General features: G+C 46.5%; 6 protein-coding genes across 7 annotated transcripts; 3 read left to right on the top strand and 3 right to left on the bottom strand.

Annotated features, from left to right (window-relative positions):
* Positions 1–3,693: 3,693 nt before the first annotated feature.
* On the bottom strand, positions 3,694–5,150 carry LOC122391822 (endocuticle structural glycoprotein SgAbd-8-like). The gene is made up of 3 exons (XM_043386120.1): positions 4,922–5,150; positions 4,420–4,590; positions 3,694–4,076 (listed from the first exon to the last, which is right to left on the bottom strand). Exons 1-3 carry the CDS (start codon positions 5,117–5,119, stop codon positions 3,789–3,791), a joined length of 657 nt encoding a protein of 218 aa, XP_043242055.1. The 5' UTR covers positions 5,120–5,150; the 3' UTR covers positions 3,694–3,788.
* Positions 5,151–28,079: 22,929 nt separating this feature from the next.
* LOC122391821 (larval cuticle protein 65Ag1-like) lies at positions 28,080–29,398 on the top strand. Its single transcript, XM_043386119.1, has 3 exons — positions 28,080–28,336; positions 28,614–28,772; positions 28,982–29,398. Exons 1-3 carry the CDS (start codon positions 28,328–28,330, stop codon positions 29,252–29,254), a joined length of 441 nt encoding a protein of 146 aa, XP_043242054.1. The 5' UTR covers positions 28,080–28,327; the 3' UTR covers positions 29,255–29,398.
* A 7,499-nt stretch (positions 29,399–36,897) lies between these two features.
* On the top strand, positions 36,898–39,410 carry LOC122391820 (larval cuticle protein 65Ag1-like). The gene is made up of 3 exons (XM_043386118.1): positions 36,898–37,031; positions 37,306–37,464; positions 38,979–39,410. Exons 1-3 carry the CDS (start codon positions 37,023–37,025, stop codon positions 39,249–39,251), a joined length of 441 nt encoding a protein of 146 aa, XP_043242053.1. The 5' UTR covers positions 36,898–37,022; the 3' UTR covers positions 39,252–39,410.
* Positions 39,411–42,915: 3,505 nt separating this feature from the next.
* Positions 42,916–54,441, bottom strand: LOC122391818 (larval cuticle protein 65Ag1-like). 2 transcript variants are annotated; one of them, XM_043386116.1, is made up of 3 exons: positions 44,495–44,535; positions 44,061–44,219; positions 42,916–43,351 (listed from the first exon to the last, which is right to left on the bottom strand). In XM_043386116.1, the coding sequence occupies exons 1-3, from the start codon at positions 44,501–44,503 to the stop codon at positions 43,079–43,081; spliced, it is 441 nt and encodes a 146-aa protein (XP_043242051.1). In that variant the 5' UTR covers positions 44,504–44,535; the 3' UTR covers positions 42,916–43,078. The 2 variants fall into 2 exon arrangements, with proteins under 2 accessions (XP_043242051.1, XP_043242047.1); XM_043386112.1 differs by lacking the exon at positions 44,495–44,535 and adding an exon at positions 54,348–54,441 and having other exon boundaries at positions 42,933–43,351.
* On the top strand, positions 54,353–55,704 carry LOC122391819 (flexible cuticle protein 12-like). The gene is made up of 3 exons (XM_043386117.1): positions 54,353–54,441; positions 54,704–54,874; positions 55,247–55,704. Exons 1-3 carry the CDS (start codon positions 54,433–54,435, stop codon positions 55,535–55,537), a joined length of 471 nt encoding a protein of 156 aa, XP_043242052.1. The 5' UTR covers positions 54,353–54,432; the 3' UTR covers positions 55,538–55,704.
* An 11,562-nt stretch (positions 55,705–67,266) lies between these two features.
* Positions 67,267–68,420, bottom strand: LOC122391817 (larval cuticle protein 65Ag1-like). Its single transcript, XM_043386111.1, has 3 exons — positions 68,384–68,420; positions 67,883–68,053; positions 67,267–67,580 (listed from the first exon to the last, which is right to left on the bottom strand). Exons 1-3 carry the CDS (start codon positions 68,390–68,392, stop codon positions 67,296–67,298), a joined length of 465 nt encoding a protein of 154 aa, XP_043242046.1. The 5' UTR covers positions 68,393–68,420; the 3' UTR covers positions 67,267–67,295.
* Positions 68,421–70,742: the final 2,322 nt, after the last annotated feature.

The following is a 70,742-nucleotide window of genomic DNA, read 5'->3' as shown; positions in this document are numbered from 1 at the left end:
GGCGCGGGCGCCCCACTGGGGTCTGCGTATAAACACGCCCTACTGGGGGGGGAGGGCTATTCATAGCCCCCCTCCTAACTCCGAAACTGCTGGGCCGATCGTCAAAATTCAAACGGCGTCTGATAGCCCCGGAAAAACTGTCGAACGAAACCTAATTTCATTGACCTCGAGGTCACCGATGACGTCACAGGTCAGGTCAAAGTAAAAATTATTAGCATTTTGGCTTCTTCACGTTTTGGGCTCTGGCCGCCGTCTTACAGGTCAGATCAGGCTCATTTTTGGGTCACACACTCGTGAATAGATGCTCTAGATACTCTGAGGGTAGCAAACCTGTACTTTGATTTTCAGGTCAAGGTCAGGTCATCACAGGTCACGAAAATATTATATCATCCGTCGGTCACGTGACACATGTTTTATGGTCGATTTAGGCCAAACATTTCGAATTTGATGTCGTCTGTGTCATTCGAGGTCATTTTGAGTCAAATTTAGCTTAGGTCAGGTCACTTTCAGGTCAAAAAAGGTCAAATTTTGAAGTTAAAATTTTTCAACAAAAAAGGTGTCTATTGGATGCAGTTTGAGCTCAGGAACACGATGGTGCTATTTATTTTGGCGTACGATGTCAAATTCGTGCTGAAAAATTGATGTTAAAAATTAATAATTGTGAATTTTTTGCAATAATGCGTATAACTTGGCCATTTTGAAGATATTTATCTAAAACTTGCTAGAGTTAGTCAAAATAATGCGTTCTATCAAATGTATTCCGTTTTTTTTCGAAAAGTCAATAATGTTTTGAAAAAAATGTAAAAATATAAATTTTGAATTATATTATATAAAATTTTCAAAATTTTCAACATTTCGAAAATCCGAGATTGCAGTTTGATAGCGCAGTCTATTCTGAGTCCTCTCATGGAAAGAAATTGGACCTAGCTTAAAAACTGAGCTCTTGGGAGCGATTGCCGTGGTTCAATGTTTTGCGTCGAAATCGGCCGAACATGACGTCACTCTGACGTCATTTTCGGCCGACCTATGGTAGCTACGAAGTTCAAATTTTGGCACAAGGTGTCAGATTGATGCAGCCGAAGGTACTGAAAGTTTGGCGTCGATACGTCAAGCGGTTTGGAAGTTATTGCAGAAAAACGGGAGGCGGGGCTATAAATAGCCCCCCAGTGGGGCGCGGGTTAACCCTTGCCTTTACAGGGTCGATGCGAACCCTCCCCCCAAGTTTTTTTTTTCAAAGATGCACCGCCAAATTTGGCACAACCTGTGGGGCAGCCTTTTAACATATGACCTAATAAATGCAGGTCAAAGTGACCTTGGGTCAGGTCACCAGGTCAGAAAAACCGGTACAAGGTCATGTTCAAACTCCAATATTCCTCATGCACCTGCCCTACTCACAGTTTTGAACTGATTTCCTTCAAACTTTCAGGATGTACTAAGTTCACCAAGTTGTATAAGTGATGGTTCGTTTTTATGTCACTGACCTGAGGTCAGTTAGAGTTCACTGTTCATTATGTCGTAATGTTAACCCGCGCCCCGTTGGTGTCTGCCGAGCAACGCGCCCCGTTGGGTTGCCTCCCCCTAAGTTCTCGAGAACCACGCAGCATAGCGACAAGCAGCAAACGAAGTTAGATTGCCCCAACGGAGACCTACCTAGTTGCCCAATTTCATTGACCTCGGTCAAACCGATGACGTCACAGGCCAGGTCAAATGTCGTGACAGTACAGAGGCGTGATCGCTCTTCATACGAGCCGGCAGGGGGCGTTCAGCAGCGCTAGAGGCGGCGCTGTCGTCATACTGTGCGTGGGTAACCCTCTCACGATAAGGGACAACGGAAATATACCGATCTTCCAAATGGCATCGCCTCTCCCATACTGCACGCGATCGGCACACTACGCGAAGACATTCTTACTATTCATTTTGTAACTCCTTCCTTCAACCCCTTAGGCGTCTTTCAGCTAAGGAGAGCTGCTGGAACACACGCTAAGGGAGCTGGCGGGCAGGTGCTCTGCCACCGAGGAGGTCGCGGGGGTGCATACCCGGTAGGTATTCCGGACCGTATTCAAGGTAGCTCATAGGCCAGGTTCGTCACACCGCCCAGGCGCCACGTGACGTCATCGTTAGTGGAACATTGTGAACACAGATCGGCTCTGTTCCTACCGAGGAGGCGACCGAACATGAACACGTCGGTACTTACTACTTGCCGTTGAAAGCAATATGTTTGTAATATTGTCTTCACCCGCTCCTGGCCGGAGCTTGACGCCAACCGCTCAGATTGGTGCCGTTATGTTTGAAAACAGCTCCACTCTCTAAGTAGTCGAATCCTGGGCCACTTCGCGACACGCGGTAAGCGACATTCGAAAGAGTGTCAAAAATGATGCAGAGAGCATTACGGTCGTTTTAGCTCAGGTAAAAAATCAGATCACAAAAGGATATCAATGGTTACATTTTGCCTTCAACAATTTCTTTTACAAATTGGCCCATAACTCGGTAGCCAATAAGGCTACACATCGCAGCGGAAAAGCGCATTCGATAACTCTTTGACCGCACTTTCTAGAATTTTAGCCCTCAATTTTGACATCAGGTTGACGATTTTAGCCTCCAGACAGCAAAACTCTAAAAATATGTTTTACGAAATAATGCTTTTATGCAATAACTTTTGACTCAATAGTCCCGACACAGCTTTTACCAGAATCGTGTTCCTCTTGTCGAAATGCGTCGAATGAACTATAGTTTGACCTTAAAAGGTCAATTTGAAAATTTGACCTCAGGTAAAGGTCATGGCTTGAGCAGAAAGGGTCATGTTGCATATCACACGATCCGTATCGTCGAGCTGAACACACCTGAGTTGTAATCGCTCTAGCATGTCTCTATCAAAAGCTACTGTGAAAAAACTGCAGGGGGCCTCTCATGACTTGAGATGACCTCAGGGGCACACAGAGGGGTCACCGGTCCAATTTTCCGATTCAGTGTGTCATGTTCACTAGTAAAACGTTATTTGAGAGTGTTAAGAACGGCGTTCGTTCAAAAGAGGCGCATTTCAATTTTCTCCCATTGACTTATACATCGTGAAGAGATAGTAAATTGTCTTGATCTTTGGTCACAGATGTCAGATTTCCGAGATATATATTTTCTTCATACCTACTGTTACTCCTAGCAATCGCATAAAATTTCAAAGCGCTCGTTCAGTCGGTATAGCTATGTCGAGCACTCTAGTTTTTTTTCTGAGGTGAGGTTACTTGACGTGACCTGGTGACCTGACCTTGAGCGACCTGGGTCTGAAATCTTTTACAACTTGTGCGGAAAAGATGGATGAGCAGATGTACCAAAAACAGCGGTGTGGAGCGCTGTCGTTTTTTAGATATCTGCTAAAACCCGCAGAGGTCTCCGGACACCTCCGGACTGGCGTGGGTTAACATGGTGTTTGATATTTCTTTCCTAATATTTCGGGATTTGGCTAGCATGATGAACCTACATGAAGATTCATGTATGAAGATTCAAGTATGAAGATGAAGATTCAACATGAAAGACTTTCATGTTATACATGAAAGTCTTTTAGATTGGTGAAAAACTGACACTTTGTCCGTATGATTCCAAGCTGGTTCGGCTTTTGGCTTTTACCAATCGTGTTGCCTGGTTTTTGGTTTGGTAGCTTCTCAATTATATGTAACTGACATCAGTAACGAAACAAAAATGTATGCATTGGGGGATATATTTGGCTTCATAAAACATGAAGCCGGCACACACATGATAATTGCACGAATATTTGTCACAGGTCAGATCATCTCAGTTTAGAAGAACTGCTGAGTCTGACCAAACTGCTGTTGCTGCTGGATGACGGCTCCTCCGTTCTCGGCCCAGAACAGCTCCGGGTGCTCCTGCCTCAGCTGGGCGTACTCGGGAATCTGAGCCGGCGCCACTGGCAGGTGGGCGGCCTGCGGCTGGAAGCCACCCTCGTTGGCGGTGTAGTCGACGCGGTAGGTGTTGCCGTCGTCACCGATGAACTCGTAGCTGCCCTGCTGCTCCAGGCTTCCGGTCTCTGGCTGGGAGCCCGGGGCGACGCGGCCGATTTCCTGTACCTGCAATGCAACAAATATGATGAATAAATTCAAACTGGAAGCTGAAACAACAAAATTGTAGACATTCGTCGCTAATATTGTGTAGCAGCTTCAGACTAAGAATTATCCACTTGAAGTAGAAGCAAACTACAAATAAGAGTGTTCAAGTCGTGCTGTCACACATGGGAAATGTTATGCGGAACAAAACCAAAGTCGAGATTACCCCACACAAAGAAGCGCACTAATTTGAGAAATAATTGGTATGCAAGATATAATTAGAAGACGTGATTTGCAATTCATTGTTTATTATTGCAAATTAAGCTGCTTTCTTCAAGTTCGACCATTGAAAGTCACTAAAACGTACCTGCTGTCCGTTGTCCTGCTGGTATCCGTACTCGTAGTTTCCAACCTGATCCTGCTCAAACTTCTGGCTGACAATGCGGACTTCCGGCTGGAAGGGCTGGACGGGGCTGGTGAACTGAGGGTCGAACTGAGGAGCCGCCGAGGCAGCCGCCACCAGCAGGAAAGCAACGAACTGAAAATGATCACATAACCTGGTTAGGAATAAATCAGTCATAAACATCAGAAAATTTAATATTTGACATCGAAACTTTTGATTGTCAATAATTTCTCACTTGGCGGTACAAAGTGAGAAACAGAACTAGATTATGGGTTGGACCAGAGACAATGCAATGCACTAGTGATTGTGAATAATATTTTCTCGAAGTTGTATCGCAGAGTTTAGTGATAAGTCGTTATTAGTCCTGGCATCCATGCAGTTGCACTACTCGGACACCAACTGCACTCAAACACCAGTGGTGACATGCCACACCCTTGCGAGTCCCCATCGGGAGGTAGGTACTCACCATCTTCATGGTGCTGTGGGGAGATGGAGGCTGTGGGCTCATCTGATGCCGGCTGACCGGCTGCAGACGGGTTATATAGTGGCCTCTCTGCCCCGGGGCCACACCAGCCGACCTTGATCGGCCGGCCACCGTCTGGTCACCCAGTCTCCTGAAGAAACCGCCGGTCAAACTTGCAGTGCCGCCGCCCGCAGCAGTCATACAGCCCGCGACTGATGCATACCCCACGGATTTGACTCCTCAGATAAATTAGCTGTATCTAAAAAGTAGAATAATCAATAAGGCTAAAAACTAGATGGTTTGATATTTTAGCAACGATGAAATCGCAAATGGTACCAAAGCTTCCTGGAGCTTCCCGCCTATAGAGGCAGGACAGAGGTATCTTTGGACCTATCATGACGGAAGGCTTTCGAAAACTATTATTTATATACTGGACAACAATATAAAGATGATATATTTTTTATAGAATATTTTGTAATTGAGTGAGATATTTTAAATGGCAATGCAAAACATCACATTCAGAAAAGTGGAGGGTATTACGAGTATGTGGATTGCAGGGAGCGATAGTTCTGAAAGTTAAGTTGTCGCTTATGGAAACAATGAGAAAAGTGCGAGAATTGAGCTGGATGCAAGCCATCCAGTTACAGACATCATCTTCCGCATTCTCATCTCTTTGGAGACCGTTTCCAGCTTGTATTGTTGATCGGTCATCTCCCCCGATGCTGCCGTATTTCAGGTGGCCCGTCGACAAGACAAACGACTATTGAATGGCCAGCTTCATTGTCTGCGCTGACGTGTGATTTGCTGTGACTGCCACTGACTGCCAGGATACCCGATCGAAACGGTTCATATTGCTCGCATAATGCGCATGAAGCATATAGAAACGGACAAATAGAATAGTTATATTAGGACAGCGAGCCCTTGTTTTTTAGTACTAGCGCCTTTTCATTTATTTGGTCGTGCCGCGATAAAGGGGTCAGGATTAAGGGCTTACAATTGCCTTTTTAATGTTCTTTTTTCATAGTAAAACGCTGTCGTTCTTCATAATTTGGAAATTAATTTTGTTTTCAAGCATGAAATAAATAATATAGTGTCTATTTTTGTCCAGAACATCATGCAGCTGACGTTATTGAATACTGTTTGCATATGCCATGAAATAATGGAATACATCATTGCCCAGACAGCGCGTTACGAAACGGCCGAGTAAAAACGAAATCGATCCGGCTACGGGCCGCGAACTGCGGTCACCTGCGATCGTCCTGGCAGCGCTGGCAGGAGCGGCGCGCGCAAAAACAGCGATTGCATTAGGCTGTGGACGTGCGCACGCCTCTTATCAGGGAAGATTCGCTGAGCGAAACACCATATTCGCGCTTAGGTGGTTATGTGGCTATGTGCATTTTTTCACAGATGTTCATAAGTGCACTGCTTAGCAGTGGCGAAATACAATTTTCGAAAAAGGGGTAACTAAATGAGGATCAACAAAGCTTTCTGCACCAGAAACTGATCTGTAGAAACATGCTGAATTACCTGTATCAGCTCTCGCTCGCACTTCCTCGACCTCATGGGAGGTGCGTGCATCTATTGCGAATTTGCGAGCCAGTGCTCGTGCAAATCGGGCATCTGAATGGGCACTCGCAATCTTGTAGTCACAAATCTGCTAGCTCATTTGTTAATGGTAATAGAGTGATCTTTTCGAAGACTTCCGACTCTTAATTATCAACAACAACATAAAAAACTTAGGAAAACGTAAGGAAGATGTGTAAAGATATCTTCTGATAGTAAGGAACGTTGTGCAGGTGCAATGGTCCTGACTCAGTTGTTATTAGCCCAGTGGGAATCGTGGATAACATCGAACTATCGAACCAATACGGCCTACGGACACAGCAGCAGTAAGGGACAGTGTGGAGCCGGTCACCTACCCAGTTGGTCATTCACCATGTCATGGCGGTAACGTGGTACAAGTGGCTATTCTGGTAGTTTTCATAGTAGGTACTTATAAACCATACGGCGATCCACAAATGTCATGCGCTCTGCAGACTTACATAATTTGGTGCCATTATCAGGCCTTGCACGTGGGCTGCGAAATTCCAACGCTTTTGTCGCCACGCTCCAAGTAATTATGGGTACACGCTATCGCGAAAACCAGCTCACAGTTTAGTTTAAACAGCAAGCTTTAGGGGGCCACGTTATGCATATTTCAAGGAAGTGTGCCACACGATGTACGTACGCGTAATAGACATCGCTCAACTGCCCCGCTTGCCATGCGGTCGGACAGGTGCGGCCAAATGTCCTGAAGTAACGTGCGCTTATGACCCGAAAACATAGGATCATGCACCTGCATATTGCCAGCGTGCAATACGGTGTGGCTTGTGATGGTTGCTTTGATAGCTGTCCTGCAGTTATATCACCTCGCGAAACAACAATAGAATGCGAAATGTTCCACAGTTGGATCTAAGCAAATGTAAATAGGTATCACAATGAAACGACAATCAATGACAGAATGTAAGAATTTCTGTTTAATGGGAATAGCATGCACATTCTATTACACGTGAGCTCACGTGTTGAGGTGAGCTTGTTTTGTTCGTTTGATAGCGTTTTGCTAAAAATTTAGGCGAAATTTATGGAATTGGCGGCCTAAGGGCTGGAAGATAATTGCCATACGTGCGCATCGGTAACGGTAGTAGGCATGTGCGGAGATCTTCCAGCATACGAAACGTGACCCGCTGGGGAGGAGGACAGACTTTGTCCCTCCCCCTCCCCCAGCGTTCGACTGAATGGCCCAACGGAGCACTGCAGTTGGGTATTATCATTTATCAATATGTTAAAAGTTAATCACAAACGCTTGTAGCTGACGTTGAGATCGTGGACAATATACCGCTGAGTTTTACTGCATTGTTCTAAACAGGACTTCACGAACATCCGGTAATCAGGCAGGGACATCGATTGCTGTGCCCACTCTGTTCTACACCGCCCGCCGGTAATCCGAACACCTCCCCGGTAGCGGTATATGTGACATCTCAGCGGCAGTAGCCATGGGTCATGAATTAGCACCACTTCTTTGTAAAACAAGCACCGCCAGGCCCTCGTGAGGTCCGCCTTACTTTTATAGTGCTAGAGCTCAGTCTCCCCCGCTTGAGCTCGCGTGAAGGGCTGTCGAGAGATAGCAGCATCAACTGATTTAGTTCAGCACTGTGCAACACGGACAGCTTCTGTCGCATGGTCGCATGGTTTCCATGGGTGGTTTAGGGAAGATTTCATTACCACTAAGCGGAGGATGAGTTTGCTGGATTCCAGCCTCGGTCATAGCATCGAGGAGGGTTTCGTACGGACAGAGTGATTTTTTGTCAGTGTCAGTAGTATGCGTGACGCTGTCTTGAATTCACGCGGGGTCTAAACTTTCCCAAACTTTCCCTGTTCCTAGAAAACCCGCGAGGAATATCCCACTCAGTCAGCTTAGGCGAAAAAGCTGCTTTTGGCGGAATCTGCTAGTTAGCGTTAACAGAGATTGGCACTGACCACATAATTTTGCAATGCACTCGAATACTGCAAGAAGTTTGGAATTTGGAGGCATTTATTTTGACATGCAAGCAGGAAGACCCACGGCCAGGGATATCCTTTTTCAGACATTGCCGATACGTCATCATATGAAGCTGCCTACACCAGTTTCGTAGGCAGAAACACCCTTGCTAATGGGTATGGCATGCTTCTCGTCTCAGCCTAGAACCCACGACCACTGGACCACTGATATCCGTGACGTCGTAAGATTCGCGCCGAAATAAACAGACACTCGCCGTCGGATTACTTGGGTTTAGTAACCTAAGTCTCCCCAGCCGTCTGGTAAGTACAAACCTTCCGTTACACGGCAATGGACTATTGCTTGTTGCACAACGAAGCGACTGTGCGGAAATACGGTATGTGGTCATGTAACCGTCCCATTCACATTTGACGTTAAAAGGAATGTCGAGGTGAGGAACTCAAACGGAATGCTGAAATGATGGATTGGCTTTGCACTGGTTCCAGTTTCCTTTTTGGTAGGTTGGCTCATGCATTGGTGTCTTCCCTATATTTCATGGACTGGACAGACGACATGCATTGAGGTCTGTCAAATCGGGTAATATTTGGCTTTTCCCAGCTGATATCCTTATCGATCAAATTAAAAAATAAGCGATTTTGTCTAAATGCGGATGGGACAGCGCAAAGATGCGTAACTTTTTTTATAATTCCGCTATTGCTTTGTGCACTGCCTGGTCCAGAGACTGGTTTTGAGTGTCTGACCGCGCGCGTCCCCTGTCGAGTGTCAGCGAGAAAGTGAGAACATTCGGGTGGTAGTGATATGGACACAACTGATACAATAAAGTCTGCCTCCTGACGCAGATCAGACGAATATTTAGAGTCGACTACCTCCGACATGAGGATGCGCCATTCATTCTTTTAAAATGATACAAATACTCAATACTCATACGTCTCCCCTAAACAGATCACGCCTGACCCCAGGCGATATCAGTGCCGCTGTCTCCGGGGGCGCCGGATCTCGTGCCGACCACCGGCAGATCCGGTGCGTGTGCGCCCTGATCCGGAGGTCAGGCACGCAGCCACCGGCGGCGCGTCCACGGCCCGGAATGTGTGGACGACGCGCGACCAGACCGGTGACCAAGGCAGAGGTCACGTGCCGTGCCAAGGTCAACTTTCACCGGCCAGCAGTCCACTGGCACTGCCAGAGCGGCGGCAGATGCTACTGTTGTCACCGTCAGCACATTAGTCATCGCCTTCGTCACCGTCACCGCCGCCGTCATCATCACTGGCACTGTCATCGCGACAGTCATAGCTATGATATTCAGCACTCTTTTGGTGGTATAACGCCGTGTTTATTTTTTTGCCAATTGGAAGACACTCCCTTCTGTTATGCAAATACGGCAAAACTCAGCCACAAACTCGGAGCTTTGATGCGAACTTCAATTCATCCAGTTACTCAAAAGCCTCCTTTAGCGCTAAAAACCAGGACTGCTGAGTCAATGCATTTCCAGTGACTCCGACTCTGACTCCGGCTTTCAAAAATCAACTCCGTCTCCGACTCCGGGCTGAAGTGTTGACTCCGACCGACTCCAACACTTGACTCCCGACTCCCCAGCCCTTGGACTGCGAAGCCAATGGATTTTCAAGACTCCATCTCCAACTCCGGTTTTGACTCCAACTCCGGTCAGGTCTGTCGACTCCGACTCTGACTCCGACTCTGACTCCGACTCTGGCTCCGACTCCACAGCCCTGCACAGAACTTGTTTTTCAAATCACCATCTAAAATTTCGCAGAAGTCATCGCACAGCAGTTTCAAAACGCAAATCATCACCCCTGTTCTCATCCCCAGAAGGTCGCCGGCGGGGAAAGAAGATCTGCCATTCCGAGATGGACCGATAAATGGTGACCTGACTGCGTCGACTGGTTGACAGCTGGAGGTCAACCCGTTCCGGTCGGATCGGATCGGGCCTGCTGAAGACTGGCTTGACCTGGACGGATCTAACTCTGCTATCGGTATCGGCCTAGACTTAACTGATCCGGCCTGTGCTGATCTTGGTCTTTGCAAGGTCTCCCCATTGGTGATACGTGTAGGTAGTGTATAGTTTGGTGTGGATTGGTCCGGATGACATCGTATTCATTACACATCGCAGGATCTCCAAGACAGTTAACAACTGATAGAATAGAGGACTAAGGGATCATTGTGTGTCATCAGCCCAATCCTCATCGCTCTCCTATAAGGGGATCGGGTGATGCCTGCAGCAGACTCCGTCGTGACCACTGCGTTCGTGCGGTATCATCGCGGTGGTCGCGGGGGCGGGCCGAGAGACCAACTAGGTCAGGCGCCGTGGTCGGAGCTGGACGCTGCGGTGTAGTCGCCATCTTCTGTCGAACAATACCGCACAGTTCGTGACAGAATGCAGGCCTGATGACTGGAAACTACGTCAGCAGATTAGGGGACATTGCTACCCGAGAGAAAAAGTGGGTATTTAATGGCGCTTTCATGGTATTGCATAATGATAACTATCTTCGGATGGGCTGTTGATAACCATCTTGATGATAGTGCAAAGTACAGATGACAGGTAATTATCTGGCAAATCCCGTTGCAAAAAAAAATGTTTAACTGAAAGAGACAATAAATGACAAAAGCAAGCGATTGGTAGGAAAACCACATGCGTGGGAACTTCTCGATGCTGTGGTTGCCATATCAATCTATGGTAACGAAGATGAGCCATATAATTGGCAAACTGTTGTTACGCTCCGCTAAGCAGCTGTGGCACCCAGGTGGCCCTCAGAACTGACCCGTTCTACTCTGAGCCACGTACCACAAGCAGGCACGTCTCCGTTAGTGATGTGGATGAGGGGGGAGGGGAGGGGGCTGCGTGACCGCCGCCGCCGCCCGCTGTCATGCCAGGCCCGTGCGCCCCTGTCAACAACGCTATGACAGGCATGGCGAGCGGCCACAGCAAGGGCCCGTCGAGGAATCCCTTCATGGCCGGGCTCCCGTATTGCCGGCGCATTGAGCAAATTAACCTCTGCATTGCTAAGCTCGAGACTGGCTATTTCATAACGGGTTGATAGGATTTACCAGTGCTGGAAAAGAAGGGAGATGAGCTTGCAAAACCTGACTAATGATGCAAGTAAGGCAGCAACCGCCACCGCAATTGACTACATCCAATTTCGGAGGGAATGTGGATCTCTGAATAAACAGACTGGCACATAGCGGTGATATATGAATGCTAAATGCGTTAACGTCGACCGTCCTGATACGATATGATCGCTCTTTGGACATGTTCCCCTCGTACAGATTGAGATGCCAAAGTGAAGACCTCGCGGACAAGACAATCGCCTCCCATATACGGGGCATTTCGCATGTGAATGTAACTTTGAATTGTGAATATGAAGCCCAGCAACATTTAGATGTCGATCAGTGATAGCTCACCGATGTCCGCTTCCGACCAAATATTCGCAAGGGCTTTTTGCTTTGCGCACGCCACAATACACTTCTTGGACCGTGCTTCTAAATTGGGATGACAGCCGGGCGCCTTGAATGTCTCGTGCGTTTTGATAACAATAAAAGGTAGCCATGGAGCAGCTGAATGTTGAAGGCATACCTTACCCACCTCCGTATTAGCGCTTTCCTAACCGCTCCCGACCCCATCCCCTCTATAAGTGCGATGGTCTACCCTCGCATTTATAGCCCGCGCCCCGTTGGGGTCTGCCGAGCAACGCGCCCTGTTGGGGGGTGGGGCAATTTGGCCCCCCTAAGATCTCGAGAACCACGCAACATAGCGACAAGCGGCAAACGGTGTTGGATAGCCCCATCAGGGAACTACCTTGTGGCCCAATTTCATTGACCTAGGTCAAACTGATGACTTCACAGGTCAGGTCAAATGTCGAATTTTCACCGTTTACAGGCATTTCAAGAAATGCGTTGTAAAATCGAGTACAATGCATTTCATTGAATATTATCGATGTGAAATGCTCGTCAAACACATATTTTTGCTACTTGAGGTCACTGATACCAGGTCAGGCCACAGAGGTCAGGTCACTGAGGGTCACAATATGAAAATATCATGTGATGTATGTTTTATAGTCCATTTTATATGCCAAATACGATTATGTGGGTCAGGCAGCCTTTGGGGTCAGTTTAGATTATGTTTTGGTGAAGGTCAGGTCAAGGTCAGGTCAAGGTCAGGTTAAATTAGGTCAAATTTCAAAGTTGATATTTTTGCATAAAACGGGTATCGATTCGATGCAGCTCGTCACGGGGAGTTCAATGGTGGTCTTTGGTTTGCGCTACGTGGTCTAGAATTGCTAAAAATTAAGTTAAAAAAAATTACGTCATCAATTGTGAACAGTTTTTTCGCTATAACTTGGCCAAAAAAGGAGGTATCGATCTGGAATTTTTTTATGTATATAGAAGAGTGCAGGGACTATCACATATATTACGTTTTTTTTTCAAAATTCGCGGAAAATTTGGGGTTTTAGCGTTTTTCTAAACAAATCAATTTTTGGAATTTTTGGGGTCAAAAACCTAAAATGTTGAAAATCCGAGATAGCCATTTTGTAGCGCCGCCTTTTCCTACATGACCATATAAAGAACTTTGAAGTTGCTTAGTAACTGTAGATTTTGTGGGCGTTTCAAGATATCATGTTTTTTGCTCATTTTTGCTCGATCATGACCTCAATTTGACCTCAATAACGCCTGACCTAAGGTGATCTAAGACTTGAAATTTTGATTGAAGGTGTTAAATTGATGTCCGGGAAGGTACTGAAAATTTGGCGCTGCTGCGCGCCACCGTTTTCTAGTTTTTCAGGAAAAACCACAGAGGGGGGACAAATTGGCCCCCCAACGGGGCGAGGGATAGGGGGAGGGGTCGGATGGACCATCACTTCCCTCTTTTCGCAAATATAATAAAAACATAAAACATTTATGAGTAGCTGAGAGAAGCTTTTGCAAAAAAAAAAAGAAGAAGTAAAAGTAGAATTAGTGGGAGTGATGATATTTATGCAGTAATGCATGCATAGTTTATATTTCTCAACCACTTGGCCCTTTGCCGATAAATACGATTCACAATCACCTAAAAAACTGACAATGCATGGGCCAATCGACTTTATTTGCAACACACGTTTGCATAGAAATAACCCATCATCCACTAGCATCCTAACTGCTGTCCGGCTGATCACATAAGAGCAATGGAACGACATGACAACATACCTCAGCCGTATTTCCGCACAATTGGCTTGTTGAGCGCCGTGTAAGCGCAAGCCGTCATTGCAAACGGATGGTTTCTACCAGACGACTCAATAGACTTACATGTACGTTACTAAGCCCAAGTACCTAATCCAGCGTCAAATGTTTGCTTATTTCGGCAACAGGCTTATGACGTCACGGATTTTAGTGGTTCATTGCAGTGGCTACACTTTTCTACTAAGGAGCCGAGATGGATGTCATTCGGCATGTTCTGCCCGGACGTTTCTGACAGTGTGGGGTGATATCCACCACCCTTTGTGTGTGTGTGTGTCTATTCTCGTAAGTACCTACCTACGCATGCATTGATGCATAAGAGCCCATCTTCATTATATTGTTTATCGCCAGAGCAGCTAGAGTCCTTTCGGGTCCGTATCAAAGCGTCCAAAACCGCAGCACCCAAAGTACGCAACATCCAAAACCGCAGCGTCCAAAGTACGCAACGTCCAAAATACGTCCAAAATCGGGTTTATAGGGGGCATTCACAAAGTCCAAAACCGAAACATCCAAAACCGCAACGTCCAAAAACGTATCATCCAAAAAACGCAACATCCAAAGACGCAACATCCAAAGTACGTAACCTCCAAAACCACAACGTCCAAGACCACGACATCCAAGGCACGCAACATCCAAAACCAACCTAACCTAACCTAACCTAACCTAACCTAACCTAACCTAACGTACTGATTTTTGCCTCTCCCTAACCCAACCAAACCTAACCTAACCTAACCTACTGATTTTTGCCTACTGGGGATAAGGAAACCCAACCTAACCTAACCTAACCTAACCTAACCTAACCTAACCTACTGATTTATGCCTACCGGGGATAAGGAAACCTAACCTAACCTAACCTAGCCTAACCTAACCTAACCTAACGGTTTTGGATGTTGCGTACTTTGGATGTTGCGTACTTTGGATGATGCGTCCTTGGATGTTGCGTTTTTGGATGATACGTTTTGGATGTTGCGGTTTTGGATGTTTCGGTTTTGGACGTTGTGAATGCTCCCTATATACCCGATTTTGGACGTATTTTGGACGTTGCGTACTTTGGACGCTGCGGTTTTGGATGTTGCGTACATTGGATGCTGCGGTTTTGGACGCTTTGATGGTCCCCCGTCCTTTCCAGGGTGAGAGAACTTTGCTACCATCAACAAATCAAAGGTTTCTTATACGAGCGATTGTATCTCGACACCTAACTATGTACTTGTCATTACTAACTCGCAATTATGCGAGTATATGCACGGTAACTCGCATTGCATTTACTCGCAGGAGTTCCCGGCGAGTGGCTCTCCTTGTGAGGATTTTTGAAAAGGCTAGAAGCTCTCAGCATATGAAGGTCGATGAGGATGATAGTAGGAAAACGTACCTGCGCTGGAGCTAGAGACAGTTGAAGTTTGAAGGTAACCTTCCGAGCTCAGGATTACATAAAACATGATTAATTTTTGCAAGGATAAGGCGTAACAGCACTGCCCTTAGGCCAGCTATAAATCTTTAAATGTCAACATTAAAATAAGTGATGTGGAGCAGAGCTGCCAAAGCCCAAATAATTTATACTATTCTAAGAGACAAGGCTATGAAGTAACTCGTATATTTATTTAATGAATAATTAACCCAATTTTTAATGAAGAATAACCACATCTGACAATACTTCAGGCCAAATCTCTGGCTACGGCTAAGTGTGGGAGCGAAAGAAAAGTCATGAACCCTGGATTAATATGAATTACAATAGACATCATTTAGCAAACATTCCAAAGGCAACAATCACAGCGCACAGCCTCATTTCTCAAAATCATTACAATGTATCGCCCTATGTCAAGCAGCCCAACCCCACACCACTCCGTTCCCAGGTAGGTGTAATCTCTCCCCACTGCCCCCCCCCCCCCCTGAACGGGTCCCCCCAGTCCACGGGCGCGGCCGGCGTACCCATGACGTGGCGTCTGGGCTGGGCTATCTCGACAGTCACCAAACCCGGCCGGCTGTTCACCCATCGAACCCGTCTGCGCACCCACCGGCAGTGCCCGGCGCCCGGGCAACCCCTGACCCACCGCTAGCTGACAGGTAATGGCAGTTTATTTCGTCAGTCCAATATTGGCTGTTGCACCGTGCGGCGCTGGGGGCTCGCACGCAGCACCTAATCCTCTACGGCGTAAGAGTGAACCATGCAGACCCGCAGTTGGACGGTGACAACGACGGCACTGCAGTCGCGAGATGGGGCAACGCAACAGGGATTAGCTGCCTGAGACCGCCAGATGACTTATCGGCGACTCCGATACGCGGCCGGTTGCTCAAGGGTATTTTTTTAGCAGAGATATGGTAACCACTTCGTCTGGGTTATCTTGCGTTAGATCACCTATATCGTTGCGGAGATGAGGGGGAGGCATTTCGTGACGAAATAATCATGCATTTTATGCGAACCGGCTGGCGACCTACACAGCCTGTGACTGGGTTTGACGAACTTTGGAATATGAATTTTGACGGGGAAGACCCTTATCGCCATCACTGCTCTCGATATGGGCGTTGCGGTATTGCTATGCTGCTTACAAACGCCGGCCAGATCAGCGATCAATGAATCATATCTGTGTCGATTGCAAGATAGCATCATTGAACTATCATGTGCCGAAGGCAGTTTGATAGCCCTCGTCAAGTCGTGAAAACATTCAAAGTGCCACTGGAAGCTGTCCCCTGGTCATACCTACACAGCGCATAAATCGCTCATAAAAGTGTGCATCCATTTACAAAACAGCTTTGGGTTAATTGATAAGCTACAGTAAACTGGCCTGAAATTCCCGGCCAGGTTTGGCAACGCTGGTCTACGAGCTCGTAGCTCGTGGCTTAGCGTATTGATTTATTGGCGAGGATAGGAGATGTGCAATATCACTTTCAATTGCCGCCGGTGTGCGTTCCGGTCTTGACTTTGATACTGTTAAGCAGGTGGACGTTTTAGATAATTGCTACGAAATCGAAATCCCAAACCGCCACAATAGCACGCAAAAAGAAAAACAACGCTCGTCATTACCTTATTATGCCCTAATAGTCATATTGGAACCAGCATTTACACGCTAAAATCGCATGCTGTCACACATGGCACGCACGTTCTGTGACCCACCACCAAATTCCTTACGGGCCACCGCCGGCACCACGGCGGCACCAATGGGCGCCATTCATTTCAATCAGCCACGCAGGCCGCCCGCAGGCCGCAGAGGTGCTCTTACGTCACGGCGCTCTCGCGCCTCTTCTCCGTCCGGTGACCTTGACATGGGCGGGTTAACACGCGGAACACCGGCTGGGAACAGCCGTGCGAAAGACCAAATGTAACGTCCGAATCTGGCCACGGCGGGGGTGGGGTGGGGGGGGGGAGGGCGAGGTGGTGAGGTGGCAGTATAGAGCTGAGTGGGAGGTCAGGGCCCTCCTTTCAAAAACGGATTTCCTTTCCTACCTTTGCGCTTCGGTTTCCATGGAGAGTTTCTCTCTCTCTCTCTCTCTCTCTCTCTCTCTCTCTCTCTCTCTCTCTCTCTCTCTCTCTCTCTCTCTCTCTCTCTCTCTCTCTCTCTCTCTCTCTCTCTCTCTCTCTCTCTCTCTCTCTCTCTCTCTCTCTCCCTCTCTCTCTCTCTCTCTCTCCCTCTCTCTCTCTCTCTCTCTCTCCCTCTCTCTCTCTCTCTCTCTCTCTCTCTCTCTCTCTCTCTCTCTCTCTCTCTCTCTCTCTCTCGTGAGTTGACGGGTGGGAGGAGCGTTAGTCAGGTATGTGTCCCAATCTTTCCCGGCGATCCCATCCACCCACGCATCCGGTCGCGTCATCCCCCCTCCCCCCCCCCGCAGTCGGGAGGGGGTCCAGACCGTTATGAGGCACGACAGCGGCGACCCTCTCATGGTTCAACTCCGCGACCCGTGACACGACTCTAAATGCAACATTGCACGGTGGCATGACACTGGTAGTGACGCTCTGCATTGTTTCAAGATGATGATAATGCATTGGGGGCTGAAATGGGTCGTTTAGTTTTCGGAGCGTTTCAAGGCACCCGGCCTGCGGGGGCTTTGATGCCGTTGCAGCCACGGTGACGACAAGAAACGTAGCTGGTACTTACAAGCTGAGCACCTAGTTAATGCAGCACGAAAGACGGCTGTGCAAGAGCTAATCTTGGTGCACAGTGATATGATCATCCCGTCTACCGAATCAAACATTTTTCGGTGCAGTGAAGTAAGAAAGCCGGCAGAACATGCTAAAAATTCAGCAAAAGTGCGGATTATAGTAGAACGACGGCAGGCGATTAGTAATTCATTGTGACACGTTGTCCTATACTTGTCCTTTGGACAACTGCAGCGTCGACCTTTGCTGCATAAGTTCATATCTGATGACAAAAAGACAAAGTTTGAGTACGGCTGTACAGGATATAATATTATAATGCTACGAGCTCTGGGACAGTCTTAGACAAAGATTACCAGCAGAATGATGCAATAGTGACATTTTTATTGCGTTGCTCTCGATCGATAAAGAATGTTGGAGCTGTAAGAACCTGGCATGTACTGACCTTGCATGTTTCAAAGTCGACATGCCTTGCGTTCTTGAGATAACAGTGCGTTTAACCCTCGCCCGCACATGCCATTTTCACATCCTAGAACGCACATGGGGAGGGGGTTGCCACCCCCCGCGCCATTTCGTTCCTGTTGGAGATAGAGCTTAGCGGTGAAGACCAAAAAGATTCTTTGGGAAGAGACGAATCCAATGATACCCAGTTTTACCTTCTCAGGTCAGCCATTGACCTTCCAGGTCAGGTCAAACTAAAAAATGTTGCTGTTTTGGGTCACCGTTGGATATCAAGTGCGCTGCTTATCAAATACCGATGACGATGCTGTTTTCTGGTGCTAGGCCAGCTAGAACCTCCTTGTCACCCTACCCGACCAGAATTTTGCTGCTGAGGTCATTTCAGGTCAAGTTAGGTCAAGGTCAGTTATATGTGTTTGTATGTCTGTGTGTGTCTGTGTGATATACTGATGTGTGCACCGATTGTTTTTGGGTCCATATTACATGAAATCATGACCTGAGAAGCTTTTACCAAAAATGCAGTCAAAAAACTTCTCAAAAAGTAAATTCAGCTTGCCTAAAACGCAATTATCTTAGATGACCTAGGTTGACCTTGACCCTGACCTTGACCCCTGTACATCATCGAACAACATGTTCCATGATAGGTGGGAGGTAAGACTGTCAAAAAAGGCCGAAATCAGGGTGTCAAAAGCTCACAAGACCCATGGCAAACGCAAGATGTTGAGAATTGGCCATTTGGGTCATGACATGACCTGAAAAACAAGGTCATATAACCAAAAATCACAGAAAAACATCCATCATTTTTCTTCTCCTCGATCATATTTTTTAAAGTAATCAGAAATTCCAAACCTTTTTTCGGGACAAGCATTGGCCGTAAGCATTGCTTCACCTATTGACCTAAGACCTTAGGATCGCGTATCAGGAATTCCCTTCGTGGAAAGCAGAACGCTTAACCCTCGCACGACCAGGCCATTTCTCATAACACGAACGACCAGGGGGGGGGGGGTTGTTACGACCCCCCCTGGCGTTTCGAAACGGAAGGTCGTAGAGCTTAGCGGAAAAAATCAACGGATTGCTCTCAACGAGATCTCGCGATTGGTGGTATATTTTTTGGTCCTAGGTCAACATTTGACCTACTTATGACCGGTCAAAGGTCAAGTTTTCCGAAAAAAAACAAACTTTTTCAACTTTCCGCGGCGATTGCGGCAACACGGTGGGAGATATCGACTTGAAACCTTCACTATCGTGTTCCTTGATCAATTCTCTATCGTTTGGTATGTATTTCGTTTCCCTAGCTCTAAAAATGGCGCGTTGGGAGCGCCGGAAGTCGGCAAGGTCACAGTCGGCGGCAGAAATTCGAAAAATCAAAATTTAAATTTTTGAAATCTGATTGTATTTTTGGATTTGGGAGGTCCATTTGCTCCCTATAGAAGCTAATATTGCTGCATATTCCCATTGAGGTGACAAGAATTAGCAAAATAGTGGTTCGGGCGCTTTTCAAAAATAGTACCGGACGCTGTTCCTCTTGTGACGTCATAGCTCCGTGACCTGACCTGACCCGGTCAATTTTCTTGCACCACACGATAGCCAATGCTTGCCCCAACATGCATGGGAAGTTTCATCATGATCCATCAAACAATGTGGGTATCACCGGCAGAAAACCTAGGGATTCGGCGCACACGTTTGGTAACTGTCGGCCGGAGGCTGTACCTCTTATGACGTCATAACTCCGTGACCTGACATGAACCGATCAATTTTTTTTCGGCAAAAGATGCGCAAAGGTTGCCCCAGAGGGTATTGAAAATTTCAGCCCGCTACAACAAGCCGTTTAGCGTGCACTTCGAAAAAACCTCAGGGGGGGGGGGTTGATACAACCCCCCCCCCCCTAGGCGTTTTAGGGTTAATATTTAACCCAGGGTCGACCTTGGGCCAAATCGGAAAAGTTGTGACAAACATTTTCCCGTGCCATCGAAAGATGCAGAATAACCCGCGCCGGGCCGGTGCTCCGAGACTTCCGCGCCGGGCCGGGAGGAGGTCTGAACTAGTGATGTCAAATGCGGAAAAATTGGAAACCGATACCAAACCAAATACCAACGGAAACAATAGGAAAATACCGAAAACCAAACCAAATTGTAAAACTGATGAAAATACCAACTTTTTACCAAATACGGAGCATCTAATACATAAGTGATGGTTCCTAATACCAACAAAATACCAAATGGATGAAGTTTGAAATACCAAATACCAAGTTGGAATCGGTTTGGTATCGGTATACCAAAAATTTGGTATCCGAATGACATCACTAGTCTGAACACCCCCTTCTAACTCGGCTCCTGGGCCACGTAGCGACACGCAGTAAGCGGCAATCAAAAGAACGCCCAAAATAAGGACGAAAACGCTTTAGTCATTTTTTGGGTCAGGTCAAAGGTCAGGTCACCAGAGGTCACCAAAGGTAAGATGTTTGCTGTTTCAACATTTTGGAAACTGCCCGCGGCTAACTCGGGAACCGATAAAGCTACAGCGCCACGGAAAAGCGCATTCGATGGCTCTTTTAACGTTCTTTCCCCAACATGTCCTCAGATTTTACCACAGGTCAACGGTTTAGCCTCCAGAGGGCAAAAACTCCAATATAGCCGTTTTTACTAAAAGTGTTTATTCGGCAATAACTTTTTACTCAAAGAAGCCATGACATTACTTTTGCCAGCATCGTGTTCCTCTCGTCGAGACGCTTCGAATGAATTATAATTTGACCTTAAAAGTCAACTTGAAAATTTGACCCCAGGTCAAGGTCATGACCTGACCGGAAAAGGTCAAGGTGCATCAGTCGATCCGTATCGTCGAGCCAAACACATCTAAGGCGTTTTCGTCGCTCTAGCCCTCGCCCGCACATGCCATTTTCCCATCCTAGAACGCACATGGGGGGGGGGGGGAGTGGTTGCCACCCCCCCCCCGCGCCATTTCGTTCCTGTTGGAGATAGAGCTTAGCGGTAAAGACTAAAAAGATTCTTTGGGAAGAGACGAATCCAATGATACCCAGTTTTACCTTCTCAAGTCAGTCATTGACCTTCCAGGTCAGGTCAAACTAAAAAATGTTGCTGTTTTAGGTCACCGTTGGATATCAAGCGCGCTGCTTGTCATATACCGATGACGATGCCGTTTTCTGGTGCCAAGCCAGCTAGAACCTCTTTGTCACACTACCCGACCAGGTTTTTGCTGCTGAGGTCATCTCAGGTCAAGTTAGGTCAAGGTCAATGATATGTGTTTGTATGTCTGTGTGTGTCTGTGTGTATACTGATGTGTGCACCGATTGTTTATGTGTCCATATTACATGAAATCATGATCTGAGAAGCTTTTACCAAAAATGTAGTCAAAAAAATTCAAAAAAAGTAAATTCAGCTTGCCTAAAACGCAATTATCTTAGATGACCTAGGTTGACCTTGACCCTGACCTTGACCTCTGTACATCGTCGAACAACATGTTTCATGATAGGTGGGAGGTAGGATTGGTATAAAAGGCCGAAATCAAGGTGTTAAAAGCTCACAAGGCCCATAGCCAACGCAAGATGTTGAGAATTGGCCATTTGGGTCATGACATGACCTGAAAAAAGGTCATATCTCCGAAACCAAAAACCACAGAAACTTGAAATTTTCAGTGGACATCAAGAAAGGATAGGGGATGCCGGGGGAAGCCCGGCATAGTAAGCTCTTTTTCATTTTTATTACATACCAAACGTGCTGTATAAAATGTTGCGGGCGAGGGCTAGCTAGCCTCTATCAGAAGTTATTAGCGAAAAACTGTTAGATAGGCCCATTAAATGTGTACCTACTTCACTCGTCAATGTGCCCACCATATCCCGGTGTTTATTTCATAAACACGCCCACCGTGAGTGTTTATGAAATAAACTAAACTTAACTAAACTAGATACTATTCGTGACCTGAAATGACCTCGGGGACATAGCGAGGATTCACAGGTGCCATTTGCCGGCTCAGTGTGTCAATTTTACGTGCATCCCGATGTTTGAGAGTGTCTAGAATGGCGTTCGTGCAAAAGAGACGTTTTTCAATTTTCTCCCATTGACTTATAACTTATAATGGAGAGACCGCAAAGTTGACCTAATCTTAGGTCACCGATATCGAAATTCCGAGATGTACAGTCAACAGCAGAAGTAATGTGTGGTTTCAGTCATGGGTATGTTCTGCTTCTGAAGCTAGGAGCGATTAGCCAGACTGCAATGAGACTTTAAATGTAGCTTACATGTATCTTCACCCTTGCAGCTACAATTTTATCTATTGACGTCTTCTTTCCAATCAGTCCGCATTTAAAAATCGTCGGTCAAAGCCATCCGTTGAGATTGGTAAAACCACACATTACTTTAGCGGTGGGCTGTACGGCGAAAAAACGCAAGGGTGTTCAAACAGCCCCCTGCCCGGCGCGGGTTAACACCTGGGACAAGCGAAAGTAAGTTCATTCATTCGAAAATTCGGGATTAATTTCACATTTTGAATAGGGTCGTGCTCCGTCAGTGAAAGTTGCATTTAACCCGCGCACCGACGGGGGGCGGATATCCGCCCCCCCCTGAGGTTTTTCGCGAATAGCGGAAAAACCGCGGCGCGTAGCGCCGCGAAATTTGTTATGACTATAACCTCATCAATTTTACACATGGTGTGCAAGTTTGAACCTCCTACCTTTCAAGGTCAGGTCACCAGGTCACTTTGAATGACCCAACCTCAAGACACTTTTTTGCAACTTTGTTACCGTGCCAGAGCTACAGTAGATGTCGGAGGCCTTTGAAAGTCGCAGGATATTATTAGGTCATTAGTAGCTACAATTTGTATATCTCGGAATTTTGATAGGGGAAGTTGGGGCAATGCCGGAGTTGGGGCAAAGTCGAAATTCGAGATATTTCGAAAACCGTAAGACATGGATGCCACCTGTCAGTGATGCTCTGAAGCTAAAGTGACTACAATTATCGCATGTTTGTTACGAGTCGTCATTCGGAATACTTCGGCTGTGAGGGCGCCAAGAGCGTTTTCAAGGTACGCGTTCCTTGTACTACATGCGCCTTTGAAGCTGCATTTCTTACTCATTATGCTACCGTTTGTCTGGCCGATTCGGTCAAGTAATCTTCAGCATGTCTTTGCATAAGTTTGCTGCCTATTAGAAATTTATACGGCACGTTGAAAAGTTATGGGCCTGCAAATGAAAGCATGGCTGGCTGGGGTAATGCCGAAAACGTGCAATTACGCACGTTAAAGCACGCTACGTGGACTTTACTGCTGTAGAATAGCAACGCGAATTTTTAGTCACACAAATTACGCTTTCAACCGACACAACGGCCTGTTACCTATAAGGAATTATTTACCTGGCATTTTCTTATTATATCACACAATTATAACATCCAGTGTGTATCAAGCGTCATCAAGCTCTAAAAACGCGTGTCAGCTTTGATAAATTCTGGATAAAGTTTGAGATAAAGTGGCAAAACATCAATGTCGGCATTCCCCGTAGATCATTTCTCCCATTTTTGGCTTTCCCCGCAGTCCGGGGCAACGCCGAAAAAGTCACTTCTTTGATATTTTTAGTTTGTGCGCTTAACGGTATGCGAATTCATCAAATGCGCCTGGTATGTTTGAAAGGCAAAAGACTGGCCTCTCGAATGACGCCAATAAGAATAGCTTATGTTGTCTACCTTGCGTGCTACGGGCGTCAGAAAAAAAGTATTCGGCGTTCCCCCAACTTCCCCTATCGGTGACCTAAGGTCAGGTCAATTTCGCGACCTCCCCATTATAAGTCAATGGGGGAAAAATCCTGTTTTTACCACTAAAACGGGTCGGAATGGCCCCATATACCATACATGACTTCATATACGATCAACCTTCACTACCTTGAGGTCTGTTTTGCTGTTCGGCAGCTGTGAGGTCATGTGACGTCATCAAAGGTCACCAAAGGTTTTTGGCCAATAACTCCGTACAGGAACAAGATACAGACGCGTGGATGGTCTCATTGTGTTCAGCTCGTCAAGACGCATCGAATGATATACACGATGACCTCGAGGTCACGTGACCTGAGGTCAACCTTTGACCTTGACCTTTCGAGGTCAACATATATATCATTCGATGCGGATTGACGAGAGGATCACGATGATGCCCTTGGTTTGTTCCTATCTTGACCAATTCGAAAGTTATTCGAGAAAAACTCTCTCCATATCTAGCGCCGCCATTTTGACTTTTTCGACCCCTGTGACGTCATCTTTGACCTGACCTGAAAATAGCCTTAGTAAAAATTGTAGATCTTGGCCGTGCGTATCCGATGCCGTTTACCGCTTGTCGCTATCTTGCTTCGTTCTCGAGATCTCAGGGGGGGGGGCGGTCATCCGCCCCCCCGTCGGTGCGAAGTTGGCGCAGACCCCCGTCGGTGCGCGGGTTAAAAGGGAATTGTCATAAACGAATCACGCATTTATGATAAATATTTCTACTTAGTAGTCTGGCATATCTAGTTTCAAATTTCATAGAGAAACTGATATTATCAATAAAATGCAGATCGTCAGGTAACTAGGAGATTCTAGTTTCCCGAACTAATACTAGGGTTGACTATTAAGTAATGGAAGTGCCTTTAGCAATTAAAAGTCCTTGCACGTGCACACATTATTTTGGTGCCATCACGTGCGCCGATGTTTTTCCTATCCAATGGTGAAGACCAGGTGTCTTTAGCTACATTTTGCTGTGAGCTATGGACGTTTTCCCAAGAGACCACCCAAACCTGCGGCGCACGACAAAAAAAAGGAGCCTGGCAATGGCCAAAATCGCGCGCCAGCGCGAGGTCATTAGATCTCAGTTTGTGGTAGGGAAAAGGTCTGCTGAGATCAGGAAATTTCTTTTAAAAGTGTATGGAGCGACGGCATCAGGTGCGCCGGGCGACAGGTGCGACGGGCGGTGTGCCGGGTGCTCGCGCAGATCAGGGAAGATGCAGGGCCTCCTCTAAGGATTTTTCACTGGGTGGGCAAAATTTTCGCCACTTCCCCGCCCAAGGGCGGATCCAGCCACTTGTTTTGGGGTTCAACCAATTTCAAAACCTGTTACCGGGGGGGGGGGGGTGCGGGGATGAGACGAAATAAGCTGTGCCATTATTGGAAATAAAATGATAGTTAACGTTTGTCGTATGTTTTATGGTTAGCGATGCTCGAGCGATTCGTTCCAGATTACATGTAGAGCCCTCAGCAGACTGCGTGGTAGGTATTCTTTTTCCGACAAAACTGATTATAATTCAAAAGTCATGTTATCAGTCGGTCGAAGCTCACTGCAAATAGATGCGCCATGCTCCACTCCTTCGATAGGGCCTATCAATAAACAAAGCATACCTACGCCTTGTGTGACAACAAAATGTTTAAGTTCGTTTTGGGGGCAAATATAAACTTTTGGGTTTTGTTGCCAAACTGGATGGAAAATGCATACGATGATAATGCCAATCTAAGCTGCGGAGTCTCGCGCATCTTTCTGTTACGATTTCCGAGTGCCCGATAGCATAGTATTCGCGTTATTCTCGGTTTTGTCGAGAAAAAAAGGATACCTACCACACAGTCTGCAGAGGGCTGTACTTGCAGCCCTCCGCAAAAAACTGCGTGGTAGGTATTCTTATTTCGACAAAACCGATACCTAATATCTCAAAGGTTATGATAATCAGTCGGTCGGAACACATTGCATATAGATGCGCCATGCTCCATCCCTTCGATTAATTCAGTCACTGAACAATGTGTACTCTTACCGTAGCAAAAAAGCAAAAGTTTGTTTTGGGGGGAAATATAAACTTTTGTGTGTTGTTGTCAAACTAGATGGAAAATGTATACCAAAATAAGCCCAATCTAAGGTGCGGAGTCTCGCGCGTCTTGCTGTTACGATTTCCGAATGACCGTTAGCGTATTCGCGTTATTCTCGGTTTTGTCGAAAAAAGATACCTACCACGCAGCTTGCAGAGGGTTGTACCTTTATTGTAAGTACGTGCCTTTTCACTTACGAGACAATTACTTGATAACTCCAATATCGGCAGGGGCGTGGCCAAGGGGAGGGGCCACGGGGGCAATGGCCCCCTCCCTTGAGCGCAGAAGGCGCCATGGGGGCCCCACAGGCCCCGGGATATTTTTTTCTAACACTGGATAAAACGTATTTTACTCGGAAGCAAATTTATATCAATTCAAGTTTCATTTCTGTGGCCCTGGTTACCCGAGGTGCCCCTGATTACCCAATGGGCCCCTGCACTCATCCGAGGACCCCCGGTTTCCTGGGGCCTCTGGTCGCCCAGGGGGCCCCTGGTCGCTTGGGGGGAGCTAGTCGCCTGGGGGCCCCTGGTCACCTGGGGTTCTGGTCGCCTGGGCCCCTGCCCCCTGGTCGTCTGAAAGAACATTTGTCACCTGCAGTGGCATAGCCAAGGAGGGGGCCAAAGGGACCATGGCCCCTCCTGGAAGCCAGGGGTCCTTATTCCATAGAGGCCCCTGACTGACACAGTGGGCCCTTGGCGACGCAAAGGCCCTGCGGCAGATCCTTTGACACAGCTGAGTAGCTATTCTTTGGCCAAGAGAGACCCAATTTTAGAGCCTTGGGGCCCTATTGAAACCAGGGGGCCAGTTGGATGGGATGGGTCCAACTTGGGTCCAACGGTGTGTAAACAGAATCAATGCGTTCCGACTGTTGGTCTGACCCTATATCGGTTTGAGGGAGCTCGGATCGGATCCACTGTCGATCTGAGGGGCCCTTATCGGTTTGAGGAGGCCCTCAAATGACCTGAACGGGCCCTTAGTTTGTCTGAGAGGGCCCTACGTCGGCCTGACTGGGCCTCTGCAAGTGCAAGGGGCCTTTTGTCGGTCTGAGTGGCCCTAGACGGCTTATATGACCCTCAGACGGCTTACGAGGCTCTCATGGGCTATAGGGGCCTGTGACGGTCTGAAGAACCCTCATCCGACCTACGAGTCCTCAGACCGCCATCAGAACCGGCTGGCGACTCTATGAAGCTATTCGTGGGCCTGTCTAACAGGGGCCCATATACTGCTTACCCCCTCAGTTCTAACATTGTTTGTTAATGAATATTTTTTTCCATTTATTTGGGCCCCATCCAAAAAAATATTGGATGCAACCCGATGGCTTTTTGGATTTTGAGGGGGTTATCTTGCGCCCTTGTGCGTTTAGCCCCCTCCTTGAGGAAATCCTGGCTACGCTCCTGAATATCGAGCAACCAGAAAACTTTTTTTGACCTTCAAACAGCATCCAGTTTGCTTAAGACCGGAAAGGTAGTACCGGACGTCCGGCCGGACCTTTATTTTTGCATTTGCTTCTGGGTGGGCAAATCGACGCCACTGGGTGGGCAATTGTGGCGACTGGGTGGGCATTTGCCCACCCAGTGGGTATGTTAGAGGAGGCCCTGGCCGAAGATGGCCTCCTGGCGGCATTCCAGGACTGGGAATCTGTGACTGGGTCAAGAGGCTGGAACGGTGTGTGATGCTAGGAGGCGATTATGTGGAGTAGTGGTGCTGTTATTTATTGTTTTATTGTGTTATATGTATTGTTTTTATGAAAATATAGCAACTTCCATTATCTTATTCGTGTAGCCATAATACTTGGCCACTGAGCCCTGGTGATCTCGCCCTGGCGCACGATTCTGGCTCCTTTTTTTGTCGTGCGCCGCAGGTTTGGGTGGTCTCTTGGAAAAACGTCGATAGCTCAGAGTAAAATGTAGCTAAAGAGATCTGGTCTTCACTATTGGATAGAAAAAAGATCGGCGCACGTGATGACACCAAAAAAATGTGTACACGTGCAACAACTTTTAATTGCTAGAGGCACTTCCATTACTTAATAGTCAACCCTAGTATATTGTCCTTTGACATTAACTTGACCAATGAGCTACTAAGACAGGCCACGAAACGTGTGCATATTCATAACCCCTGGATCGGTGCCTTTCATTTGCCTGCTAAGCTGCTCGTCTGGTTACAGCTGCCCATCCGAGCAGCGGACCGGGCTACCTTGACGGGGGAGGGGTGAGGGGGAGCTCTTTATAAACCCGCTGCCGCCGTGCCGAGCACCAGATTCTGACGGACCATCCAGCTCATCACATCACATCATGAAGATGGTACGGAGTCAAATTTATTGTTGAAAAAGCTGCAGCGCTCATTATATCTTATAAATGTCTATGTGCCCAAGACTAAGTAATTGATAGCGTTTAGTTTCTATCCAAACAACTAATTTTCATGCATACCAGTCCTGAACATGTGAAAAAATGCGTGATGAATATTAGATTTCAATCCCGGCTATTCAGTGATCCATCCTACATCTACCAAATCTCCAATCAAATAACTGTAACCCTGATGACATCGCACACATCTAACTCTGCGTTTTCCTTTTTTCAGTTCGCGTTCCTGCTGGTGGTGGCTGTGGCCGCGGCGGCTCCCCAGTTTGATCAGCAGCAGTTTGTCAGCCAGCCGCAGGTGCGCATTCTCAGCCAGAAAAACGAACAGGACCAGATCGGCAACTACGAGTACGCCTACGAGCAGGACAACGGACAGAGGGTGAGTCCGCGCACCGCCGCGCGCACACCGGTGCTACTCAGCGGGCTTCAGGGGCAGCTGGAGTTGAGGCCGGTCTGAGTTTAGTCTGTAAAAAATAAACAGTGGCCCGATTAGGACACAATATACCAACAGCAGTCACGAAGCATGTGTTTGTCGTGTTTGTCGTGACACCGGGATTCGTTCTGATTCGATGTCTGTCTCGTTTTCAGGTGCAGGAAGTTGGCCGTGTCGCGCCGGGCTCCCAGCCCGAGACTGGCTCCATCGAGCAGCAGGGCAGCTTCGAGTTCGTCGGTGACGACGGCAACACCTACCGGGTGGACTACACCGCCAACGAGGGTGGCTTCCAGCCGCAGGCCCCTCACCTGCCAGTGGCGCCGGCCCAGATTCCCGAGTACGCCCAGCTGAGGCAGGAGCACCCGGAGCTGTTCTGGGCCGAGAGCGGAGGAGCCGTCATCCAGCAGCAGCCGCAGCAGTTCTTTTAGAAGGTCATAAGTCATTATATCTAGTCACATGCGGATGAATGTGATGCCTGTCTCGGTGCCTTTTGTACAATCGAGCTGTTCAGCCTTGGAAGACGCCGTGAGATACTCTGCGCTGTTGATGCACGCTGCTCAGTGAAATACAAACTTTAGTCATAATTGCATGTTTGTTGATATGTTTGGACAGAAAGCGCCGGATAATCAAAGCGTAGGTATTCTTGTATTGAACGATAATTTACCGAACTCAAACTGTCACACTGTCGGGACTTGGTCGGGACCACAATTTAGGGCGTGACGCTAACTCATTCATTTGCCGCATCCCTACTGATTTGCGAGACGAAATGTAGGGTGTCACGAGTAATTTCAGAGAGGCAAATACTCCGGATAATTTTGTGTCGGTCCTGTGATGCCCTCGACCAAAACATACCCTCGACGCCCTCGACTAGTGAAATCGAACGAGCCATCGTATCCCATGTTTCATAAAGGTGAACATTGTCACATGATTTTCATTGGGTGGAGACTTCCGCCGGCGTCCAATTGGCGTCTAAGTGAGCATCAGCAGACGTCCAAGCTGGCGTCTAACTTGTGGAGGGAGACTTTCAACCTAGACGCGTCAGTAAAGTTAACCCGGCGGCCGCTGGGCCTCCGCGCCACCCGCCAGCCGCTGGGGGGGGGGGGGCATATAGTTGCCCCCCTTTACTTCTCCGACGATATCGTCGCAACGCGAAGAGATAGAGAAACGAAACTTTGCACACGTATTCCTGAATAGCTAGCCGAGGTTGTGTCCAAATTTGGTGTCGATCCCATTTGAAATGACGTCACCGTGACGTCAGAAGCAAAATCGTAGTTTGGCGTCTCTTAGTTTCCTCACGATATATCCGACATATGAGACCGAGAATATAGGACCGATAACTGGTCAGGATATAGTTGACAGGGTACTTAGATGTCTCAGAATGACAGCAGGTGCTGTTTACTTCATTTACCGCCGCGTTTCATGCTCGGCGACATCGGATACGCTCCATATCGGAAAACGGCAAAACTTTATGACGTCACTGTGACGTCATCTTAAGTGCTACAACCCCAAAATTTTCCTCAAATATGCGCTAGGTATTCATTTAACCCGCGCCCTGCTGGGGGGGGTGTTTGAACACCCCCCCTTGTGGTTTTTCGCGAATATCTCAAAAACGGCGGCGCTCCGCGCCGCCGTTTTTGGTACACCTTATCATACATCAATTCTACACATGTTGTGAAAATTTCAGACCAAGGTCATTCAAGGTCAGGTCACCAGGTCACTTGAAGTGACCTCACCTCATAAAAAGTTTCAATGTCTGTCATAGCTACACCGAGTGACCGATCGCTTTGAAACTTTCAGCGATTGCTAAGAGCAATAGCATGTACAAAATGTATATCTCAGAATTTTGATATCGATGACCTAAGGTCAGGTCAATTTTGCGACCTCCCCATTATAAGTCAATGGGAGAAAATTCAAATGCGCCTCTTTTGGACGAAAGACATCATAAACACTCCCAAACACCGAATTACAAGTGGTTTAGACACACAGAACATGAAAATGGTGTCCGTGACCCTTGTTTATGCCCTGAGGTCATCTTAGGTCACGAATGGTATCTAACAGTTTTTCGCAAATAACTTTTGATAGAGGCATGCTAGAGCGATGAAAACGCCTTAGATGTGTTCAGCTCGACGATACGGATCGACTGGTATGCAACATGACCCTTTCCGGTCAGGTCATGACCTTGACCTGAGGTCAAATTTTCAAGTTGACCTTTCAAGGTCAAGTTATAGTTCATTCGATGCGTCTTGACGAGAGGAACACGATGCCGGCAAAAGTAAGCTCGTACAAGGCTTGGGTCAAAAGTTATTGCAGAAAAACTGTTTCCGAAAATATCGCCTATTTTTGCAGTTTTTGGCCCCTGCAGGCAAAACCGTTGACGTTAGGTCAAATCTGAGAGAATTACTCAGAAAGGGCGTTAATAGGGCTATCGAATGCGCTTTTCCGCGGCGCTGTAGCTCTATTGGTTCTCGAGTTATGCGTTGGCTTCTTGGAAATTTTCGACATTCGACCTGGAAATCGGCGAAATTTTGCCTTCAATGACCTCTGGTGACCTGACCTTTGACCTGACCAAAAAATTGACCGAAGTGATTTCGTCATTATTTTTGACGCTCTTTCGAACGCCGCCTTCCGCGTATCGCTACGTGGCCCAGGAGCCGAGTTACAAGGGGGGGTGTTCAAACACCCCCCCCCCCCAGCAGGGCGTGGAAATCCAGGACCCCCAGCCGGGCGCGGGTTAAAGCTATGCCAAGTTTCAGCTTCGTATCTCATCCGGTTCCGGAGATATTACACCAAACGTAAAGGGGGGGGCAACTTTATGCCCCCCCCCCCCAGCGGCTCGTGGGTTAATAGTCGCCAGCTAGACGCAGCCGCCGTCCAGCTAGACGCGTCTAACACTTAGGCGCGTCTAGCTAGACGCGAAATGGAAGTCTTCACCCGTTGTCTACGGTCCACTGCAAAGCAAACCGCAATTGTAGATCTCCAATTTCGTCTTTTACTGCTGAGATGTGGACTGCCTGCTTTTTTATCCATGCAATGCGTGTTATTGGAGTATATTCCATAATCCCAGTGACTAGAGGTTAAATGGAGGGCTCTGCAGCCTTGAAGCTACTATTCTGATTTTCAGAATTTGAACAGCATTTGAAAGTCCCTCAAAACTGTCTCAATTTTGCCTAATATTGTTAGTTTTGAAGCCTAAGATGACGTTACAGTTCCAATAAAAGTACCTAAACAATAACAATAATTAGACATGTTTAGGCAATGGCGGACGCCAACGACAGAACGTCGAGTTCAATTTTGGTTTACCCACTCATGAACGCATGGTAGGGGTATCCTGGTCGTACCGAATCCCTACTTATTACGTTTGAGGCCAAAACTGTATAGTTCACAAATGTCATGGAAATAAAAAGCATGTAAAAAAAGCCATCTGAAACGAGTTTCATGGTCAATGTCGGCCATCGATCTTGAGTACGATGTGAACAGAACACCGTCTCAGGCCTTTTTGCTAGTGAATGTCATTCGGTCAGGTCCCAGTGAGATCAAGATAGATCAAAGTTTGAAGTAAAAAAATATAGATAAAGGTTTATGTATCGGATGCTGTTTTAGCTCAGACCATGAGGGTGTTGCCTATATTTATGTGTTTTGTCAGGGCTTTGGACTCCAGAGTACACTGGAAGGAAAGAGTATTTATCTGAATGTCGGAATGTTTGCAAATCGTTTTTGCCAAGTTATTGGCAAAAACGTCATTTGACCTCAGTTGATCTCATCTGACCTGACTCATGGATAAGTACACCAAACAAAGAAGCAACAAGTGACCTGCTGTTAAGTACTGTGGTTTCTAAGCACAGAAGTGATAGAACGAAGCGGATATCTCCAGTATTTTCCGAATTTAGTATTTTACCACATGCCGAGATATCCCTTTAACCCGCGCCGTGCTGGGGGGGGGCGTTTTTACGCCCCCCCCCCCCCTCAGGTTTTTCGCGAATATCTCAAAAACGGCGGCGCGCAGCGCCGCCGTTTTTGGTACACGTGTTCCTACATCATTTCCGCACATGTTGTGAAAATTTCAGACCTAGGCCGTTCAAGGTCAGGTCACCAGGTCACGTCAAGTGACCTTACCTCAGAAAAAGTTCAAAGGCTCGCTATAGCTACACCGACTGAACGATCACTTTGAAACTTTCAGCGATTGATATGAGTAACAGTATGTATAAAATGTATATCTCGGATTTTTGATATCTGTGACCTAAGGTCAGGTCAATTTTGCGACCTCTCCATTATAAGTCAATGGGAGAAAATTGAAATGCGCCTCTTTTGGACGAATATCGTTCAAAACGCTCTCAAACATCGGTTCATAGGTAACCATGACACACTGAATAGGAAAAAATGCACCAGTGACCCCTCTGTGTGCCCCTGAGGTCATCTCAGGTCATGATTGGTCGCCAGCAGTTTTTTGGCTATAACTTTTGATAGAGACGTGCTAGAGCGGTGAAAACACGTCAGATGTGTTCAGCTCGACGATACGGATCGACTGATATGCAACATGACCCTTTTCGGTCAGGTCATGACCTTGACCTGAGGTCAAATTTTCAAAATGACCTTTCAAGGTCAACGAATAGTTCATTCGACGCGTCTCGACGAGAGGAACACGATGCTGGCAAAAGTAATGTCATGGCGCTTATGAGTCAAAAGTTATTGACGAAAAAACGTTTTTCGTAAAAACGGCTATTTTTGGAGTTTTTGCCCTCTGGAGGCTAAACCGTTGACCTGAGGTCAAATCTGAGAACATTACTCAGAAAGGTCTGTAAAAGGGCTATCGAATGCGCTTTTCCGCGGCGCTGTAGCTCTATCGGTTCCCGAGATAGCCGTTGGCAGTTTCCAAAATGTTGAAATAGTCAACATTTTACCTTTGGTGACCTCTGGTGACCTGACCTTTGACCTGACCCAAAAAATGACCGAAGTGTTTTCGTCCTTATTTTTGACGCTCTTTCGATTGCCGCTTACCGCGTGTCGCTACGTGGCCCAGGAGCCGAGTTAGACGGGGGGGGCGTGAAAACGCCCCCCCCCCAGCACTCGGCGGAAAGTTCAGGCCACCAGCACGGCGCGGGTTAACATTAGCACGTGCATTTGGGAAATGGCTTCGGCCCGCCTCGGCTAATGTTGAAGGTATTTGGGAAACGATTCGGCCCTAGGGCTTTTTGATTTTCCCAGACAAAATTTTACTGAATATTCTGAGCGGAAGAACCAATTTCAAAGAAGATATTTACGGATTGTGTGTTCACTAACAGCAACAGCAAAAGTAAGTGACTGCGTGTTTACTTACTTTTGCTGTCAACGTAATTCAACTAAACAAGGTTATCGTTCCAATGCCAATGTATTTATTGCTGCAGAACATCGCCGGAATAATCATTATTTCTACATAATGCACGCAAAAAACGAACAATTTAAATGCGTGAAGCATCTTAACGTGCCACAATGAAATATTTGATATTGTTCCAGCTGGGATCCAAGACGCGTTTGTTTCAGCGTTTCACCCAATTTTCAGTTTTCCTCACGGTTTCCTCACCCCTGCTGGACTCCATATCTTTATTCTAACTTCTGGAGCTTCACCATCTTTAGCCTCAGCTTTTTCAAACCCTAAATAAGGGGGAAGTAGGAATTTCATCTTTCATACTCAACGCAGCCCAATAATGAAAAACACAAAAAATAATCACGGTGACTATAAATATGAACATAGTACTAATATAATATTAACACAATATTAAGATTAAAGTGTAAAATATCAAATGAATATGATATTAACTGTTGCGCCGGTACGGCATGTGGTAAATCTCTTCCCAACCTTGGGCTGTGAAAATGCAGTTTTATTCACCTCGGTTTTTTGCTACGGACCTCGTGCCTACCGGCACTCGATCCTCCGCACAAAAACCTCGGTGAATAAAACGCATTTTCCCAGCCCCGGTCGGGAATATATATTCCCATAGGCTTAACACGCGCAGTGGAAGGTTGCGAGTATCTACGCCCAGTGGAATGGGGGGTGGGGCGGATGTCGCCCCCCCCCTAAGATCTCAGCTCCCACTGGAGCTAGAAAGACGAAATTTGGAGGGTAGGTGGGGGCCATGGGAAACTCTGTTGTGTGTGAATTTCATGACCCTAGGTCAATATCTTCAAGGTCAAATGAGGTCAAATGTGGTCAAATCTGCCATATAAGCAACTTTTTTGCGTTTACACGCCGATAACTCAAAAAGTTACCGGCCGATTTTCTTTTTTCTTTCACTATACGAAAGAACAAACATTTGTGAGTATGTATGGTGAATTTCTAGATAATCCAACAATAAATATGGCAGTTAGAAGCCTGCTAAGGGTAAGATGTCGCCGGCTGAAGCGGGATCGGCCGACGCGGGAAACGCGGCAATCACAATTTTGTGTTTACACACTCATAACTCAAATTGTTACTGGCTGATTTTCAAAATTCTTTGACCATATGATTGCCTGTACATTTCTCAGTCTTCTCACCGAATTTGACGCGAATCTAATATGATCAGCGGTAAGGAGCGCGATGTACAGACGGAACCGTCCCGCCCCGGCACAGTCTACAATTCAGGCGGCGCGTAACGGCTAGCGACGGCCGCCGCGCCGCCGCGCCGCCGCGCCGCGGCGGCAGGATGTTTGACTTTAGACCGCTATTACTAGAAAAGTTGTAAACCGATTTTCTTATTTCTTGCACGAGAAGATCCGCAATTCAATTCTGGGCAGGTAGCCGAAATTTCACATTACCTAATATTATGTTTGCGACGCGAGTTATTGGCGAACAACAGGAGGGGTGGGCGAAATCCGCCCCCCCCCTTCCACTGCGCGTGTTAACATTACGACGTAATGACCTCTAGGCTCTAACTGACCTGACGTCAGAGACATCAATAAACCCGAACTATATGTGATACAACTCGGTGAACATAGCACATCCTGAAAGTTTGAAGGAAATCAGTCCAAAACTCTGAGTTGGACAGGTGCAAAAAGAAAATTGAAATTTCACCATGACCTTGTACCGGTTTTTTTTTACCTGGTGACCTGACCCAAGGTCACCCGGACCTGAAATTTTCAGATCATATGTAAACAGATTGCCTCATAGGCTGTGCCAAATTTAGCGGTGCTGCGCGCCGCCGTTTTACGCTGTCTTCGAAAAACCTTAGGGGGGGGGGGTTGCATCGACCCCCTGCCAGGGCGCGGGTTAAAATGGCTATCTCGTATCTCCCATAAAATGCGTTTTTCACTTCCAAAAATTCAAAAAATTGTATTTTTGGAAAACAGTCACTAAAATCCAATGTTTTCAAAATTAAAAAACGTACTATATGTTATATTTAGATAGAAGTAGAACATTAGATGTTCCAAAATTTCAGACCTAGGTCACTTATGGTCAGATCACCAGGTCCCGTCAAGTTACTTCCCTTCCTAAAAAGTTTCGATACCTGTCATAGCTACATCGATAAATCGATCGCATTGAAACTTTCAGCGACTGATAAGAGCAACAGTATATGTACAAAATTGATTTATTGGAATTTTGATATCGGTGACCTAAGGTCAGTGCCATTTGTGACCTCTCCCATTATAAGTCAACGGGAGAAAATTGAAATGTGCCTGCCTCTTTTAGACGAACGTCATTCTCAGAAGGTTTTGAATTGGGCAAAATTAAACTTTTGATGACCTCTGGTGACCTGACCTTTAGCTTGACCTAAAAATAAGAAATGACTAGTATTTTCGTCATGATTTTTGACGCTCTTTCGAATGCCGCGTGTCGCTACGTGGCCCAGGAGCCTGATTAAAGGGGGGAAGGGGGACTGTTTGCGGATACATCCGGCCCGGAATGGTTGGCGCCGAGCACCGGCCCGGCGCGGGATATTATCAGTAAAATTCAGATTGTCAGATGGGAGTTTTTAATATCCGGGACCACATTATTGTCCTTTCACATAAACTTACCAAAGAGCTACTGAGACCCCAGGAAACGTGTGCATTTCATAAACCCTGGATCGACACCTTTCATTTGCCTGCTAAGCTGCTCGTCTGGTTACAGCCACCCATCCGAGCGGCGGACCGGGCTACCTTGACGGGGGAGGGGTGACGGGGAGGGGAGCTCTTTATAAGCCCGCTGCCGCCGTGCCGATCACCAGATTCTGACGGACCATCCAGCTCATCACATCACATCACATCATGAATATGGTAAGGAGTTGGATAGATGTTTGAATTATATGGAACGTACTATAGCTAATAAAGGTCTATGTGCCCAAATTGCAGCATTTAGTACTGTATAGTTCACTTTCAATAACTAATTTTCATTCATAGCATTCCCAAGCAAGTTAAAAAATGCGTGGTATAATATTCCACCTTAGTTTGGTTTATCAATGATCCATAATGTATCTATCAAATCTCCGAACAAAATAGCCATAACCCTGATGACATCACACACATCTAACTCGGCGTTTTCTTTTTTCAGTTCGCGTTCCTGCTGGTGGTGGCTGTGGCCGCGGCGGCTCCCCAGTTTGATCAGCAGCAGTTTGTCAGCCAGCCGCAGGTGCGCATTCTCAGCCAGAAAAACGAACAGGACCAGATCGGCAACTACGAGTACGCTTACGAGCAGGACAACGGACAGAGGGTGAGTCCGCGCACCGCCGCCCGTGCATCTGCTACTCAGCGGGTTCAGAGGCAGCTTGAATTGAGGCCAGAGTTTAGTCTGTATAGTACCAGTATAACGCCTTTTGGGGCGACTAACGGAGCGAGCGAGAGGGTGAGCCTTGCACGTGCGAAATTTCGACGGGGTACCTCCAGCTGGCTTGTGCACGGCACCCTACTAACTAGTGGTGTCATTTTCCAAAAATGTCTGACCGATACCGACCGAAACCGAAATTTGGGAAAAATTTCCGACCGAATACCGACCGATAACATCCCAAGCCAAAATTTGACCGAAATTTGACCGAAATTCTATTTGCTATTACTCTACCCCAAAATTGAATTATTTGGTAAATTCTGATGGAAACTAATGGGAAATGGCATTTCAGTCCAAGTTCAGTCAATTCTTAGCCACTGCAAAATACATTTTGTGGTAGAAGTTACTTACAGTTAAAGACTGGAATTGAGTTTCACAATGGTGTGTATTTGTGGGGCCAACTGAGTCAAAATCAGCCTGCTTGTGGTTGTGGTTGGACAATTGGTGGCTGCTGCCTGCTGAGTGGGATGGCTACTGAAGTTGCCAAAACATGGCATCCCTTGTAGTATTTGGGGGAAATTTTGCAACTTTATCATTAACATCCCAATAACTTTCATTTTAACTAGGCAAAAATGGAATACTTTCTCTTTTTGAAAATGGTTTCACTGACAGGGTGACCGAAAGTGTCCGATTTTTGGGGGGCCTGACCGACCGATTACCGAATCGGTCAGCATATCTTTTCGGTAACCGATTTTTTCGGTAACCGATTGACACCACTACTACTAACCGGTCTCTAGCGATGTGCCAAATTTGAGCACAATCGGCCCAGCCGTTCTCGAGATCTGGAAGCGGCACCCTGTACGTGCGCACGTGCAAAATGGGTCCCAACTGACTTTTGCACGGCACCCTACTAACCGGTCCCTAACCATGTGCCAAATTTGAGCGCCATCGGTCCAGCCGTTCTCGAGATCTGGAATCGACCCCTGCACGTGCGCACGTGCAGCAGCACCCCAATTCTGGCACATGGATATGCATTGCCTAGTGGGTGTCTACCTACATGCCAACTTTCAGCGCAATCGGCCAATTAGTTACCGCGATATTGCAACAATTACAAAAGTGACACCTCTTCGTTTTGCACGTGGCACGTGCATAAGGGGTCACCCACATGCATCGGGAATAGTCCAATACTTAGTAGAAGGAATGAAGCTACCCACCCTACAAAAATTACCGCGTGTAAATCGGTCAAGTGGTTGCTGAGATATAAGCGTCGCAGAATCGTGACCACGGCCGGCCGGCCGGCCGGCCGGCCGGCCGCTCATGCTCAGAAATTTCCGTTAATCTAATAATAATATAAGGAAAGACTCGCTTCGCTCGCTCCGTAAACAGCAATCATAAAGCGTGTGTTTGTCGTGTTTGTCGTGACACCGGGATTAGTTCTAATTCGATGTCTGTCTCGTTTTCAGGTGCAGGAGGTGGGTCGTGTCGCGCCGGGCTCCCAGCCCGAGACTGGCTCCATCGAGCAGCAGGGTAGCTTCGAGTTCGTCGGTGACGACGGCAACACCTACCGGGTGGACTACACCGCCAACGAGGGTGGCTTCCAGCCGCAGGCCCCTCACCTGCCAGTGGCGCCGGCCCAGATTCCCGAGTACGCCCAGCTGAGGCAGGAGCACCCGGAGCTGTTCTGGGCCGAGAACGGAGGAGCCGTCATCCAGCAGCAGCCGCAGCAGTTCTTTTAGGACATAGTTATATACACTTAGTCACATGCGAATGAATGCCAGACCTGCCTGGGTGTCTCTTTGTACAGCCAAAGACAGTTCGACTTTGTACAGTTCAGCCCTTGAAGACACCGTGAATACTCTGCGCTGTTGATGGACACTGCTCAGTGAAATACAAATTGAAACCATATCTTCGTACCTGCTTACACGTTCGTCGTTCGGACAAAAACCGCGAGAAAATAAAAGCGTATTATTGTGTTGAATGATGATGGATAAAATTTACACGATCGGGGCTACTATTCGGTGTATGACACTGATATAATTAATTGCCGCAACCCTAATGATTTTCCAAACATTAAACAGAGTAGGTATCACGAATAATTTCATAACGGCAGAGGCTCCGAAAGCTTTGTTTCGATCAGATGATGCTCTTGGCTAATGAAATCGTTCGGGCCGTCGTTTCCCATGTTTTATGAGGTGAACACTGTCATATGTTCTTCATTCTCTGCGGTTCACTGCAAAGCCCAAAACGCCATTTTAGATTATCAAAGATGTTCTTGTACTGCTGAAGTGCGAACTGCATGCCTTTTATCCATGGAATGGCCTGACTGGGGTATATTCCATAACACCAGTCACACTGGAGGTACAATGGAGGGTTCTACAGCCTTGAGGCTACTATTCTGATTTCCGATATTTGAACAGTATCTTATAGTCCTTGAAAACTATCTCATTTGCCTAATAATAGCCGTTTTCACGACGGACTATCTGGCGAATGCACCTAAATTCACCAAATCTGCTTCAGAGCTCTTTTACAACAATTTCTTCATATCATAAATTTATTTCAGTGTTTCCATCGAAAATAATGTCTGATAATTTGAAAAATGGGATCTATAAGCAGCTGTGCAACCCAAACTAACAACTTTCAAGAAGCTCAGTTGACCTAATTTGACCAAATCTACACCAAATCTGCACCAAATCTGCACCTAATTTGCACCCAATCTGTACCAGATTGTCGTCATGAAAACAGCTCTTGTTAACTTTGAAGTCATTGATGACGTTTAACCTTCGCCCCAGTGGGGGGGGGGCACATGTTACCACCCTGTCGCGTTTTTTGCGTGTGAATAAAAAACCGCGGCGCGTAGCGCCGCGCCGCCTAGAGTAGCTTTTTGTACATCAATTTTGAACAATGTGTGAAATTTTTGACACCAGGTCATGTCAGGTCAGGTCACCAGGTCAAGTTAACTGACCAAGCCAAAAAAGGTTTGCAGTCATGTCCAGCCTGCAGTGTTTGTCAGAGAGCTTTTAAACTTGGTGGATTGCATGATGTTATGGGAGCCTATGATTTGTAAATCTCGGATTTTTTATATCCGTGACCTAAGGTCAGGCCAGTGACGTCACGACCTTTCCATTATAAGTCAATGGAGACAAACAAAAATGCCTCTAGATCCGTGTGTACGCATAGGATCAGTCCAAATATTTCGGAATCACAATGGTTTGGACCATCCGTAACGACCAAGGTGTGTTTTTTGCTGAAAGCCTCTAGAAAGGTCATCCGAAGTCATTTGAGGCTACAAACAGCTTTTTGCCAATAACTCGCGATTGGAAAGAGATAGAACGCTGGGGATGGTCTCATTGTGTTTGTCTTGTTGAGACACACCGACTGATATGCAACATTACTTTTTCCGGTCAGGTCATGACCTTGACCTGAGGTCAACTTTTCAAGTTGACCTTTCAAGGTCAAATTATAGTTCATTCGACGCGTCTCGGCGAGAGGAACACGATTCTGGCAGTAGAAATGTCGTGGCTTTTTGTAGTCGAAAGTTATTGTCGAAAACACTTTTCGTAAAAACAGCTATTTTTTAGTTTTAGCCCTTTGGAGGCTAAACCGTTGACCTGAGATCAATTTTGATATGATCTTATCAAAAGAAGAGTTGAAAAGCTATCGATTGCTTTTCCATGCGTTTTTCTAGCTACCATAGTTATTAGTTCCTGAGATAACGGCATGTTTTCTGAAAAATATAATGACCATTGGCAAATTTTGACCTTTGATGACCTCTGGTGACCCCAATATTGCTCAAAGATGAGAAATGACTGAAATACGTTCAAACGTACGCATTGAGAGCTATCGACTGCTTTTTACCGCGTCTTTCTAGCCCTCTTAGTTTTTGAGTTAGAGGTGGGTGGTAAAATATGCCCCCCCCCCCCCCCACTAGGGCGAAGTTGGCTGAGACCGCCACTGGGGCGCGGGTTAAGCTCAGAAAGTAAACACTAATAATAATTGGCATGTTTACTGGTAGGGTGATGAAGGCCGCTAAACACAGAACGTCGAGCTCGATTTTGGTTTACCCACTCATGAACGCATGGTAAGGGTATCGGTACCGGGTCCCTGCTCGCTACGTTTGAGGCCAAAACTACATACTCGTAGTTCACAAATGTCATGGAAATTAGAAGCATGTACAAAAGCCATGTGAAACGTGTTTCATGGTCAATGTCGGCCATCGATCTTGAGTATAATGTTAATACTACCGTCTCAGGGCTTCTTGCTAGTGAATGTCATTGGCAGGTGCCGACCATTGAGATCAAATTAGATCAAATTTTGAAGTGAAAAATATAGATTATGTAGGTTTATGTATAAATATAGGTTTATGTATAAAATATATAAAATATAGGTTTATGTATCGGATGCAGTTTTAGCTCATAACATGAGGGTGTTGCCTATACTTATGTGTTTTATCAGGGCTTTGGCCTCCAGAGTGCACTGCAAGGAAAGAGTATCCGAATGTCGGAAGGTTTGCAAATCGTAAATCATAGACTACAATAGTCGTTTTCACGACGGCCATGTGGTACACATTTGGTGCACATCTGGTACAGATTAGGTGCAGCTTTGGTCAAATCAGGTTCAGTGTGTGTCTTAGCAGCTATCAGCTAGGGTTGCGCTAATTGCTTATATGCCTGACCTGTCATATTATCAGAGAGCATCGTCGATTAATACACTGAAATAAAATTCATAAAATGAAGATATTTGCTGCAAAAGAGATTAGGTGCACATTTGGTCAAATCAGGTGCACTCGCCGGATACGGATAGCCCGTCGTGAAAATGGCTAGTATGGCTGAAACACTTCGCTCCAAATTCTTGTTTCTCAGCTAGCGACAGTCTTTCACTACCGAACAATAGACCAGTATACATCAGGGGCGGATCCAGAAAATCTCCAAGGGAGGGGCCATTAGAAACCAGGAGGCCCCCCCCCCCCCCATAATCCCACCTGTTGGAGGCCCCATCTTCCCACTTGTTGGGCCCCCCCCCCAAAAAAAACTGCGTCTATTGAGCTTATCTAGCTGTTCAGGCAACATCTCAACATCTGTGCAGGCTTGGAGGCCCTCTGTGCAGGTTAGGAGGCCCTGTAAAAGTGGTCATCTCTGTGAGTATAAGAGACCTCCAAGTTATGAAAAGCTTTACCAATCTTCTAACAAAGAAGTCTTCTCAGCTAGTCTTCTAAGAAATAACTAAGTGGGTAGGTTAAAAAAAAAAACTCATCGGATTTTGGCCACTTTATTTTCAGGAGGCCCCCTTTTCAGCTTTTTAACTTTTTAACTTTTTATTTTATTTTTGAAAAAAATCGGCCAAGGGGGGGGCCATGGCCCCCATGGCCCCCCCCCCTTGTATCCGCGCCTGGTATACATATATATTCAGTTTGTATTTCGATAATAAGGGCATCATCAACAGGGAAGGCAGCTGACAAAAGCATTTTACGGTGTCTTCAGAGATTGGACAGTTCCTTTGTACAATAAAACACCGGCACAGGTCTTATACTCATCGGAAGTGACTAGAAGTAATGACTTATTTGCTCCTAAAAGAACTGCTGCGGCTGCTGCTGGATGACGGCTCCTCCGTTCTCGGCCCAGAACAGCTCCGGGTGCTCCTGCCTCAGCTGGGCGTACTCGGGAATCTGAGCCGGCGCCACTGGCAGGTGGGGGGCCTGCGGCTGGAAGCCACCCTCGTTGGCGGTGTAGTCCACCCGGTAGGTGTTGCCGTCGTCACCGACGAACTCGAAGCTACCCTGCTGCTCGATGGAGCCAGTCTCGGGCTGGGAGCCCGGCGCGACACGGCCAACTTCCTGCACCTGAAAACGAGACAGACATCGAATCAGAACTAATCCCGGTGTCACGACAAACACGACAAACACATGCTTTATGGCTGCTGTTGGTATCTTGTCTCCTAATCGGGTCACCGTTTATACTATACAGACTTAAAGGGACTATCCCACCTTCTAAAATGTTGTTAAAACCAGTTAAATTGTGCCCGACTTTATAGATTGGATGACCAGGAACACGGTTCTGGCATTTATTTTTCATTAAACATCTTAGGCTTCCCATATTCCAAACACAAACTTTCAAATATGTGACGTCACAGCCCAAAATTACCTCCTTCCCCAGGCCACATTACTGTCATAAAGCGGATTCTTTTTACTTGGTAGGCACCACAACAAAGTTCAGACCAAGTTTTAAGCGATTTTTCAACGAACAAACCCATTTAAATCAGAATGACTAAACGAGGTGACGTCACACTAACGGTCGCTCCATGTTGAAGATAGGGCCTTGTACAAGGCCCATTTTCAAATGAAGGGAACGAATTTCTTCAACACCAAGAGGCCGCGGGGGTTGCAACCTAGATAGATAGTGGTTTCTGAACCTCGCCGCAAACTTGGCTATCTCAACTCAAACCCCATGTTAAAGGTGGGATAGTCCCTTTAATAACTCTGGCCTCAACTCAAGCTGCTTCTGAAGCCCGCTGAGTAGCACCGGTGTGCGCGCGGCGGTGTGCGGACTCACCCTCTGTCCGTTGTCCTGCTCGTAGGCGTACTCGTAGTTGCCGATCTGGTCCTGTTCGTTTTTCTGGCTGAGAATGCGCACCTGCGGCTGGCTGACAAACTGCTGCTGATCAAACTGGGGAGCCGCCGCGACCACAGCCACCACCAGCAGGAACGCGAACTGAAAAAAACGCAGTTAGATGTGTGTGATGTCATCAGGGTTACGGTTATTTGATCGGAGACTTGGTAGATGTAGGATGGATCACTGATTAGCTGAAATTTAGATATAACATTTAATTAACACCCATTTTTTAACTTGCTCAGGACTAGTATGCATGACAATTAGATATTAAATACGTACTCTGCCGCACTAAATGCTGTAATTTAGGCACAAGGACCTTTATTTATTAGCTATAGTGCGTTGAGTTTAATACAATCATCAATCCGACTCCCTACCATCTTCATGATGTGATGTGATGTGATGAGCTGGGTGGTCCGTCAGAAGCTGGTGATCGGCACGGCGGCAGCGGGCTTATAAAGAGCCCCCTCCCCGTCACCCCTCCCCCGTCAAGGTAGCCCGGTCCGCCGCTCCGATGGGCGGCCGTAACCAGACGAGCAGCTTAGCAGGCAAATGAAAGTGCAAGTGGACACCAAGTTTATGTACAGTAGTACCGCCTGTTCTGGCCAAATTCTATTTTCCAACATACTAGGAGGACAAAAACCATAATCACAACCTTTTTTGCTTTTTTTAACCCGCGCCCTGCTGGGGGGGGGGTGTTTGAACACCCCCTCCTTGTGGTTTTTCGCGAATATCTCAAAAACGGCGGCGCTTCGCGCCGCCGTTTTTGGTACATCTTATCATACATCAATTCTACACATGCTGTTAAAATTTCAGACCAAGGTCATTCAAGGTCAAGGTCACTTGAAGTGACCTCACCTCATAAAAAGTTTCAATGTCTGCCATAGCTACACCGAGTCACCGATCGCTTTGAAACTTTTAGCGATTGCTAAGGGCAATAGCATGTACAAAATGTAGGTATATCTCAGAATTTTGATATCGATGACCTAAGGTCAGGTCAATTTTGCGACCTCCCCATTATAAGTCAATGGGAGAAAATTAAAATGCGCCTCTTTTGGACAAATGACATTACAAACACTCCTAAACACTGAATTGCAAGTGGTTTAGACACACTGAACATGAAAATGGTGTCTGTGACCCCTGTTTATGCCCCTGAGATCATCTTAGGTCACAAATGATATCTGACAGTTTTTCGCAAATAACTTTTGATAGAGGCATGCTAGAGCGATGAAAACGCCTTAGATGTGTTCAGCTCGACGATACAGATCGACTGATATGCAACATGACCCTTTCCGGTCAGGTCATGACCTTGACCTGAGGTCAAATTTTCATAGGTCCCCTGCATGAATCCTAAACTTGTGTAGCACTTAGATGAAAGCTTGTGCACAATTCTGATAGAGTTTATGACGAGAGACGTTCAGTGCGAGGTCCCAAATTTCACCTGGCCTTAACCCGCGCGGGGCTGGGGTCTCCAGCCGAACGCGCCGGGCGGGGGGGGGGGGTGTAAATTTTACCCCGAACTAATAATCTCCCGAACTAATGGTTCGATTTGGAAAATTCAAACGCCAATCGAAAGATCTCATCACGAACAACTAAAAACATGTACTAAATTTAAAGTTTGAGGTCAAGGTCGAGGTCAGGTCAAGGGTACAAATTGCAAGTTTCTACAGTATCGCCCTTGCACCGTAGTTGCCGAAGAATGGAGTCATGGACTGAGACTGATTGCCCAAAACGTGTTCTTAGGCTACCAAGACAATATTCGTTGCATACAATATCATTCAGAGGTCAAGGTCAAGGTCAGGTCAGGTCAGGTCAGGTCACCAAAAACAAAATATAGAAAAGGGCATGTGAGACACATGTTTTATGGGTCATTTTATTCATAGAATTCAATAGGCATACTATTACTCAATAGGTGATATGGACCACATCTGGATGAATTTCAGGTCGAGGTCAGGTCAAGGTCAGGTCAAGTTAGGTCAAATTTTGAAGTTGTTTGTTAAGGCCTAAAAAGGTGTCTATCTGATGCAGTTTTTCACGGCCAATCGAATGGTGCTATTTTTGTTTCCGTACGAGGTCTAGAACTAAAAAAAACATTGTTTGTCGTGACGTCATAAACTTTTGAATAACTCCCACATTTTTCAACGGCTTCTTCTAAAAATTGGTATGTAGGTGCAAATGGACCACTTCTCTGACATATGTTCCGGTTTTTTTGATACACGCAAAATGTTGGATTTAATAACTTTTTTCCCAAAAAAGTCAGTTTTTTCAAATTGGGCCAAAAACAAAAAAATCAAAAAAACGAGATAGCCATTTGATAGACAAGCTGGAATCACGTATAAGCTTTTTGTTACAACTTGATTCCCTTAAAAATAATGATGTTAGCGGCGTTTTAAATTTTGCGGTTTTTGAGGCGAAAATGGCGAAAATGACGTCACTAAAACGTCATTGTCTCAAAAAAGTTCCGAAGGATTTCGCTCAAATTTTCAGAGAACATGTCACATTGATGTAAGTAAAGGTACTGAAAGTTTGGCGGCGCTGCGCGCCGCCGTTTTTGAAATATTGCAAAAATTCGCGAGAGGGGGGGGGGGGTAAAATTTACCCCCCAGCCCCGCGCGGGTTAACCCTCGCCGGACCTATTGGTTTTCTACATACGCGCCGGCCGAGGGGGGGAGCGGGTACGACCCCCCCCTCGCCGTTTCGCCCCTGGTGGAGCTAGCGCGTCGCGGAAAAAAACGAGCGTGTGCGCCGTTACGAGACGCAGAGATTGGTACCCGATTTTAAGGTCCTAGGTCAACCGGTGACCTCTGAGGTCAGGTCAAGTGCCCCAGGGTACGGTTCAGTTTGTGGTGAATAACTTCGCAAAAAACGGCCGCAGAGCCGCGATTTTGGCAGCATCGTGTTCGCCTCGCTCAGGCGCGTCAAATGATATACTTTTTGTTCGGGTCAGGTCAACTTAGGGTGGTGACCTCAGGTCAAGGTCAGGTCAGCACCCCAGGTCACGAAGTTGGTCGAAAGAGGTCATGTCGCATATCATTCGATTCGGCTGGTCTTCCTGAGTCCATTGGTGGCTTTCTCGACTCGCTAGCTCAATTTGATCGGGAGTTATTGAAGAAAAACTTTACTATAGGATAATGGCTGTGAAAATACCATATGGGGCTATGGTTAAAAGCCTCTCCCATTAACAACCCTTCAGAGTGCTGTTTATTACCTCATCGTGCACTGTCTGCGGCACCTAGCGGAGGTTCCCATTACTATTAGTTGTGGCGTGGCGTAAGGAGCTGAGTGAGCCCCAGCAGCCCAAGCAGCGCATGATGCATATTTGTTTATTCGATATCAAGGAACAACAGGCTTATGGGCTTTTTGGGTCGAAAATGGCAGAAATGACGTCACTCCGATGAGTCCGACGTCATTAGCGGCCAACCTATCTTAACCTTCGGAAAATTTTGGTCACAATCATGGGCGTAGGAACGGTTGGAACATTGTGGGAGCATGGGTGCAGAAGCCATAGTCGGTGGAGCGGGAGGGGGGGGGGGGTAGGCAGGCAACGGCACCCCGGGTATCATGTTCCAATCCCTCCCGACTTCGGTATAATTAATACATCGCCACCCGTGAGAAATCATTTTACTCTTAACCCCCGCCGGGCAGGGGGTGTTTGAACACCCCCCTGCGATTTTTCGCAGATATCGCAAAAACGGAGGCGCGGAGCGCCGCCGTTTTTGGCACACCTGTTTGTGCATCTTTTCCGCACATGTTGTGAAAATTTCAGACTCAGGTCACCTTAGGTCAGGTCACCAGGTCACGCCAAGTGACCTCACCTCAGAAAAAATAAGAATGCTCGTCATAGCTACACCGATTGATCGATTGCCTTGAAACTTTCGGCGATTGATTAAAGCAACATTAATTATAAAATTTATATCTCTGAATTTTACACACTGAACCGGAAAATAACAACTGTGACCCCTCGTTATGTCCCCGAGGTCATCTCAGGTCACAAACAGAATCTAACAGTTTTTCGCTAATAACTTCTGATAGAGGCGTGCTTGAGCGCTGAAAACGCCTTACATGTGTTCTGCTCGACGTTGCGGATCGACTGATATGCAACATGACCTGTTACGGTCAGATCATGACCTTGACCTGAGGTCAAATTTTTAAGTTGACCTTTCAAGGTCAACTTATAGTTCATTCGACGCGTCTCGACGAGAGGAACACGATGCTGGCAAAAGTAATGTCATGGCTCTTTTGTGTCAAACGTTATTGCCGAAAAAAAAACGGTTTTCGTAAATACGACTATTTTTGCAGTTTTTGCCCTCTGGAGGCTAAGCCGTTGACCTGAGGTCAAATCTGAGAACATTACTCTGAAAGGTATGTGAAAGGGCTATTAAATGCGCTTTTTTCGCGGCGCTGTAGCTCTATCGGTTCCCGAGATAGCCGTTGGCAGTATCCAAAATGTTGAAATAGTCAACATTTTACCTTTGGTGACCTCTGGTGACCTGACCTTTCACCTGACCCAAAAAATGACCGTGTGTTTTCGTCCTTATTTTGGACGTTCTTTCGAGTACCGCTTACCGCGTGCAGTCGCTACGTGGTCCAGGAGCCGAGTTAGAAGCGGGGGGGGGGGGGGTGTTCAGACCCCCCCGGCCCAGCGTGGAATCTCAGAGCACCGGCCCGGCGCGGGTTAATTTGATCTACCAGTTTGATACGAAACATGTTGTCTTGAGTAGGACCGAAGAGCCAGAGAACATTTTGCATCGTAGATCAGCCCATACAATATATGGTGCATGTTGCAATGAGTAGGTACGAAGGGTCCATAACAAAGTAGTGAACGTTTTGTATTGTGGACGGGGACATGTTCTGCCCTAGTTACTTCAATGCAAGAGCTTGGTGACCTGAGTTGCGTTGTCACGTCAGTCGTGAAAATCTAGTGGTAAACATGCAGTGTGTATGCACTGTTCAGACTTGGATGCCTCAGGTTATGCTCAAGCTGGGCAATAAGAAGAAATCCCTGTGCCCCTTATAGTTTTACATTACGTAAGACCTGTACATCTAGGTAACGCGCAGGTTTTGACCTCCCCGGCTCTGTTCCGAAACCATACAGCCAAGCGCATAACTGTCATGACAGTAGAATCGGCGGGAATCGGTCGCAATTTTATATTTCATCGTTCAGAGAGCGTCAAGTGAGAAGCGATCGCCGAAAAAGTCAAATAACACATTTCTACGCTCAACAGAAATTCACAGTGATATAACGCACTCCTGCTATAGCCAGCTTCGTGATTGCATCAAACTCCGGATACTGACAGCTGTATCATCGACATATTTTGGTTGGGAATAAAAGAACATGGAGTTAATCAAATGCAGGGATGCCTTAACCCGCGCATGACTGGGGTATTTTCCATAACGAGAGTGACTGGGGGGGGGGGCTCTCCAGAGCCCCCCCCCTCCTATCTCCGAAACTACTGAGCCGATCGTCAAAATGCAAACGGCGTCTGATAGCCCTGGAAAAATTGTCGAGCCAAACCTATTGTCATTGACCTCGAGGTCATCGATGACGTCACAGGTCAGGTCAAAGTAAAAATTATCGACATTTTTGCTAGTTCACAATTTAGGCTCCGACCACCGGACGGCCGGTCTGATCAGGCTCATTTTTGGTTTACGCACTCCTTGGCGGATGCCTTAGATACCCTGAGGGTAGCGAACTTTTACTTCGAATTTTTAAGGTCAAGGCCAGGTCATCCTAGGTCACGAAAATTGTATATCATGTATCGCTCACGTGACGCATGTCTTATGGTCCATTTAGCTCGTAGATTTCGAAAATAGTGTCGTCTGTGTCATTTGAGGTCATTGTCAGCTGAATTTACCGGAGGTCAGGTCACTTTCAGGTCAGAAAAGGTCAAATTTTGAAAATGAAATTTTTCAACAAAAAAGTTGTTTATCAGATGCAGTTTGAGCTCAGGAACACGATGGTGCCATTTATATTGCTGTACGACGTCAACAATGTACTGAAAAATGGATTTGAGAAGAAAAAAACATAAGATTGTAAAATTTTGATAATCATGCGAATAACTTGGCTATTTTTGAAGATATTGGGCTACAACTTGCAAATGTAGTTTATCAGTGGGTGTTCTATCACATATACTCCGGTTTTTGCGAAAAGTCAAAAACTTTTTTGAAAAAAAATATACTTTTTGTAATTGTAAATACAAATTTTTCAAAATGTTCAAAATATCGAAGATTCGAGATAGCAGTTTGATAGCTATACGTGTATTTGCAGTCCACTCATGCAAAAAAAAAGGATCTATCATCTAGCTTTAAAACTGAGCTCTTGAGAGCGTTTGCCGTAATTCTGTATTTTGCATGAAAATCGGCCGACATGACGTCACTCTGACGTCATTTCCGGTCAAACTATGGTAGCTAAAAAGTTGAAATTTTAACGCAAGGTGTTAAATTGATGCCTTTGAAGGTACCGCAAGTTTCCTGTTGATCCGTCAAACGGTTCAGAAGATATTGCTAAAAAACGGGAAGGGGGCTCTGTAAAGCCCCCCCCCCCCGCCCAGTCATGCGCGGGTTAAGGCGTGGATCCCCCCCAAGCAATGGTGTTGGCTGGAGGCTCAGTCAAGCGCGGACTAAATTGTGAGCTAGAGCTGTATTTAACCCTCGCCCATGTAGGGGGGGGGTGCAACCCCCCCCCCCCTGAGGTTTTTCTTAGCTACACGCCGAACTGTTTCAGATAGCCTGCTCAAATTTTCAGTACCCTTTGGGGCATCCTTTGCGCAACTTTGGTAAAAAAAATTGTCAAGGTCATGTCAGGTCACGGAGTTATGACGTCATAAAGGGAACAACCTCCGGCCAGATTTACGCTAAATTGGAGATTGCTTCACAATGGTATAAATGCCGACTGACCTGACACACTGATGGATTGTTTTAGAATCATACAGGGGCGTCGCCGACGGGGGGGTCGGGGGGGTCGTGACCCCCCCACTCTTGAAAACTGGGGGTGTCGACCCCCCCCACTTTTTGCGATGCTGAGTATGCTTTTTTAGCTTTTATGTCAGTGAAGCAGGCGTCAGCAACACCAACAAATACATCAGACTCAAAATCGCTTCAAGAGCTCCCTAAAGCCAATTAGCCAATTACCTAAAGGTCAATTAGCTGTGGGCGGGGAACACCAGCACAACAATGTTTTTAAGTAGCCCCCATCCTAGTACCTTTTTATCCCTCAAAGGATTGGACGCGCCAAAACTGCCCCGAGCGTTCGTCTGATCGTTTTAAAAAAATGGTCGCAGTCGATTCGTCGGATCAGTACCTAACTACAAAACTACAAACTAGCCTCAGCCCCATGGCTACCGTCACAAACTAGCTGTACAGTGCACATGTAGGGGAAAGGGAGTCAGATGGTTAACCGTCTCGGGCTTTCGCAAAGAAGTCGCGCAAAAAGGAGCCGATTGCAACAAAACTTCCGGTGCGCTCGAGTTAATCACCTACTTAAAATAAATCGATATCCCTGATTCAAATAAAGATGACCTTAGTTCACTTTTTCATAACGTGCTTTTAATTGATTTTAGTTTTTGGAGCTGATTTTGAACTTAGCGCCCATCTGAACATTTAAGAAGTAGTTGTGTTGCTTATTCATATAACATGCTAGGAAGCAATCGGTGGTGGTCATCCACTATTAGGTACTGGTCGATCTGACCTGACCTGATCTACCCCAAATGCATGGAGTCATCATCTTCGTTCAAAACTAAGACAACATTCGTAATCAGAACCTCGAAAAACCATCACAACTTACATTCGTTAAGTTCTAGCAGGTCCCGAGTTTCTCTACTTATTGGCGATGACCTGAGTCCTGAGATGACCCGAAAACTTGTAAATGGGTATCATCGGCTTTCTCTCGTCACGGGCAGCATGCTCTTTTTTCCGCAAACCTGTAGATCGATCAGGGGTCGAAAGCATGCCTCAGCGTTAGTTAAGTATGCGTTATACGTTAGCGACTGGGAAACCACCAATAGAAGGGCTACAGTGAAGCAGAAAACTATTCGATAGCTCTTTTAACGCTCTTTCGCTAGCTTCGCGTTAGATTTCATCTCAGGCCTATGTTTGGCCCATAAGAAGGCAAACAGCTAACTGGACAGATTCTGCCGAAACATCTGCTTTGCAATAACTTTCGAAACCGTGAATTCGTATGGTATTTACATATGTTGTCTTGTCACCACCGTCTTGATCTCTTTGAGACGCGTCACATGAGTTAAAATTTGACCATTCAGAATTAACGTTAAAACGACCTCAGGTCAACGTTATGTCCTGATCGAAAAAGGACCTCCTGCTGCATATGAATGGATCCGTGTTGTTGAGCTGAACAGTGAACACCTTCCAGGTGCTGTCATCGCTCAACCGCGTCTTCGTCAAAAGTTGTAGAAAAAAATGCTGGTGGCCATCGATGGACATTTCCACTAATGACCTTTCGAGTCATCACTCGCCATAAGTTGCACCCTGTCCCTGGCAATGATGAGCTGATTTGTCATGGCTCCAAAGATATTTTGCGTTTCTGACGAACTTTTTCAAAGCAGGAGGCATTCGTGCTTTTTCTAATTTCTCAGGGTGAAGACTTCCATTTCGCGTCTAGCTAGACGCGTCTTAAGTCTTAGACGCGTCTAGCTGGACGGCGGCTGCATCTATCTGGCGACAGCTTACTTTAGACGCGTCTTGCTTGGAAGTCTCCGTCCAACAGTTAGACGCCAAGTTAGACGCCAACTTGGACGTCTGCTCAGTTAGATGCCAGTTGGACGCCAGTGGAAGTCTCCACCCATTTTCTAATGATGAGGTCACGTATTTGACCTGCCTTCAGATCATAGATGTAAATCCTCAGTTAGAATCATGAATTGCTGACACGTATAACCCCATACATTAGGTACCTATACAGTGTACCAAATTTCGAAGTTATGGGAGAAAAGCTACAAGAATGGCGAGAGGGGAAAGTTTTTATAGAGGTATACCGTATAACTGAACTTGACATGGCGACCTGACCTTAAGTGACCAGTGATAATTTTTACGCAAGTGATGTAGGTAGGTATACCTACCTAATAGGTTATACCAAATTTGGCGGCGTTGCGCGCCGATTTGTTACACACGCACACACACACATACGCACGCACAAAACTGGGAAGTGTGACAAAAAAAAAAAACACCCCTACCCATCGGGTGAAGGCTAGAAACCCGACCCCCCCACTCAAAAATCCGTGGCGACGCCCCTGGAATCATAACTGGCTGATTTGACATTGGCACAATGTCCGTTGACCTTTTCAAGGTTACTAAAGGTCAAGGTCAGGTCAGTGACCTCGGTTGACCTGTAATGACTTCTTGCACTTGTATGCCTTTTCGGGGTATTTTGATGCCCTGAATTCGAATTTGCTATCCATTTCAGGCATCGTCAGTTGTTTCTTGTAGTTCATTTTGGGTCAGGGTCAGGTCAGTGACGTCACACGCCTGACGTGACCCAATGCACAAATGACCTTGCAGACTTCCGATGCTCCCAACGCATCATTTTTAGAGTTATGACATCGAAATACACACCAAACGATAGAGAATTGATCGAGGATCACGATAGTGAAGGTTTCAAGTCGATATCTCTTACCGTTTTGCCACAATCGGCGCGGAAATCTGAAAAAGTTAGATTTTTCCGAAAATTTGACATTTGACCGGTCATAAGGAGGTCAAATGTTGACCTAGGACCAAAAATATACCACCAATCGCGAGATCTCGTTGAGAGCAATCCGTTGGTCTTTTCCGCTAAGCTCTACGACGCTCCGTTTTCAAACGCCAGGGGGGGGGGGGGTCGCACCAACCCTGTATGGGCGAAGGTGGCAGAACACCGTTTACGGGCGAGGGTTAACACTGCCACTCTTGTCTTGGCTTGCCTTTCAAATAAGAGTTACAACCCATAAAATATGTTCTCAGCAGGTTTTCCATATTACCAAAAGATAGTTGCTTCTGAGTCATTTTGCGGCATATATGTAATGAAAAATAGAAAAAAATATGCGCAAAACGTATAATCTAAATCAAACACATGACACTATCTTTTCGGTGCATTGATCACTTACCAATATTAGCCTGCAAACCGGCCGATTTGCAAACTGACCGGTTTTCATGCCGACAGCGGACACCGGGCCCGGGAGCAGGGGCAGCGCGGGTGAGACGCAATCTGAGCCCGTATCAGACGTGCAAACTATTAGCCAACACCTGTAGACGGCGGCAGGTCGGTATATAAGCTGCCTGCAGCCGTCCAGTGGTCATCCGATCCCAAAGGTTCCACCAGATCACAGCCATGCAGATGGTAGGTGCTCTCTCTCAGCTGCAAACGGATAGTGATGTGTGACCACGAGTGATCTGTGGTGAATATCATAGCGATGTGGCCAGTACTTGGGCACATGAGTAGAACAGAAAAGGCCAAAAGTGCCAAGTGCGTCCTAGCATAACGCATCGGTGCAGGGATCGACTTTTCATCACCTCCAAGATATCCTCTGGTTGAAATGCCAACAGTAGGTAACCACGGACTGTTAGGAGTTTGAATTTGACTCTGTTTTTTTCATTTTCAGTTCGTTGCTCTCCTGCTGGTGGCGGCTGCCTCGGCGGCTCCTCAGTTCGACCCTCAGTTCACCAGTCCCATCCAGCCCTTCCAGCCGGAAGTCCGCATTCTCAGCCAGAAGTTTGAGCAGGATCAGATTGGAAACTACGAGTACGGATACCAGCAGGACAACGGACAGCAGGTAAAAGAGCAGTGGGCTCCAAATTTGTCACAATTAGAGTTTAATCAAACCAATTGCTAACTCATTTTCAAGGGTGCATATTGAACTTTGAGTTATTTTACCTTGAGTGATAGGTACTTTGAGTTTAGGTACATTCCTAAATAAATTGCTTTACCAAAAAACATAAAACAAAAAGAAAAGAAACGGCTTCTCTTCATTGATGGCCCTTGTCGTACATTCATCGGTCATTTATACACTCAATACCTTTGTCTTTTGTGCTATGATTTAGATAATCATGCACTCTGCATGCTATTTGCAACGTAAATATGCAGAGATATGCAGAGCACATCGAATCAGGGTGAAGGTTGTGACCGACTCTCGCAATGTTTTCAGGTACAGGAAGTTGGCCGCGTCGCCCCGGGCTCCCAGCCAGAGACCGGAACCCTGGAGCAGCAGGGCAGCTTCGAGTTCGTCGGTGACGACGGCAACACCTACCGGGTGGACTACACCGCCAACGAGGGTGGCTTCCAGCCGCAGGCCCCTCACCTGCCAGTGGCGCCGGCTCAGATTCCCGAGTACGCCCAGCTGAGGCAGGAGCACCCGGAGCTGTTCTGGGCTGAGAACCAAAGCCAGGGTACCATCATCAACGACCAGCAGTTCGTTCAGCAGCAGCAGTTCTTCTAGTCAGGAATATTTGTATCTTATGCTGAACCCTTTTCATTCATCATCATGCAACTTTGTCATCAGGACGTCCCCAAATGGTTATACATGTTCTATCACCTGGTTATTATATAGTTGACGTACGATATCATGTTATGTTGTCAGTTGTAATATACGTCTTACCACACATACGTTACCCGTTTGATGCAGATATGGGGGGCAATGGCTTGAAAACGAAATGTCAAGCGTACAGTCGTTGCAATATCAATAATTGGTGCACTGCACTTTAACCTGTACTTCGCACACTAAAGACCTCAAAGCTAACTACCAACTCCCTCACAGGCTCGGGGGGGGGGGGGGTAATCCCAACCACCAAGATCAAATTTTCAAAATAACCTTTCAAGGTCAACGTATAGTTCATTCAATGCGTCTAGACGAGAGGAACACGATGCTGGCAAAATGAATATCGTGAATCTCTTGGGTCAAAAGTCATATTTTTACTGTATGCCTGGCCTATTCAAATACATTAGCCAGAGGGGTGTGGTAATAACTGGTGTAAGCAAGTTGACCACGGTCAAAAACGAATTACCAAGTCAACATTTTGGGATGGCCTCGTTCAAAAAACGGCTAAGAGCTTCGGTCTAGACAATTATTTTATCGTTGGCATACAGTAAAATACATACCAAACTCGGCCGGTGATAAATTTTCAAGACCTCAGTCCTTACTGATTTTTGAACTCGGCCTTCGGCCTCGTTCAAAAATTCAGTAAGGACCTCGGTCTTGAAAATTTATTTACACCGGCCTCGTTCAGTATTATATAATACCGAAAAAATGTCTCGTGAAAACGGTTATTTTTAGTTTTTGCCCACTGGACTTGGAGGCTAAATCATTGACCTTTGGTCAAATCTGAGAACAATGCTCAAAAATTTCAGAGGGCTAACGAATGTTTTTTCACGGCGCTGTAGCTCTATTGGTTCCCGAGTTAGCCGTTGGCAGTTTCCAAAAATGTTGAAATGGACTAGACTTTACCTTTGGTGACCTCTGGCTACCTGACCTTTGACCTGACCTAAGAAATGAATTATGTGTTTCCGTCATTCTTTTTGACGCTCTTGCGATTGCTGCTTACCGCGTGTCGCTGCGTGGCCCAGGAGCCGAGTTAGACGAGACCCCCAAACACGACACGGAAAACTCAGGCCACCAGCACGGCGCGCGGTGCGGGTTAATAATATACATCGAAACCAGCGACAACAATGCGACTGTACCTGCGTCACTTGTTACATACATACATACATACACATTGATTTTCAACATTACACATGAGCAAAACATACACAAAAATATTATAAGATTGGTGCAAAAGAATAAAAATTCTTAAATTAAAGCACCTCTCTTAATCAATCAGTATAAAATAAACGTGAGTATTACATAAAAAACACAACATAATATGAAAACAAGTCTGTTTGACCACCGCCAAGCCGCGCCACACCCACCGCTCGCTGGTTGAAATTAAAGTTGCTACCCCCAGGCGACACGACGAACCGTCCGGCCCGCCGTCCGCCGGTGGATGCTATTGGTTCTGGAATCTTTTAGTTTTGATAATATAATTTTGGAATAATTTCGCTACTTTGATCTGATCGTTTTTGTTGAGGCCTCTACCATACAGCAATAAGTTAAGTTTAGATACGCGTAATTATCTTGAGGAGCAATATTAACAGCAAAATAGTGAAAATAATAAATACCACACTGGTAGATTATATGCCTACGAGTCTATGAAGTTTTTCTTCTTCTCACAAATAGGAAGCTAGTCAAGGACATGCGGTTCAGGCTTTAGGAGTCCACACAATTCGAAATTGCTGAAATTGCATATTAATAATAATATATAATAATAATAATCCATTTATTTCACACCGATATTTCACGGTACATATTCAACACATAACAATACACACCAACACAACACACGAACATGCAGACATAGCACAGCTACGTTTTGCCCAGTCAGGCAACTAGGTCATTACATCTAGGTGGTCCCGCCTTGGTCCCGCCTCATCATGCGTGCATTGACTATACGCTCAATGTTCGACATAAATATGTTTTGTAAGTCAAATGGAGTTATGACACTGAAATCCAAGCCTAGTAGGTCGTAGCGTCTCCGTATTGCGAGGCTAGCTTTCGCAGATAATCCATTACGGCCTATTACACTATTTCTAATACACTGGACAATACCATTACTGCTTTGATTGATGCGACGGTGAAACATGAGCTGTCTTTTAGCCAGAAGCATAGGACAAGTAAGTAATTTGACTCGATGACACAGTTCATGATTTCTGGTTCCAAGTGGCAAATTCATAAGCTTTTTAATACACCGATGATACGCTACATGCATTTCACGAAGAGATCTCTGATTGGTATCAACATTCCATAGTTCACATCCATACATATGTGTACAGTATGACTTAAATAATTTTATAAGTAAACTCTTATTAGCATGCCTGAGCTTTGCATAAAGCATGTTGGTCATATAGTACATTGAACGCTTTACCCTTCGAATATCGGGCACATCACATAAGTCATTAGAAATGATATGGCCAAGATATTTAAATTGACTGACCCATTTCAGATTTTCACCACACAGTGCGATTTTTGGCTCCTTAGAGTTCATTAAATGACTAGCTTTATAAGGCTTCCTAGGGTTAAAAACCATGCACACAGTTTTTTGCACATTAAACCTTATATCTCTGGACACAGCAAAACATTCACACTGATCCACCAGAGTCTGAAGCCCTTGTCTGGTGGGGGATAGAAGCACTATATCATCCGCATAGGCGATGACACCGACGGCACAATTGCCAACAAAACATCCAGTTCGAAGAGAACGCAACTCAATCAACAGATCATCAATGTATACATTGAATAGCAGTGGGGAGAGGTTTCCGCCCTGTCTTACACCATTCTGGATGGAAAATGACACTGATTCCTTACTGGCCCATTTGACACTCATTCTCTGATGCCCGTACCAGTGTATAAGAAGTTTCAAATATATTGGGGGAACTTTTCGTTGATCAAGTATCTTAAAAAGCGTGGCATGACACACTCTGTCAAACGCCTTACTCGCATCTAAAAAGGACACATACACCGAACTGCCTCGCTCTGTGTAATAGTTCACTGTCTCTTTAAATGCATAAACAGCATGAGATGTTGAATGGCCATCCTTGAATCCAAATTGGGATTCACATGTCTTTAAGAAGGGAGCTAGCTTTTCAACCAGAATAAGTTCTAACACCTTTGATATGGTTGTCGATAGGGCTATAGCCCTATAATTTGATTTGTCGTCCAACGCACCATTCTTATTCTTGACAATGGGGACTAACAAAGAATAAATTAGGCTGTCAGGAAGCACACAATGATTTAGCATGCAATTGAACAAATGTGCCAAAAGACATGGCAAAGATTCTGCATGTAGATGTAGCAGGTGGTCAGCAGACACCCCATCGTGTCCAGCTGTTTTCCCACTTTTCAGCTGACGAAGAGCAGAAAGCACGTCTTCATCAGTTATTGGTGGTGTCATATTAGCCCTACCAGATGGTAGGTCAGCGATGACAGCAAAGTCACTACTACAGCTACGATCATTAAAAACTGACATGAAATATTCCTTCCACATAGCTAGAATCTTTTCATCGCCAGCTATATTACCAAAGCTCAGAGGAAGGGAAACACCACCGCCCAAGTGTCTCTTAAGCAATAACCAGAAGCGATCTAGGCTCTGGGCCGAAAGAGAATAAGCCAGTTTATTGGCTAAGAGCCGATCTTCCTCCCTTTTGCATTTCCTCATGGCATATTTAAAACTCAGCCTAGTCAGTCTCATGTGGGAAGCAGCTGCACCTTCCTTAGGAGAGCCGCAACGCCTCCAATCAAGAAAAGCTTTGCGAGCTAATTCATGCTTAAGCTTAACACTTTGATTCCAGCCCGAAATGGCCTTTGAGTTCCTTTGCCGAACTAACGTTTGCGGAATACATTGGTCTGCACCGGAAGTGATTACCTGAATCATAGTATTGTAAATATTGGAAATACTATCAATATGCTGAGCACTATTGCAGTTTACTGTACAGTCTCCTTGGAGATCGTCCGTGATAGTTTCAAAGTGGGGCTGTATCCGTGTAAACACGTACTGATTATATGCTGTTATTGCTGCCTCGGTCGCATTCCCCCATTGCAACTTGGCACGCCTAGGCTTAGGAGGGACAGGTTTAACTGTCGCAGACGGTACAACCTTAAATGTAACGCACAATGGCATATGATCGATTGCACTAATCTGATAACTGACTGAAATATCCTCAATACAATTATGCAAATTCTGGTTCGTTAGACAGTGATCTAACCAAGATGTAGAGAAGTTAGCAGCACACACATATGTGTATGTACTACTTAAAGGTCCCAACAATTGCATATCTGACATTATAAGATTATTATCCTCACAAAACTCGAGAAGTTCCGACATAAAACGTGAACCATATCCATTGGCGTTACAATCCCCTAGTATTCCATATAAACAAGTTTGGGCGCGAATTATTTCAAGTGCGCATGTGAGCTCGCCGAGACACATGCAAAACTTCTCATAGCTATCCAGGTCCCTATAATTTGTAGGAAGGTAAACATTGATTAGAGACACGAGACCCACGTTAGTTACTATATCCAAGCGCATACAGCGATCGTTGAGAACCTTAACTGCAAGCGATGGTTGAAGAACCTTTCTCCACAAAATAGCTACCCCACCAAATGGTCTGCCATACAATAGACCATTACCAGAGTCGAAGGAGGTAGTTCCTAGACCGCTGAAATGTTCATGAACGTTATTCAACGTATGCAATTCGAACTTTGCAAGCCATGTTTCCTGAAGAAACACAATGTCGTGGCTATCACAAATAGTTCGAAGCTCAGAGGAAGACGATTTTAGGGACTGGCAGTTGAATGAGCATACTCTTAGCATAGAGGATGCATCTATCTAGTGACATGAGCTGTTATGCGATCTACACTAGCACTCCTAGCCATCGGTTTGCCCTGATGAAGCTGTCGATCCTCAGTTTGATCTGCAGCTTTAGCTCCCTTGGGATGGTAAAACCTTTTGATTGATACATGAGAAGGCCACTTATCTGGGATCATGACACGATCCTTAGAATCGAGGGGTATGGTTACTTTGTACCCCTTGTACCCGTACTTCTCAGCACAGTGAGCGATCTCAGTGATCTCAGTGACGACCGATTTGTCCGCGCCCGGGCCCAGCAGCCAGTTCACATGTGATCGGACTGCCTCACACGTGGTGCTCGTGTGGAGGCGACCAACGAAGAGATGTGCTACTCGAGGTGGTGGTGCGACGCCTCTCAGCAGGGTCGAGGAGCTTACCCCAGTAATCACAGCCTTACTGCGACTGGAAGGCCTCTTCCGTCGGATGACCTCGGTAAAGCCGTCATTGTCGGTGTTGGCAGCCCGAAGTTCAGGCTGTGCGGTCGTCTGCGACATCGGCCGTGAAGATCCCGAAGCTGTTTCTTGCTGAATGTGCAGCTGACGGGAGCGATCCTCGCGCTCTTCTCCATCTTGGTGCGGTGTCATGTCTGATGACGATGGCTGCTGAGTCCCCGGTCTTGGAGAGGGCCGCTCCAGGGTCGGCGATGGCACTGGTGGCCGTGCCGAAGTAGCGGATGATGACGGCGCCGCCGGAGCGGATGACGTGCCGGCAGCTTGGGCGTACGTCAGAGGCGGAGTGGACATGGCCGGCTGCGTTTGCAATTCCAGCATCGCCTGCTTTAGGCCTTTCATCTCGTTTTGCATCTGGGCAAATTGTCCAAGAAGAACGGACATGTCTACATGCTCAGGTGAGGCCGGTGGGATATTGCCTAAATCTACCGCGTAAAACCTTGGTAGAATAGCCCCTTCACGGTCACATACTTGTAGCGCCTTCATGATATCTTCCATGTCTGCACGGTTCTTACAGTTGGAAGACGTACTTTTGCGCCTTATCAGCCGAAGATCTTTCCTCGATGGGAACAGCTCATTGATAGCTATTTGCCATAGTGCTTCTTTTGCTGCATTTATTTCTTCGCCACTGTAGAAGTCGGTACATTGCTTGACAATCGCTTCAAATGGGGTGTTCTGTGACTTGTTAATGCAGAAGCACAATAGTTCATTTTGTACACAAATTTCAGACATATTTTGATTGCTTGCCATCTTGGGACATATGACAAATAATAGTGAGTCCGTTTGCAGCTAGCCGTGCCGGTTACTTCTATGTGTGTTACCGTGCAACATGTCCATTACAGATACGAGACAGGCAAGACAAACAATCCTATTAATATGTACACGACCCACTTTCTCTTGGGCTTTTTGAGTTTTGACACTTTTAAGGGCAGTGTTCTTGGCTACTCACGTGCACACGTCGAAAAATCAAGAGTGAATAACTATTCTTGGATTGAAATGTTTTGGAAATTATTCCAAAATATTATACATTTCAAATGCTTATATCTTGTAAGCCGAAGATAAATTCATTTGATATCAATATTCACCGCATTGTCCAAAAAATTAGGAACAGAAAGATGTGCATTTTAGTCCAAAGCAACGCTCATTTACGCAGAAATAGACAGGAAATCGGAGCCCACTAAAACACGTCCGATCACCACGAGCGCCGGGCCTTCCAAATTAAATATTACTCAGCAGACCGCTCTTTTCTAACTAATAGACCTCGGTAGCTTGATGCAGCACCGCGGGCAGGTAGTTACGCGGCTGTGGCTGGAAGCTCCTTCCCGTAACCAGCCCGTGCAGTCCGTGCAGTCCGTGCAGTCCGTGCAGCCCGTGCAGTCCGTGCAGTCCGTGCAGTCCGTGCAGCCCGTGCAGTCCGTGCAGCCCGTGCAGTCTGTGCAGCTCCGCTGACCCGGTACATGACTGGGGCGGCTGACTGACGACCGCTGACCTGGCTACGACGCTCGTAGTTGCCGATCTGATCTTGTCCGAACCGCTTGCCGAGAAAGAATGGAGTCTCCGCTTTGATCTTGAGGAGCACGGTTGACCCGCTGGCCAAAGGTCTGGAAGTGCTTATTCAGCCGCGGGGCCGCCAGTACAGTAGCCAGCAGGAGCAAGAGAACAAACTGAAAATCATGCAATGAGTATCAACGTGGCGTAGACATAAACAAATGAAATATTCAACTGCCTTGTAGCCGCGCATGGGACAAGGGCATACGTAAACCGCACTTGCGAATATCATTCCCACATCATATTTATCTTAACATGGCCCCCTGCGTGCTCGTAAACGCAAGGCTCTTCCTCCCAAACCAACGAAGCGAGACCTACCTTCTGCATGGCTGACTTGCTGAGATTGGGGGCCTCGATGATGACCGAACTAACGCAGGCCGCATATATACCCCGACTAACCGCCGCCACAAGTGTGACCTGACCGCTTTACACCTTCGGCACCGGTTCGGAATGCGACCTCTCGTGACCTCTCATCCCCAGCAATAAATACTAAGATAGTTGGCAGCGACACATGGCACATATTTGGTGGTGAGCTGGCGTGAGAGGATGCTGGTTAGATGGAGCTGCTGGGAGTAGTATGATGTTAGTTCCTAATGTAATATTTGACTAATCTGCAATGTATTTAACCCGCGCCCGGCTGGAGGGGGGGGGGCGGTGCCGCCCCCCCCCCCCATAGGTTTTTTCGCGATAGCTCCGAACACGCTGGTGATAGAGAGCTGAAGCTTGGCATACCTGACCTTTGATTCGAGCCGGATCTTTCGACACCAACCGCATTTTTGGGTCAGGTCAAGTCACTTACTTATGACGTCATAAGTAAACCTCTGCACGGTCTTCAGATGTCGCAACTTCGCAACGCCCTCACTGCCAGAGGAGTTGTCACAGGGAAATGAAACTTGCAGGATCCAGTATCCATTATGAGTCTCACAGCTTATATATCTCGGATTTTTCCTAAAGGTCATATGAGGTCAGGTCATTTTCGTGACCTCACCATTACCTATAAGTCAATAGGGAAAAATACAAACTGCTATTCTGGCGCCGGGAACGATCTCCAACTATCTCAAGCACACATAATCGTGATTTGATGCACTCTTTGCAAAATGCAAGGTTAGATGCGTCACTTTTGCAATGTTGACCTTGCGTGACGTCATTTATGACGTCATCAAGGTCATATTAGTTTTTCGTCAATAATTCTTGATCAAATTGAGCTAGCGAGTCGGGAAAGCCACCAATGGACTCAGGAAGACCTGCCGAATCGAATGATATGCAACATGACCTCTTTTGACCAACTTCGTGACCTGGGGTTGCTGACCTGACCTTGACCTGAGGTAAACACCCTAAGTTGACCTGCCCCGAACAAAAAGTATATCATTCGACGCGCCTGAGCGAGGCGAATACGATGCTGTCAAAATCGCGGCTCTGCGGCCGTTTTTTGCGAAGTTATTCACCAAAAACTGAACCGTGCCTTGGGACACTTGACCTGACCTCAGAGGTCATTGGTTGACCTAGGACCTTAAAATCGGGTACCAATCTCTGCGTCTCGTAACGGCGCACACGCTCGTATTTTCCGCGACGCGCTAGCTCTACCAGGGGCGAAACGGCGAGGGGGGTCGTACCCCCCCCTCGGCCGGCGCGAATGTAGAAAACCAATAGGTCCGGCGAGGGTTAACCCGCGCCCGGCTGGGGGTCCTGGATTTCCACGCCCTGCTGGGGGGGGGGGGTGTTTGAACACCCCCCCCCCTTCTAACTCGGCTCCTGGGCCACGTAGCGATACGCGGAAGGCGGCGTTCGAAAGAGCGTCAAAAATAATGAGGAAATCACTTCGGTCAATTTTTTGGTCAGGTCAAAGGTCAGGTCACCAGAGGTCATTGAAGGCAAAATTTCGCCGATTTCCAGGTCGAATGTCGACAATTTCCAAGAAGCCAACGCATAACTCGGGAACCAATAGAGCTACAGCGCCGCGGAAAAGCGCATTCGATAGCCCTATTAACGCCCTTTCTGAGAAATTTTCTCAGATTTGACCTAACGTCAACGGTTTTGCCTGCAGGGGGCAAAAACTGCAAAAATAGCCGATTTTTTTCGGAAACAGTTTTTCTGCAATAACTTTTGACCCAAGCCTTGTACGAGCTTACTTTTACCGGCATCGTGTTCCTCTCGTCAAGACGCATCGAATGAACTATAACTTGACCTTGAAAGGTCAACTTAAAAATTTGACCTCAGGTCAAGGTCATGACCTGACCGGAAAGGGTCATGTTGCATATCAGTCGATCCGTATCGTCGAGCTGAACACATCTAAGGCGTTTTCATCGCTCTAGCATGCCTCTATCAAAAGTTATTTGCGAAAAACTGTTAGATACCATTCGTGACCTTAGATGACCTCAGGGCATAAACAGGGGTCACGGACACCATTTTCATGTTCAGTGTGTCTAAACCACTTGTAATTCAGTGTTTGGGAGTGTTTATAATGTCTTTCGACCAAAGGAGGCGCATTTCAATTTTCTCCCATTGACTTATAATGGGGAGGTCGCAAAATTGACCTGACCTTAGGTCATCGATATCAAAATTCTGAGATATACATTTTGTACATGCTATTGCTCTTAGCAATCGCTGAAAGTTTCAAAGCGATCGGTCACTCGGTGTAGCTATGACAGACATTGAAACTTTTTATGAGGTGAGGTCACTTCAAGTGACCTGGTGACCTGACCTTGAATGACCTTGGTCTGAAATTTTCACAACATGTGTAGAATTGATGTATGATAAGGTGTACCAAAAACGGCGGCGCGGAGCGCCGCCGTTTTTGAGATATTCGCGAAAAACCACAAGGGGGGGTGTTCAAACACCCCCCCCAGCAGGACGCGGGTTAATATGTAATTTACCACGTTATGTGTACATTTGGAAAACATCGAAAATCTTAGCTCACTACGGTCTAACCCTGTATGTGGTTTCCTTTATTGCCTGTCAATTTTCGCTTATACATAAAGACATTAATTAACCCTCGCCCGTATAGGGGGGTTGAACGGACCCCCCATGGTTTTTCGCGAATAACTCGCGTAAAAAGCGGCCGATCGCGACGAAACTTTCAGAACCCTCGCGTTCATCAATTTTACACCTACCCTGAAACTTTCATGACCCTGACCCAAATGACCTTTGACCTGCAACCTACTTTTCGAGACCATGTTTGGCCGGAATCGCGATTCGGCGTATGTCGGCTCGCATTAGCCGCGCGTTTGCAGTCTTTTCGTGGTTTCAAGCGTTGAAACATGTGATATGATGTTGCCCCCATGCATTAGGGTGGGTGTCAAGGTCACCTGAAGGTCAGGTCAGGTCATTGACCTTTGATGACCTCGGTTCACTTTTTCGAGTTTTACATGTTTCTAGGCCAATTTTTTTTAGCTGAATTCGAATTTAGCAACCATATGAATTATGAAGATTTACGAAGTAGTTTTGGTGCCTTCGTAACATGTTACGAAGCTGTCAGAGGCGGTTGTCACCTACTCCGAATACCCTTACTGGTTGACCTGACCTGACCTGACCCGACCTGGCCTAAATGCATGAAGACATCATCTGTGATAAAAACTAACATGATATTCGTGATCAGCACCCCGAAAAACCCTATAGAAGCCACATTTTACGACGTTCTAACAGGTCCCGATTTTCCAGACTTTTGAGTCGTTGACCTGACCTGCAAGGTCAACCAATGACCTAGGACCTTAAAATTGGGTATCATCGGCTTCCTCTCGTCACGGGCAACACGCTCGTTATTTCCGCGAAGCTCTAGCTCGATCAGGGGCGAAACGGCAAGGGGGGGGGTCCAACGGACCCCCCCCCCCCTATTATACGTTCGCGGCAGGAAAAACACCAATACGGGCGAGGGTTAATTCTGCCGTAAATAATTAATTGGTCGTTTGGCTGACGTTTGGGATTTGGATAATAGGAGCACTAATATTTTTCCTAATTCATATTGCCGACGCATGATAAACTGATTTTGAGCGTTTTCTGATCGGTTTTGCAATCTTCAAAGTTTTGCAAAGTCTTATGAGCTAGCGATAAGGTCTGATCGGGCTAACGCAGGCGGCTATTCTGCCATCACCGGACCTATTGGTTTTCTACATATGCCCCGGCCAGGGGGAGGGACTTGATATGATCTCTCTCGCCGTTTCGCCTCTGACGGAGCTAGAGCATCGCATAAAAAAACGAGCGGCTTGAATCAGTCCTCCGGTACCACCATGTTTAATCTTATTTAGTGTCTATTAGTGTCTCCGGAGTGTCCCGAGCTATCGCAAAAAAAAACAGCTTTGGGGGCGGCTCCTACCCCCTCGACCGGCGAGCGATAGTTTTGATTCAATTGGTAAATATTGAAAAGAAACACCACTCCTACAAGCAGTTAGAATTTTATCACTTATAGTTATATCGTGACTATAAGATCGTGACCCTGTCCCAGTCTGACGGTGAGAGGGCCAGCGTGCTCCATTCACGTGACAACACATCTTTAAAATTCTGGTTCTTGTACAAGGTCGAGGCATCGGGAAGTGCATTTAGCCGCGATTGGTAAAGAATAGCGCTGTCTCTGACCCATTGACAATCGTTGATAAACATTCGGAGTATATTGTATATGACTTCAGTAACATGATGTACGGCTGACACCGGAAGAATAGGTAAAACACTTCGCTTGTAAGTGTGATGATAATGATAAAATGATAACGATGATGATATTGATGATGATGATGACGGTCAAAGAATCATTTCAGTGCTTCAGGCTTCATCACTAGAAGAACTGCTGCTGCTGGATGAACTGCTGGTCGTTGATGATGACGCCCTGGTTCTCAGCCCAGAACAGCTCCGGGTGCTCCTGCCTCAGCTGGGCGTACTCGGGAATCTGAGCCGGCGCCACTGGCAGGTGGGCGGCCTGCGGCTGGAAGCCACCCTCATTGGCCAGATAGTCGACGCGGTAGGTGTTGCCGTCGTCACCGATGAACTCGTAGCTGCCCTGCTGCTCCAAAGATCCAGTGTCGGGCTGCGGGCCGGGCTGGACGCGGCCAACTTCCTGTACCTAAAAACAATGGGAGAGACTGTCACCACCTTTATCCTGGTTTTTCATGCTCCCAAGTCTCAATCGGGGATTACATTGCATTATAATAGCATAATGACCGATGAGCTTACATGGCTCCTCAAAAATAGAATGCAGAATTATTATGGCAATAAGATGCATAAATAAACATAGTCAAATCGTTTATTTTATTTGTTGACATGAAATGCTCTGAGCATGAGTATTCTAAGACTTTAACTGTTATAAAAAAGTAAGCATTTGTTTTATTTTTTCCACATCACGTCAAAAATGGACTCCTCTTTTACCTGCTGTCCATTGTCCTGCTGGTATCCGTACTCGTAGTTTCCAATCTGATCCTGCTCAAACTTCTGGCTGAGAATGCGGACTTCCGGCTGGAAGGGCTGGACGGGGCTGGTGAACTGAGGCTGGAACTGAGGAGCCGCCGAGGCAGCCGCCACCAGCAGGAAAGCAACGAACTGAAAGTGGAAAAAGCAGATCGTCAATACCAAACATCAAGCAGATGGAGGCCAATGTTTTCAGATCAGATATCTTGAAGGTGAAAAATAGGAGCTCTGTATAGATGTGGTAAGCTGGCTGTTGACACTTGACAAGCACCAGCCGCGGCACACAAACAGACGCAAACATCGAGTGACCGTACAAAAAAAAAATGCACTTTTCACTTCTTCTCTTGAGTACTTTCTACTTTTTCGCCAGGCAAGTCACCGGCTGTCATATTCACCACAGTCCAACACTTTCTGGAGACACATCGCACCTTCGCCACCTTTTGCAGCTGAGAGAACACCTACCATCTGCATGGCTGTGATCTGGTGGAACCTTTGGGATCGGATGAACTCTGGACGGCTGCAGGCAGCTTATATACCGACCTCCCGCCGCCCACAGGTATTGGCTAATGGCTCTATACTCCGCCCGTAACGGCTAAAACCCCGACTGACCGGTCACGGTTAGCAAACGTGCTAATCTTCCCCCGCTGAAACATGCCGCACAGAACATGTCGGCTGGATCAGCCTCAACTTGCACTTCCATGTGTGGGTGGGTGGTGTTCTAAACCCTTCGGAATCTTGCAATGTAGGTGTTAACCCGGCAGTTGCTGGAGTATTTCGCCACCTGCCTCCTCCACGGGGGGGGGGGGGTGGGGACGTTAAATGTCTCCAGCCGATCGAGAACGAATAGGCACAGCGAAACGCGCGAGGCGGCAAACGAAAGAGCGCGACGAAAGGCTTCTGATTAGCACCTAGAAATTGAATTTCGATGACACTCACTGGGTCAAGGTCAGGTCAGACACCTGAAGTTGGGCTTTCAGTATAGCATGAACTTTAGAACCTCGTACTGGCCGTCTTTCCTCATAAACTCCGTCGACACTGTAACTTTTCATAAAGTGCTGCTTGAATTTTGGATCCCTGTATGGGTCAGCCAGGCATTGGTGAGGGTCAAAGTCAGGTCAACCAGGTAAAAACATATCCCCGAAAATGAAACCGAGCATTTGCAGCAAATGACACATGTTTTATGGGCATTTTCGGCGTAGAACGGTGTTCGTTCATTTTATCATACGAGTGCTTGTTTCGTCAAAAAGATAAATTGAAAATATACATGCATCATGGTCGACAAGCAGTCACGAAAAATTGCCAAGACTCACCTCAAGATTTTGGAAAGAGTAGAACGACAACGACAAATCGACGATAGGCATTGATTGTACATGCAGGTATTGGCAGTCGAACGGCGTTTACCGCATGTCCGTACGTCTGTTTCGTGATTTTATATGATTTTTCAGGCATATGCCATTTTTAGTCGAAAACCCCGAAATCATGACGCTACTAAAACCTCGATGTCTCACAAATTTGGCCAAGCTGTTAGGCACAAAGTTCTGGGAGTGCTTTGCCATTTACCAGCTTCTTAGGTGATGGGAGAGCGTTGAAAATAAGCTTTTAGGCTGTAAATACCGAAGTTTTGTAGTGGATGTTTGTAGACGTTTCTTGACCTATTGTTACACGTTTTTAGTAAACGTTACGATGCGACTTGTGAAAAAATGCGAATTGTGAATGTGTATGATATGCCGACGAATGAAATGAAAACAGCACTACCATCCGGCAGTTATATTGAAACGTGTGCAAATGTGTACTCAGCGCGCGAGAACCTATAAGAACGAAACCACTTAACTATTAGGGGCGGCTCCGACCCCTCTTGTCGAGTCGCCCCCAGTATACCCTTCCCGGTCCAACGACCCATAATGTTTTTATTCGTCAATTCTAGAAACCATCTGAAAGTTGTTGAGAACTGAAAGCTGAGAACGGGAAGTTGTCACACCTGACATTTGGTTCAAGCTGGATCTTTTGACACCAGCTGTATTTTCAGGTCAGGTAAGGTCACTGACCAAACCCCAAACTCCTTGGCCGGAAAACCGATGGGCTTAGCGAGACGAGAAAAAGAGAGCGTTGCTCCAGACTCAGCGACTTGTATGTAACCCATTTTTGGTTCTCAGGTCAACCGGTTACCTCTGAGGTCAGGCAGCTTCACTGTACAGAAGCATGTCTTATTCATCAGCAAACTATTTCAAACAGGTAACCTATCAAGAATTCGGCCCCAATCACCGAGAGGTGATGTAGTGGGACAGCTTGTGACACCTGCAGATTAGTGACGTCACTGGGTGGCCCATGATGACACTTGTGGCGCACCGGTGCCACTGCGGTGAGAGTGGAACTGCGCTAACCGGGCGACCTTCACCTTTTCGTACCGGGGAGAGATGGTGGACTGTGGCTGCTAAATTGACGGGAGAGGTGGGATCGATGGGACTGGTCGGACTACTGGGACCACTGGGTCGGACTGTGGGACCTGTAGGGCTGACCATTGGCTGCCTTTGGACGGGAAGAATTCACCTTTTTCACCGAAGAAGTTGACTTCGGTGAAGTCAACTTGGGGGCTAAATGAATTTACACGGTAGACTGAATGCGCGTCGCTGAGACAGTCAAGTTGTAATAACTGTGTTTTTTATACTTAACTGTCATTTTCTTTCATTTCTGCTTGAACGATGGTTTGCTTGAACGATTGTGTGCGATGGCTAGGTACTGGATTAGTATGTCCCACATGTATCATTCTTATATTTTCAGCTTTCTCTTCACATATTAAGTATGCTCAGTCTTGGTGGGCTAA

Source organism: Amphibalanus amphitrite, unplaced genomic scaffold, assembly GCF_019059575.1.
Source record: "Amphibalanus amphitrite isolate SeventyFive unplaced genomic scaffold, NRLGWU_Aamphi_draft 000456F_arrow, whole genome shotgun sequence".
NCBI classification, from domain to species: Eukaryota; Metazoa; Arthropoda; class Thecostraca; order Balanomorpha; family Balanidae; genus Amphibalanus; species Amphibalanus amphitrite.
The sequence above is the reverse complement of the archived record's forward strand: the minus strand, read 5'-3'. Positions and strand labels throughout refer to the sequence as shown.

Coding starts and splice junctions, on each gene's coding strand:
- LOC122391822 (XM_043386120.1), bottom strand. CDS start 5,119: ATGACTGCTGCGGGCGGCGGCACTGCAAGTTTGACCGGCGGTTTCTTC. Junction 4,591..4,921: donor CCCACAGCACCATGAAGATG/GTGAGTACCTAC, acceptor GATCATTTTCAG/TTCGTTGCTTTCCTGCTGGT. Junction 4,077..4,419: donor AGCAGGACAACGGACAGCAG/GTACGTTTTAGT, acceptor GTTGCATTGCAG/GTACAGGAAATCGGCCGCGT.
- LOC122391817 (XM_043386111.1), bottom strand. Junction 67,581..67,882: donor AGCAGGACAATGGACAGCAG/GTAAAAGAGGAG, acceptor CATTGTTTTTAG/GTACAGGAAGTTGGCCGCGT.
- LOC122391818 (XM_043386112.1), bottom strand. CDS start 54,434: ATGGCTGTGATCTGGTGGAACCTTTGGGATCGGATGACCACTGGACGG. Junction 44,220..54,347: donor CGACCTGCCGCCGTCTACAG/GTGTTGGCTAAT, acceptor CGTTTTTTTCAG/TTCGCGTTCCTGCTGGTGGT. Junction 43,352..44,060: donor AGCAGGACAACGGACAGAGG/GTGAGTCCGCAC, acceptor TCTCGTTTTCAG/GTGCAGGAAGTTGGCCGTGT.
- LOC122391820 (XM_043386118.1), top strand. Junction 37,465..38,978: donor AGCAGGACAACGGACAGAGG/GTGAGTCCGCGC, acceptor TCTCGTTTTCAG/GTGCAGGAGGTGGGTCGTGT.
- LOC122391821 (XM_043386119.1), top strand. Junction 28,773..28,981: donor AGCAGGACAACGGACAGAGG/GTGAGTCCGCGC, acceptor TCTCGTTTTCAG/GTGCAGGAAGTTGGCCGTGT.
- LOC122391819 (XM_043386117.1), top strand. Junction 54,875..55,246: donor AGCAGGACAACGGACAGCAG/GTAAAAGAGCAG, acceptor CAATGTTTTCAG/GTACAGGAAGTTGGCCGCGT.